At 41.8% G+C, this 66,265-nt stretch overlaps 1 protein-coding gene and 1 pseudogene across 1 annotated transcript; both read left to right on the top strand.

Annotated features, from left to right (window-relative positions):
• Positions 1 to 5,778: 5,778 nt before the first annotated feature.
• On the top strand, positions 5,779 to 6,704 carry LOC110203964 (olfactory receptor 6E1-like; annotated as a pseudogene).
• A 10,154-nt stretch (positions 6,705 to 16,858) lies between these two features.
• Positions 16,859 to 64,157, top strand: LOC110203965 (uncharacterized). Its single transcript, XM_078146242.1, is given in 6 exon segments — positions 16,859 to 16,930; positions 29,202 to 31,180; positions 31,434 to 31,545; positions 61,133 to 61,456; positions 61,459 to 62,232; positions 62,235 to 64,157. Coding segments are annotated over 6 exon segments (3,597 nt in total). The 5' UTR covers positions 16,859 to 16,899; the 3' UTR covers positions 62,612 to 64,157.
• The last annotated feature ends 2,108 nt before the right edge of the window (positions 64,158 to 66,265 follow it).

The raw sequence follows: 66,265 nt of genomic DNA, 5'->3' as shown, positions 1-66,265 counted from the left end.
TCCTGATTGTGTTTCCACAATACTTGAATTATTCATTTCTGGCTGCTTGTAATATTTTCTCCTTGACCTGGGAACTCTGGAATTTGGCTATGATATTCCTAAGAATTTTCCTTTGGGGATCTCTTTCAGGAGGAGATCTGTGGATTTCTTCAATTTCTATTTTGCCCTCTGGTTCTAAAATATCAGGGCAGTTTTCCTTGATAATTTCTTGAAAGATGATGTCTAGGCTCTTCTTTTGCTCATGGCTTTCAGATAGTCCAATAATTTTTAAATTCTCTCTCCTGGATCTATTTTCCAGGTTAGTTGTTTTTCCAATGAGATATTTCACATTGTTTTCTAATTTTTCATTCTTGTGGATTTGTTTTACAGTGTCCTGATTTCTCATAAAGTCACTATCTTCCAATTGCTCTATTCTAATTTTTAAGGAAGTATTTTCTTCAGTAAGCTTTTGGACTTCCTTTTCCATCTGGCCAATTTTGCTTTTTAGGGCATTTTTCTCCTCATTGGCTTTTTGGACCTCTTTTGCCATTTGGGGTTAGGCTACTTTTTAAGGTGTTATTTTCTTCAGTATTTTTTTGGCTCTCCTTTAGCATCACTCTCAGTTTTTCCTCTACTTCTCTAACTTGCTTCTCAAAATCATTTTTGAGCTCTTCCGTGGCCTGGGACCAATTCATATTTTTCTTGGAGGCTTTGGATGTAGGGGCTTTGACTTTGTTGTCTTCTTCTGGTTGTATATTTTGGTCTTCTTTTTCACCAAAGTAAGATAATATAGTCTGACTCTTTTTGCGCTGCTTGCTCATGATCCCGGCCAAGTACTTGAGTTTTAAACTCTTTGTTAAAGTACAAATCTGCTTCCAATGTGGAGAATGTACTGTCCCAAGCTTCAGGGGTTTGTACAGCTGTTTTCAGAGATACTTGTAGGGACCTGTAAATTTTCTGTTCTTCCAAGGTGTTTATGATAAGGGGCGAGGTGTTTACTCCTTTCCTGGCCTGTGACTACAAGTACTCTTTTCTATTCTGTAACTGTGATGAGGGGCTCCTCTCCACAACCACTACAAGCTCCACCAAGCCAGAGTTCCTCCTCACCCTAGCACCACTGCCCAGAACTGTGGCCCAGATCCAAACACGGGCAAAGCAAGAGATTCCTGCCTCAGCACTGGCAAAGAGATCCCTGCAATCTCTCTCTGATCAGCCACTGAATTCCCCCTCAGTCTGTGGGCCGGAAGCTCGGGAAGCAGCTGTGCCCCCTGACAGGGCCACGCTCTTGGGGAATGGAGCTGAAACCCCGCCTTCCTCTCTGACCACCGACAGAAACAGACTTTTCCCACTGACCTTCTAAGTTGTCTTTGGCATTAGTGGATTGAGGAGTCTGGAAACCTCCACAGCTGCCCACGATTCAGTCTTCTGAGGCCTCCTCCAGGTTTGCTGCGGCCTGCATGCCCACGCTGCACTGTGCTGCGCTCCCGGCCTGGCGTGATACACCTTTCTGATCAATCATCCAGGTTGTCTTGGGCTGGAAATTTGTTTCACTCTCTCTTTTTGTGGGTTCTGCTGCTTCAGAATTTGTTTAGAGCCATTTTTTATGAGGATTTGGAGGGGTTTGGAGGAGAGCTCAAGCAAGTCACTGCTTTCTCTCCGCCATCTTGGCTCTCGCCCCAAAAGCATTGTAATTTCTAGTGCTCTTTCTGCCTGGCTCCAGGGGAAGAGCTGGGGCAGAGGAGGAGGCTTCAGGGTGGCAGACTGACTCAGTGGTTGGTCAGAACTGTTTGCCCATGAGGACTAAGCAGAAAAGGCCCTGCTCAGCCCAAGCCCTTTCTGTTCCAGCCTGCATGTGCTCTCAGTGCCCAGGATGGTGTTGACTCAGGACAGGGTGAGATGCCTTCTTTTCCAAGCAGAAATGAGACAAGTTGCTGATCCCTAAGGGTTAGGGACATTGTGAAAGTGGTTTTCAGGGAGAAGACATTAGCCTCATCCTCTGGGAAGGCAGAGCTGAAGCTGTCAGCAATGTTAGGCTCCAGTCTCTCCTGAAACACTGCCCAGCTGACAACTGTAAGCAAGCTGCCCTATGTTGTAGAGTTCCAGATTCCTCCTCTGCTAGTCGTGGTCCATACATGACCTCCCTCCCAGGGCTATTGTGATAAATGTGCCATTAGCTCCTCAAAGTGTAGCCATCAGACTTTTCCTGTGACTTTATTCCCCAGAGCAATGTCAGAGGTAGCCCCCAAAGCTCAGGAACTACCCTGTTTCTCCCACATTTTCAGGCTTGTGGCAGTCTTATCCTCACAGTGACTCTGTGAGGTGGATGTAGCAAGATTTTTAGCCCAATTTTAGAGAAGGAAATTGAGGTTGCAAGAGGTAAATGGAATTGTTTGTACATACACAGTGATCTTTTCTGACCTAAGTCCTGGACAAAGTCCACCCTGCAAGGTGGCCTTTCCTTAAATCATGAAGCTGGCAGGGAACTGCGAGATAGCTCAGCTAGACCAATCTGCTTATTTTGTAGGTGGGGAAACTGAGGCCCATGAAGAAGATGGGATTGACCTGGCGCAGAGCAGCATGTTGGTAGTGGGGGAGTCGGAACTAGAGCCCAGGGGCTCAGGATCATTTGACTATTTCCCTGATCTCTCAGGAAAGGACAGATGCATTGAACCACTTAGCACAGTACCTAGGACAGAGCAGCCACTTCAAACATGCTTGTCCATTCACCAAGCCCTGGGAGAAATGCCTAGACATTGACCTTCAGGATTCCCTGGAGCCCAGGAGGGCCCTGGTCCCTGAAACTTCTTAGCTGTGTGACCTTAGATAAGCCCCTACCCCTGTCCAAGCTGAGTGCTATACCAAACAGCCAGGATCTCAGGATCTTTGCAGGCCAGAGCCATGGTCGTCACCTTGGGGACCCTTTGGTATTAGAGTCAGAAGACTGTGTCTAAGGTCCCAATTCAACCACTGATGTGCTCTGAGACCCTAAGACTCTGCTCCCTAGGCCTCAGTCTATATACTTAGATGATGGCTTGGACAAAGTGAAGTTCTGGTCACTGTGTGATCTTGGGAAGGCCCCTTCCTTGTTTGAGCTGTTTTCTCATCTTTAAACTGGGAAGGGGCTTATTCTAAATGTTCTGTAGGGCCTCTTCCAGGTGTAACATTAGATTATGTGATTACATCAGGGTGACCATGGGAACTTTTCTTGGTTTGGTGCTAGAGAGGATGAGGTCAGAGCAGGTGGACACTTTCACTGTCCACCCCTTACCAGGTGAGGACCTCGGAAATTTAGAGCTGGTTTTGAAGGGATGAAAAGAACATCTAGTATCACCCATGTCTGACCAAGGGTTCTCCCAAGACTATCCTTAAAAAGTGGTCATCCACTGTAAACTAAAGTGGATGACCTTAAGTGTCATGGAGAGAGGCAGAGAGCTTGGGTTGGGATGCCAACTGTACTTCTTACTAGCTGGGTCACTTTAGGAATACCTCTTCCCCTTTCTGAGCCACAATTTCCTCATCTGTGAAGTGAGGGCATGGGCATACATGGCTTTTGTGGTGCTTTCCATTTCTAGATCTATGGTTTTGGGATTCTGTCTATGATAAACTCATTACTTTCCAAGCAGCCCAATCAAAATCTGCTTCTCTGTAACTTCCCCCTATCCTCTATCATTGAGGATGAGAGAGACAAGTGTATTCTCTCTTCTATGTGAGGAACTTTTAGATCCTTGAAGAGTGTGATTGATTCCCCTTCCTCTACCTTATCAGAGTCTTTTCTCCTCTACATTAGTCATTACCTGTGAGGAGACTATGTATGGCCTGGAAGAGATCTCTTCAGGTATTTCAAGCAGAGCATTTTGGGAGAGATGAGGAACATTTATAGACTAATTATGTGTCCTCATTTTATGTAAGAGGAAAAGACAAAAATCCATGGTCACTGGCAAGTCTGGAACAGAGCAAAGATTCTTCCCTTTCCCACTCTCACGTTAAGTAAGTGTGGCTTTGGAATCAGAAGATCTGGGGCAAGTTTTGGGCAGGAAAACTGATGGTCATCTGAGAGGGAAAGCACAAATGTTACTGAGGACTGGGAAAGGCTTCTTGCAAAAGAAGGGACATTAGGTGAACTTGAGGGAAGCCAAGAGGCAATATTCCCTTGATCTTCCAGTTTTCCTGGATTCCTTCCATGATTCCAGATCAATCCACCCATTTGAGTGACTCCAAGATGTCTTCTTATTAAATATCACCTCTGGCAGCATGAGCCTCTTCATCTGCCGTAGAGATAGGCTCCCCACCGCTTGGGTCCCTCCATCTGAATCCATCCTGTGCACTGGCTATTTGCTCTCCTGTGGTTCTCCCATGTCTCCATCCTCTGGGTCATCCATCTGGCTGACTGGAAGTGGCACAGAGGGTGCTTCCTTCTGTCTGCCATTTCAAGTCCTTCACCATCTGTCCCATTCCTACCTTTCCAGCCTTCTTGCCTTTGACTCAACTCCATACACTGGAAGACCCAGCTACAATAAACAGCCTCCTGCTATTCCTCACTCATGACACCATGTACCTCCCCCATGCGTTTGTTCTAGTTGTCTTCCGTGCCTGGTTGCTCCGGTGCTCTCCTTCCTTCCAGTCTCAGCACAAACCCCATATTGGTTGGAGGCTGTTCCCAGTCCTCCCCTCCTCTAGAGCTGCTTGTACTGCCCTTTTTCAGCTGACCTCACATACTTGATATATTCCTTTTATTTACTTCATTATTGACATGTTGTCTCCTCCACTATAATGTAAGCTCCCTGAATGTAGGACTGCATTTGCCTTTCTTTGTATTTTTACTGCTTAGCAAAGTGCCCAACATTCATGTATCTCTTAATAAATGCTTGTTAAGTAGTCAATTGATTTGGGGTCAGTCTCTAAAATCCTTTCTATTTTTTAAAACATATGTATTTTCTCCGGTTATGTGAAAGGCAATTTTAACATTAATTTTTAACATTATTTAACATTTAATAGGTTTATTTTTTTGAGGGAGGCATCTATTAAGTATTTACTTAAGTGCTAGGGATACAAAAACAAAACATAGTCCCTGCCTATAAGGAGCTTACATTTAAAAAAAAATTAAATAATATTTTACCTCCTATTACGTGTAAAGATAATTCTTAACATCCATTTAAAAAAATGAGTTCAAAGTTTCTCCTTTCCTCCCTCAACTTCCTCTTTCCCCCTCCCTGAGACCAGTAAGCAATTTGATCTAGGTTATACGTATGTAATCATGCACTATTTTCATATTAGTCACGTTGTGAAAGAAGACAGTGACCAAAAGAAAACACACACACACACACACACACAAAGTGACAAATACTATGCTTTGATCTGCATTCAGATTCCATCAGTTCTCTCTCTGGAGGTGAATAGCATTTTTCATCACCAGTCCTTTAAAATTGTCTTGGATCATTGTATTACTGAGAATAGCTAGCTAAGTCTATCAAAGTTGGTTACAATGTTGCCGTTACTGAGTACTATGTTCTGTTTCTGCTCACTTCACTTTACATCAGTTCATGTAAGTCTTTCCAGATTTTTCTGAAATCAACGTGCTCTTCATTTCTTTTAATACAATAGTATTTCGTGACAATCATACACCACAATTTATTCAGCAGTTCCCCAAATGATAGGCATCCCCTCAATTTCCAGTTCTTTTCCACCACAAAAAGAGCTGCTATAAATATTTTTGCACGGATGGGTCCTTTAAAGTCCTTTCTAGATATAAGACTCTGTTTTGGGACCCTCTGACCTCTTTCTGCCCTCCTCCCCTTCCAGATGTCTCCAGGAGGGTGGAGTGAGCTGGGGAACCACTACCAGGGCACTGAGTTTATTCTGCTCAGTATCACAGACCTTTGGGGCCTACAGCTCCTGCTATTCACTGTTCTCCTGCCCACTTACCTGTTGACCCTGCTGGGCAACTTGTTCATTGTGGCCCTCTCCTTGGTGGATCGCCGTCTGCAAACCCCCGTGTATTATCTCCTGAGGAATTTCTCCCTGCTGGAGATGGGCTTCACCTCAGTTGTCACTCCCCAGGTTCTCAGCCACCTCCTCACAGGCCATAAGATCATCTCCCCACCCAGATGCTTTTCCCAGATGGTCCTTTATTTGACCCTGGGCTCTGTGGAGTCCTTCCTGTTGGCTGTAATGTCTGTGGACCGATAGCTGGCTATCTGCTATCCCCTGAGGTACCTGGCCCTTATGACCAGCCAAACCTGCCCGGGGCTGGTGCTGGGCTGCTGGGCTGGAAGTTTCCTCTTCCTCTCAGGGTCTTGCATCTGGCTACTCTGCCTGCCACTCTGTGGACCAACGGTGCTCAATCACTTCTTTTGTGATAGCACCCCGCTGCTGGCTCTGGCATGCACCGATACCGGACTCCTTCAGCTGTTTGCCTTCTTGGTGGCTGTATGCACCCTGGCCGGTGCCCTCACTGTGACAGTGGCATTCTACTTCGGCATCATCTGAACCCTCCTACAGCTGCCCTCTGCCCAGGTCTGGTGCAAGGCCTTCTCCACCTGTTCCTCCCACATCCTGGTGGTCTCCATCACCTATGGCAGCTGCATCATCATGTACCTCCATCCAACCCAGACGGGACAGCTGGACCTCAACAAGGGATGGCCTTCTTTAACACCACTGTCACCCCCCTGTTGAACCCTTTTATCTACAAAGGAAGGGGCCATCTAGGTACCTCAGAGTTTGACTAGGGGGGCCGTGGGAGCCTCTAGAGGGGTCAGAACATGGATGAAGAGGGAGATGGAAGATTACTGGGTGGGAGAAAAAGCAATGCCTTGGGAATCATAAGCCCTGTGTCTGAGGCTCGGCACTTACACTTAATAGCTATGTGATCTTGGACACCTCTCTTCTCTTTTCTAGGCTTCATTTTCACTTTCTGTGAAATGAAATAATTGAATAAGATGATGTCTAAGGTACCTTCCAACATAAACTTCCCATGACTCTCTTTGAGGACAAAACTTGTAAAGGAAGAATAAGGTGAGGACAGGGAGAGAAAGAGAGACAGAGATAGAGCAGTGAGAGGGGCAGGGTAGGAGACTGGAGGACAGACAGATGATATAGATAAGAAGAAAATAAAAGAATATGGGGGATAAAGTATGAGGGGAAGAAAAGTGGATGAAGAGTTAGAGTGGTAAAGGTAAGGGATGGAATGGAGAGATGAAGAAAAGGAGAGAAAGAAAGGCATGAAAGTGAGGGAACTGGATGGGAAGAAAGAGTAAGTAGAAGACAAGTTTGGGGGTGGAGGTACAGAAAAGAGGGCAAGAGAGAAAGGACAGCCAGGAGGGAATGAGTCAGCAGATGGGAAAGAGGTGAACCACAGAGTCACAGAGGCCACCTAGGCGAAATGCTTCCTTTGAAAAATGAGGAAACCAAGGCCCAGGGAGGTAAAGGGGCTTCTCTGATGTCTCATAACCAGTAAGAAGCAGAGTGGGGATGTGCACCCTGGCCTCCTGAGTTCTGTGCTAGTACACTGGGATATTTCATAGATGAAGGTGGCAGAATTTTGCAGATGATGACCACTACTGGGGGCCTGTAGGCTGATTATCAAGGTCACCTCTTGGAAGGGAATAGATGGATAACCAAGTTACATGGCTGCTGAGAGCTGAAATGCTGGAATCACTAAAGAAGCTTCTCAGCACAAACAGTATGGGCCCTAGGTGCACAGAGTCCTGTACCCACCACTCATTAGAAGGCCAGGAAACAGGGAGCCAGTTATAACTCACAATTCCAAAGTCAAAGTAGAAGTTCTCTGTATTTCAAAAGGTCTTGAGAAGCTCGAGCTCAGAGAAGCTTGAGCAGTGTTTGGATGTGATGGGGGACTTCTCAAAGTGCTAACCAAAGGAGATGCTTTGCCATAGCAGAGGAAGGATGTTCAACAAAGATATGCAGTGACCACATCTTGCTTTTTGAGCCGAGTGCCTCTTTTCTGCCCTTGTGTTGGCCACCTATGGGCATCTAGTCTAGCCTGAAGAAAGGGCTGAACAACCTCACTTTACTCAGCAACCAGGATCCTGAGTCTCCTGAGTCAATCAAGTCCCAAGGACAGTTTCTATTTCTTTTAAGGAAAAGCGCATCTGGCTGGGGACACTGATAGATGGTTCTGCTCCTCCAATCTTCCTAATCATTTCTCTGTCCAACTCACCACAGAAGCTCCACCAACACTCTGTCTTCTCTCCTCGTGCCTCACTCTCTCACTTGAGGACCTCCCCTGATTCTTCCCTGAAAAATGGAGGATGTTCAGAAGAGTTTCCTCTTCTGTCTTTCTGATGTCAAATCCTTCTGCCATTATCTCCAACTATGTCATCCTTCACCCCTATCTCTAACCTACTTTGTTTCTAAGACTGATCCCTCTAGATGTGCCCTTAATACTCCCCTCTTCTCCAGCAAGTTACGACAATATGGTGCCTACTGTCTCTGTTCTTTGGTCTCTCCCTATTAGGGCTCCTGCCCAGCCACCAGAAACACTCTTACCTGTAATCCACCTGTAAGAAACCCTTACTCAATGCGGCCATCCCAGAAACCATACCTGGTGTGTCTCCTCTCTTCAGCAAAACTCCTTGACGAGCCACCAGCTTGGTTCTTCCATTTCCTCCCTCTCCCTCTCTTCCCAATACCTGCAGTCTGGCTTTGGATCTTATCACTTGAGTGAATCTTCTCTCTTCAACATCCCAAGAGATATTGTAATAACCAAATGAATGACCTCCTTTGGATTCTTATGCTAATCGGCCTCTGTAGCATTTGACACCATTGATCAACTTCTGCTCCTGGGTACTTTCCCCCTTCTTGTTTTTTGGGCCACTGTTCTCTTCCATTGCTCTATCTGTCTATCTACCCCCTTTCAGTCTTCTCAACCAGACCTTCATCCATGCCATACCCAAATGCTTTGTCACTTTTCTCCCCACTCATCTGGTAAACTCATGAATTCATGGGAATGAATTCAATGGCCATTTCTATGCAGATGACTCTCAGATTGGTACATTCAACCCTACTCTCCTTCCTCACCCTCATTTCTACACACCAGTTGCCTATTGGACATTTCATCTTGGTGTCCAAAAACATCTCAGACTCAACATGTACAAAGAACTCATTCTTTTCTCTAATACCTCCAACGCCATCTGTATTATAGTCCAGGGCACCAACATGTTCCCAGTTATCCTTGTTTCCAGCCTAATTTGTACAAAAGTTTAAAGAATTCTTTAATCTCACTCATTCACTCTCCATTTAGCCAATCAGTCTCCAAATCTCGTCATTTTTTCCTTTATAACATCATTCCCTCCCTGACATAGCCACCTCCCTAGTACAGTCTTCCATCACCTCATGCCTAGCCTATTGCAATTGGCTTCAATTCACCTCCCTGCATCAAAATTCTCCCTGCTCTTCTAAAATGATTTTTCTAATGCACAAGTCCTGGTGTGGCCAGGTGGTGCAGTGGTTAGAGTGCCAGACTGGAGTCAGGAAGACTCATCTTGCTGAGTTCAAATCCTATAGCTGAGGTATTTTACTAGCTATGTGACCCTGGGCAAGTCACTCCACCCCATTTGCCTTGGTTTCCTTGTGAAACAAAACACAAGTCCTATTATGTCACCCTGCTACTCAACACTAGTGGATCCCACTTACCCACCTCTAGAATCAAGCATACAGTCCTCTGTCTGGCATTTGACACCCTTCACAACCTTCCTTCTTACACATTCCTCCCTTCGGCATCTTCTGTAATATGGCTTTGCTGACTTTCTTGCTGTCTTCTCATAGGATAGTCCATCTGCTGACTCCTTTCATACTTGGAATAATCGGCCTGCTCAACTCTCCCTTTTTTCCCAAGAAGACGAGGAAGATATGGGGGGGCCAGCTTATCAAGGCCAGAAGAGAGGATTTAATATTCGCTCTTGGAAGCGATAGTGAGCTGCTGAACTTGATTGATTCAGGGGGTGGGCGAGATGGTCAAATGTGAGCTTTAGGAAGACTGATTTGAGTGGTGCACGTGCAGGTGTGGGGGGATGGGGGCCAACTAGTGGGTACTTGCAATAGTCCAGGAATGAGGGCAGAGGATGGTGTCAGTGTCAGAGCAGAGAAGACAGATGGTTTGGAGAGATATTACAGAGATAGAAACGATGTGAGTTAGCAACTTATTGGATATCAGGTATGAGAGAGACTGTAAGGAATCATGGATGGCACCTAGATTGTAAGCCTGATCAACTGGGAGGCTGGTGCTGCTCTTGACAGTAATTGTGAAGTCATGAAGAGGAAAGGTTTTGGGTGAAAACAGGATGAGTTCAAAATTGAACGTGTTGAGTTTAAGATGTCTATGAGAAATCTAGTTTGAGATGCCTAATGGGCAGCTGGTGATGCCAGACTAGAGGTCAGGAAAGAGGTTAGGGCTCAAAAATTAGATCTGAGAATTATGTGCAGAGAGTTGCTAGCTGAATCCATGAAAGCTGAGGAGGTCACCATGGTAAGTAGTTGTAGAGGGAGAAGAGAAGATAGCCTATGACAAAGCAGTGGAAGACACACATGGTTAGTAGACTCAACATTCATTATTCCCTATAAATCCACCCCCTTACTTGCTTCCCTACTTCTGATGAGGCCATCAACATCCTTCTAGTCACCCAGATTTCCAACCTTTAACTGCCCCTCTTCTTCCCCTTACATATCCAATCAGCTGCCAAGACTTGTGGTTTCCATGTCTTCAACAGCTTTGCGGTCTCAACCTCATTCATATGACAGCCTCCTACTTCACACTGTCATCAATCACCTTCTCACTCAGGCTACAGGAATGGTGTCTCAATGGGCATTCCTGTGTTCAGCTTCTGCCTTCTCCAACCTTCCTTCTCCTAGCTGCTAAGGTGATATTCCTGACTGGTAGAACATACTCCAGTATTCCCCTGATCAAGAAGCTTCAGTGGCTTTCCCCAGTGCTTAGGATGAAATAAGGACTTCACATAGACTCTCTGTGCCCAATCTGTGGTGGAGCCTTCCAAACTCATGTTGGTCTGATCAGCCACACACTGTACCTTCACTCCAACACAGAGATGGCATAGTGGTTCTGTTTGGGAATGAAGGACAAAAACCAGGAGAAAATACAAATTTTTCTCTTTGTCTTGGAAAGCCCAATGCAAATCTGCTGGAAAACAGGTTGATCACCCTTGTTAATGTCCCTCTGGAGGCAAACAGAAGTTAAGTGACTCATCTAGCCCAGGGTCCCACAGCTAGTAAGTGTCTAAGGCTAGACTTGAGCTCAGGTCTTCCCAATTCCAGGACCAGGGCTGTATCCATTGTGCCATTCAGCTGCCTTCTCTATGGAAGAGAGGTTTGAGGAGGGAGAGCCTGGATTCAGGGAGACCAATTAGGAGTCTTACAGCTATATTGCAAGCAAGAGGACAGCATGAGCAGAGGCTTAATGCATGCGTCTTGGTTAATTCAGATTCAAGAACTGTGAAAGATCCAAGATGTTTTTACCCAGAACATGGATGGCTGCTATGGAGGCATCCCTCCTATGTGTTAGAAAGGGAAGAGGAGCTTTTGTGGCCCCTTTGCACCTCCTCATATGAGGAGTCATAGGACTGCCCAGTTTGAGTCCCCTGAATCTACTGTCTCACTGAGTACTGATTTCTGAAAAAGGAGGGGAATCTCTCCAAGTGACAGAAGCCTTTTCTCCCCCTTTCTAACAAGTCTACAAATTCTTTCTGCTCTACACTACTCTGTTGTCTGGCACTTGGGCTTTCTGAGTTGGTGGGACAAATCTTGACAAATCCTTATTTGTCAGGGCTCCTATATTGGGTTTTGTTGTTCTGATGAAGGTTGAATTAGCGGATCTTGAGATCTCTTCAGAGCTCTTAGGTTCTTGGATTCTCTCAGTCAGACTCTGCTAGGCTCCCTAGGGCCAAAGTGGGAGCCAAGGCTGAAGGGAGCAGAGGACCAGGGACAAATGGAGGTCGTGAGTCAGGAATAAGCTCCATATCAGGGAGAGCAACCCTAGAGTGGGATGGGCTCCCTAAGGGCATGGAACACACTCAGTGCTCTTCAGGCAGAGGGTGAATGATCGACACTTGTGGTGGACAGTACGGAATGGATGCTTTTTCAGCTATAGTTGCATATGGATGGTCACCGAGAGTTCTTTCCGGCTCCTAATTTCTGTGACTGACTTCTTGCTCACCATCCACTGGCATCTCCTACTTTAATCTGTTCCTATGAATTCTGCCTTATTGCATGTGAAGCATAGCACATTAGAAAGAGCCTGGGACTTGGGGGAGCAAGTTAAGGATACAACTCTGCAACTTAGGCCCCCCCCTTCACTGGCCACCAGTTTCTTCCAGTAAAAACAAGGGGACCCCATTAAGTGACTTCTAAGTCTCTACCAAAATGAAACCTATGGATCCTAATTCTGACCCACCTTAGTTCACATTATTCCCCTCTCTGGTCATCACTTCCCTTCTCTGATTTAGGAATGGTTCCAAGTAGATGAACTCTACGGTCCCTTCTGCTTCTGACAGCTTGGATATTCCAGAGTATAGGCAAGATAGATCTCAACCCAGAGCCTCATAGATTTTTCACTTTCCTTCATTTTTTCCTGTCTCTCATTCCTTGAAGGAGACTTAGAAATCATTTGTTCCCAAATGGTTCTTTTTACCATCAATGAAAGTGAGCGCAAAGGGGAGGTGAAGTAATTTAAAGGATCATAGAGTTGGTATAAGTCCAAGAAGCCATCTAGACCAAGTCCTTGATGATAACAATGAGCAATCTGAGGTTTAGAGGGTGAAGAGAGTTTCCCAGTGTTACACAGATAGCAAGACAACACAGTCTTCTTATGTGTTTCCATATCAAATACTGTGGAGCATCAGTCACTCCAGCTCTTGATAGCATTTGCTGCTTAAACCCTTCAAGTCATTTCCACAACTGAGGATTAAGTACATACTGGATACAAGAGCCTAAGCCATAGAGATCAACTAAGTCAGACTTCTGGACTTAAGGGGCTGCCAATTTGGTTTGGGTTAGATCCAATGCAGAGAAATTCAGGAATAAAAAGACATCCCACCTTGAAGGGGACTTGTCATCACTATCTGGGCCGCTGTGGTTCTCTATGGGGTTTTTCAAGGGGCTGATCCTCAGCTGCCCTTCTATTCTTCTGCCTTCTAGGACTGGGAGGCTTTTGTCCACAAGCTCAGGCTTCCTTTGTATTTGTGACCCAAGCTCATCCCCCAAGAATCCAGGTTCTTCAGTCCAGTGGGCATGTCCTCCTCTCCCCCACATACTGTTCATAGCCACTCAGAAACTGAGCCCAGGGATGCAGGGCCCACACTCCAAGAAGTGTGCAGTTTCTTTGATTAATTGAAGAGTGTGTGTGTCTGTTTGTGGGTTGGGGGGAGATAAAGAACTCTGCCACTGGAGAGTTTTCCATTCTTCTGCCCTCAGTCTTCCTCCCCTCTTCTCCACATAAGTTATAGAGATAGGTTTGTGATAGAAAGCTGTAGGAGGCAAGTTTCATCCCCATGCATGGAAAAGGTCTTCACAATTATAATTCTCTGGGGTAGCTAGGTGGTACAGTGGATAGAACGTGAGCCTGGAGTCAGTAGAATACTAGCTGTGTGACCCTGGGCAAGTGACTTAACCCTTATTGCCTCCCTCTCCTCCCCTGCTCCCCCCCCAAAAAAAAAACCAAGTAGAACTGTCCCAAATTGCCAGGTGCCAAGGGTGACCTCTGCCGAGTAAGGCTGTCCTTCACTGGAGGTTTTCAAACAAAGACTGGTTGGGGGCACTGTTGGAGACCTGTCAGAAACATGGTGGAGGGAATCCTTGGGCAGAGATGGGTTAGACTGGATGCCTGTGACCTCCTGGCCAGCTCTGATATTCTTTGGACCTGATATTCTTTCTATCATGGCAAGGGGGACTTTTAACCATCCTCCCAGGGAAGCTTTTCTTCCTTCTGCAAGACTAAAAATGAGTTTAAGGAAGAGCCTCTTACCTTTTCATGTTCTCAGTATAGCTCTGTGCCCAGAAGAAGGCTGAGAAGGCTGTGCTGAATCTGCCTGCTGGTTCTTTGAGGACTTGTGACCTGCAGATCATGCTATCTCCTAAAGAAGGGGCATCCTTGGTTCTCCTAATAACTGTTTCCTTTCCTTGATGAAACTTTCTTGGTGAAATGCAATTCCTTGTCCTTTCAGGGATCTCCTTGCCCCATTGACTCTCACTGCTTTCCAGATCTCCAAAATGCTGTTTGCCACCTTTGTGTATTAGACAGTGTCCAGAAGATGTGAGGCTTAGGAGATAGGGGCGCCAAGGTCTCCGTTTTCCCCTCTCCCATCCACATGCTACATAGATCTAGAGCTTCAGGGAGTCTCAGGTTTTGGATGGGCTTGGTTTCTCCCAGGACCCTTGCCAGGTAGAAGAATTTCAATCCTCAGTGGCTGCAGAAGCTGGGTTCTGGGATGACTGGGGAGGAGCAGATCCCTGAGTCACTGGAGTCATAGCATTTACTGAATGTCCCACCTGGGACAGTTAGGATGGGAGCAGCTTGATGGCATCTAGTGCCCTGCCAGGATATGGTGATGATGGGAAAGGATTTGAAAGAAATACGTAAGGAAGACAAGAATGAGTGATATGTTGGGGTCTAGAGACACAGAGACAGAGATATTTAAAAGGGTCCACGTAACAGTTCCTCCTTCCCTGCTTCAAGCAAAGACTCCCTCCATACTTAAATGTAACAAACAAAAGCCCAACAACTTTACTCCTTACCTTATGGGGTATCTCCTCCCTTTCACCTTGAAATTCGCAGAAAGTAACATTCAATACAGATTGCCTGTCCCTTTGCATGGCCTACTACTCTCAACTTCTTGAAATCACTCCTCTCTCTGTCCTTGCCTTCCCTGACACTCAGCTGAATCTGCCTTCTTTAAGGACAACAAAGATTTGTATCTTGCTGTATTTGGAATCCTTTCCCCAGGATTCACCTTCCAGGACCTTCCCATAGTATTTCATACTGTTAGCCATCCTCTCTTCCTGTGTCTCGCCTTCATTTTTCTCCCTTTCTGACACTTCCTTTCTTGTTCATTCATTTCAGTCATGTCCAGCTCTTTGTGACCCCATTTGGGGTTTTCTTGGCAATGATAATGGAATGGTTTGCCATTTCCTTCTCCAAGTCATTTTACAGATGAGGAAACTGAAGCAAACAGGGTACAGTGACCTGCCCATGATCATACAGCTAGGAAGTGTCTGAGGCCAGATTTGAACTCAGGAAGATGAGTCTTCCTGACTCCAGGCCTGGCACTCTATCCACCGTACCACCTATCAGTCTTTTCAGGATTAGCATCCATAGTTTGACCCATAGGCAGTGGTGATCCCCTGAGTTCTGACCTTGCCTCTTTTTCCCCCATTTCTCTGTTGATTTTCTTTTCCAGTAATCTTGGATCACACAAAATGTACTGTCCTTTCTGTGCAGATCAATCCCAGTAGAAATTGGGCTGTTGTCTGTCTCCTAAGCTTTGCTTCAGTGTCTCCAATGCCTTTGGGACTTTTCCTGCTGTAGACATCCCTAACTCCTCATGTCCAAAGCAGAAAAGGAACAAAGCAAGACTTGGGTCAGGGCTGTCCTAATGCAGTTGGAGCCAGCTGCACCAGAGGGGCTTGTTAAAATTGGGGGCTGGGTAGCTGCAGCTCCGAACCCTGAGATAGCTATAAATTAAGGCTTGACATTGTTTTCCTGATGTTTATGCCATAGATTAAACTTAAAAGAGTAGCCAGTAGGTGGTGCCGTAGTGCATAAAGCATCAGGCCTGGAGTCAGGAAGACTCATCTTACTCAGTTCAAATCTGGCCTGAGATACTTCCTAGCTGGGGTGACTCTGGGCAGGTCACTTCACCCTGTCTGCCTCCATTCTTCATCCGTAAAAATGAGTTGGAGAAAGAAATGGCAAAGCACTCTAGTATCTCTGCCAAGAAAGCCCCAAATGAGGTGACGAAGAGTGAAACAGGACTGAAAAATGACTGAACAACAAATTTAAAAGTGTATCATGGATACAATTGGGTTGGTTTGTTTGTTTGTTTTTGAAAACCAGTTGCTAATCATTTATTAGCACACCTCAGGGTAGGAGAAAATGGTCTTCAAAATCAAAGATTGGTTTTAGAACTAAGGATGTTTTTGGGTTCGGATTTGTGATGGAGAACAGAGTCAAGTTTGTGATTTACCCAGTGCAGAAACTAGTCCTTCCCTGTGAGCTCTGGATTGAGAGCATAAGAATTTGAGTTTAAATCTATGACCTCTGGTTTTTTTTTAAACAACACTTAGGTATATTTTTAATTTTGGGCAAGTGACAACTTCACTGGGTCTCACTTTCTTCCTCAGAAAAATGTGTGAATTGGTATGGAATTTCTGGGCAGAGACTGGAGTTTGGATCTCGGGTGGAGGAGGAGCCTGGGAAGGCAGTCAGTGAGTGAATAAACATTTATAGAGTACTTACTAAGGGCCAGTCCTTTTTACACCTGAATTTCAAAGGAAGCATTCAGTCCTCCCACCAATCCCCCACCCCAGCCAGAAACATTAACAACAAAAACAGTACCTGCCAGGAAGGAGAGTTCCTTGTAATGGAGACAAGTGGAAAATTGGTAGACTGAGTTGATTGACCCCACCCCCCCTCCACCATTGTAAAATTTTTTTTTTGGAAGGTGTGTAGGGTGGAGCCCTCCATCCCAGCCTAGGTTTTTGAACATCTGTATAACACATCTTTTGGAAGGGAGTTTTCTCTGTAATTGAGTACTTAAATTGCTGGAGAGGAGCTTGGGCTGTGAATGAGGGCAAGGTTTAAATTCTGAAACAGTCAGAAACAATAACCAAGACCTTTTCTGCTTCTCAAGGCTGAAGTCCAGGGGAAGAAGAAGCTTCTGCTCTCTCAGGAACTCAATGGAGAATCCAGATAGTCCAGACTCCATAGGTGAGTAGCCTTAAAGGACAATTTTGTTTTCCTTACTGAATTCCTCCTATTGGGTTCAAATTTGAAGCAACATTTGGAATTGCCTGAGGGCAGGAGCCTGATTTAGCCAGTCTCTCCAGTTCTGGGTTCCCACACACTGGAGGCACTTAATCCTGTCAAATTGGGTCTAGCAATTTGAAAACCAAATGTCCTTTATATTAGACTGAATAAAGGCCAGAAGTGTCAGAGCTTCATCTTAAGAGAAAAGAAATTCTGCTTTTGTTCAATGGACCCTACCTAATGAGGCCTCTACTGAGCCCCCATTTTCTGAGGGCTCTCTTCCTGCTTCTCTTTTCTATCCCATCCTCACCTGCCATAAGCTAACATCTGCTCCCTTCTTCTGGCAACAAGTCACCACCTCCTGTTCCAGAGATCTCCAGAGATAATACCCAAGACTTTGGAATTGGGGCCCCTCCTACTTCTGCAGGGCTGGTGCCAAAGTCTTCCCTCCAGAACCTTTCAAACCCAAATGATAAAGTCATCTCTCTTTCAAAGATCTCTTTCTATCTAGTCTTCCTCCAGTTCCCTTCTGAACCTCAGAAAGTGCTGCAATGACCCACTCTTCTTTTTCTTTACTGTTTGACTTTTTCTCCCAATGACTTGGATAAAGGCATGCAAGGTATGGTCAGTGCACCTGGAGATACCACAAAGCTAGGAGCAACAGCTTAACCTATTGGATGATGCAAAAGGATCAGCACATGCTAGAGAATTGGGGGAAAGACAGTAAAGGTTTCTCCAAGGGGTCAGCAGTATGAAATGATACCAAGCCTCTTGCTGCTGGGCCTCCCTTGGGAGATACCCAGCATTCAGGAACAGGATGGAGGAAGAAGAGCCCATGTTCTCTGCCCTTGTGAGAGCTCATCTGGGCATTGTGTTCAGTGCCGTGTTCCACTCCTAACAGAGACATTGATAATCTAGAGATTCCAGAAGAGGATGCTATATACATTTTAGTGTTGTTATTATTAACAATTTTTCCTTAGATTCTGTGAGCTTCCTAAGTGCCTTCCATCAGCCCTGAGGCACCAGGGATCTCTCCCTTCCTGGCCATGGGGCAGTGCTATTTACTCTGACCAGAATCTCTTTGCCTCCAGTTAGGGCACTGTGGGATAGAGGGTTCACTTAGGAAAGGGAAAGTAAGAATGTTGACTCCTTGGCTCCCCCCACCCCCCATTCCAATCATTGTTAAGGTGCCTTGCCCCTCTGATCTCTGGAAGCAGAGTTGACCAAGGAAGCCAAAATCTGTAATCCAAGGGAGGAATTTTATTTCTATTTGTCCTCCCTCCCAAACTGGGATCTGGCATCTCTGACATCCCCTTCCTGCCTCTCCTATTGTGATTATCCATCAGCCCCTGGAACAGTAAATGAAAGTCCTGGCTCTCAGACTTCACTGCTCAATTTTCCACCCTCCTGCTAATACTATTTCTTACTAGCGCTCTGATTTATCAAACCTTTACCCAGAGCCCAGGGAGAAAAAGAATGAGGGTATGTTAGGGTTTTGAGGATATATCTGTGCTTATGTATGTGTTTGTATATACAGTGTAGGTCTATGCATGTGTGACTGGGCATCAAAAGATGAGTTCCATTTCCAAACTTGCCTCACTATGTGACATGGGGCAAGCCCTGTCTTCTTTCTGGGCCTCATTTTTTCCATCTGTAAAAAGGACTTAACACCTTCAGTACCACTTCTTTTTTTTTTTTTTTGCTAGTCAGTGGGGTTAAGTGACTTGCTCAGGGTCACACAGCTAGTGTCAGATGTCTGAGGTTGGATTTGAACTCAGGTCCTCCTGACTCCAGGGCCTGCACCACCTAGCTGCCCTAGTACCACTTCTTTGTAAGACTCCAATGAGGTCTTGGCTAAAGAAGCATAAAGTTAAAGGTGATATGCATATTACCGGTGGGGGCAGTGATTATTACCTTGAGAAGTATTCTTTAAAGACAAGAAGAGAGCCCAGCACTCAATGAATTAGGGGTGACAGTCAATGACCTTTGCTAGCTTGAACAGAAAGGACCTGAGGGTGAATCCCTGAAGGCATGTTCACATCTCTAAAGGCCTAATCTCTTGTCCAACAGAGGTATGTAGGACCCAGGTGTCCATACCTCCTTACACACAGATTAACTTTGGATGTTTAAAAATATCACGCAGTGGTGGCAGAGAGTAGTGTAGCCAAGAATCCCCATCTCCTTCTTTCCTCCATCCTACTCTTATAAGTCTTATAAGACAAAAGAGAATCTAGACATTGGGTCAGCAACAAGTCCTCTGGTCTCTAGATGTCCAGGAAATGTCTTTGATGCTAGGAGTCCTCATTGGGAGAGTTAGAGAAATTAGAAGTTGGGAACTCTTGCATCTCTAGTAAATTGTTAGATTTAGAGTAAGAAGGCAGAAGGGACAGGTAAATATAAGGTGTATTGGGCATTGATTTTGCTTAGCACTGCAGACCTGGACAGATGGGGAAAGTATAGGAAAAAGAGCCCCAGTCTGGGAACCCGGAGCCAGGCTGAGGCAGGGAGTCTGGTTCTATCTTTTCCACAGGGCTGTGTGTCTGTTTGTCCTTTGTTCTTGAAGAGGACCATGACATCGGGGAGATGATGACATGACTTGGCAATTGACTTTGATTTGAGTGAGGTGTCAGATCCTGGGCAAGTCCTCCCCTCTCTCATGGCGTCACTCCCCTCTTCTGTATAATAAGGAAGGGAAGGAGGCACTGATTGATGTTATCTAAGGGTTTTTATGACTCTCAGAAATAACTCAGGGCAACTTACCTCTTCATTTGTCAGATGAGTGAGCTGAAGGCCACAGAAGGTAAGTGAATTGGCAGAGAACACACAGCTGCTAACTTGATTGAAACAAGATTTCTGTCTCCAGCCCCAGCATGTCTGTAATATTCCTCTGCCTCCTCATGACTTGCAATTAGACATGGCTTGGAGCTGGAGCTGCCAGTTCCAAGGTTCATGATTTACTCAGGACCAAGGACAGCAGCATCCTGGACCCCAGTGAAATCAGCTCCTCCAGAGGAAATCATTAAAGTTTTAGGGTGAGCATTTACATGTCACAACCACTGGAAGGCTACAGATTAGAGCTTAATGTATTGTTTTCTTGTTGAATAGAAAAAGGACTGTTTCCTGCTCAGTCCCTTGTAAGGCCCCTGCTGTGGATTTCTGATTTCACTGGGTCTTTCTGAGGGTGAGCTTCTGCTCCTGCTCATTTTGTGGCTTTGCAGGATGCAACTGCCTTTGTTATATCCCTGGACATGTTGGGACACAGCTGGCTGGTTTGTTTGTGTCTCTACTGGCTTTTTTGATGGCCTTCTTTTCCATGAACTTCTGGCTAGTTCACTGTGTTGTTCTGGTGTGGAAGAAGTCATTTGCTACAGTTTCTAATTGGCTTTCTTGATCATTCTTCTGTCTGCTGTGACTCTGAGATTTTCGCTGGAAAAGTATATAGGAGATGGGTGATCTTCCTCCATTCAGGCCCCTGTCTTGACCAGAAATCTTCTATAACATCAGATTGTGATAAGAAGAGACTTCTAGTCTGTAATGGGTCTCTCCAGCCTGTGGGAAAAGTCCCCCACGCTCTGGGATTTCTGTGAAAACTTAGGTGTTCCTTTTGAAATAAGATGCTTGACATTTTTGTTCTTTTTCTTTTTCTTTTTTTTTTTTGAGTAGTCAGTGTTGAAATCCAGCCTCCGTGTGGCTGGGCCCAGAGTAGAAGGGCTCCTTGCTGAGAAACGAGGCTGGTGAAATGCCCCAGTCCCCTTTGCCATCTGTGTCACTTTTGCTGAAACTTTGGTACCTGACTGAGCCCTTTGTGTCAGAAGGAGAGAATGAGGGTGGGGTGGCCAGCCCACCTGACGTCACTGGATCAGTGTTTCTGTACAAGTGACAAGCCCAATCAGATACCTCACTGGAATCTGACAACAATCCTGTGAGATGAGTACTAGAGGTGTTATTGACCCCATTTTAGAGGTGAGGAAACTGAGGCTCAGAGGGATGAAAGAGGCAGAACATGAAACCAGATCTCCTGATTCCTGGTTCTTGGCCAAGTTTACGGAAGTTGATCTGCAGCCAGTTGTGCAAATCTGTTTTGGAGACTCTGGGCCATTTAGTATTGCCAATGAAGAGGAACTCCAGTGGTTAACAATCAATTCTGGGAAATAAAACACCCTTCCATAACTCTGAGAGAAAGAGCTTGTGCTTCACATGCTTAATCCTACCTGTGTCAAGTCAGGTCACCCCTGGTCCTCAGTTTCCCCATCTATGAAATGAAGGAGGTGCACTAGCTTGTGTATAAAATCCTGCTTTCCCAGCATAGCACCAGGGGTGGCTTCTGAGGTTCCTTCCAACTTTACATGTATGATCTGTGTCAGGAATCATAGCTGTGTGACCTGGGCAAGTCTCTTGTCTCCTGTAGGCCCATTTCCCCCCATTTGTAAGAGAGACTTGGACTAGATGACATATGAGGGTCTCATGTGTTCCTTCTATAGCCTCAGGACTGGGCCAGCCGAAGGGCACTATCGCATGAGTGATGAGCCAGCCCCCACTTCTCCCCCTCTTCCTCTCCCCTCTCTTTTCCTCTTCTCTCTCTCTCTCTTTCTCTCTCTCTCTCTCTCTCTCTCTCTCTCTCTCTCTCTCTCTCTCTCTCTCTTTCTCTCTCTCTCTCTCTCTCTCCCCATTGGGAGGATGATAGGCTCAAAACCAGAATGGTATTTTAAGGTCATCTTGTCCAAAATGAGGAACAGAGAAGAGAAATGAGTTGCCTAGTGTCACATAGATGCCCTCTTGCATGCTACAGCCTCCTTCCCTCAACTTCCCTCCTTTCAGTCTGTGCCAAGGTGGAATCATAGGTATAGAAGGTCATTTAACTTCAGGGCAGGGAAGGACCTCAGAGCACAGAGGATAGCACTGTTAAGGGCAGGGGTTACAGGTGAGCTGAGGGTTGCAGCCCAGGGCAGGGGCTACATAGAGCCAGCCTTACAGCACGGCTTCTTCTGGGGACTGTGGGCAAGGGTCCCACGCAGGTGCCAGGGCTGAGCCACCATCACTCAGGAAGCCATGGGAGACACTGTGTGGAGGGGTCAATGACACATACTATAAGCTCCAGCAGCTTAGGAAACCAGAGACGCAGTCAAGAAACATTTATGAAGTACCTGCTATGATTAAGTGCTGGGGATACGAAGAAAGGTAAAAGACAGTACCTGCCCTCAAGGAGGTCACAGTCTAATCTGGGAGATAACATGCAAACAACTCCATACAAACAGGATATGGTCAGGGTAAGTTGGAGGTAGTGAACATAGGAGAGGCTCTAGAATTGAGAGTATTGGGAAAAGTTTCCTGTAGAGGGGATTCCCCCACCACTCCCATGGGGTTCATTTCCTCTCCATGCTGGCTGACTGAATCCACAACCCCCCCTTTCTTTTTCCATCTCAGGGTAGCCTGAGGAGAATAGATGATCAGCCTGGAGTTCCTTTAGTTGGCTGGTGGGAAGCAGGAGAGAGGTGAGAGCTTTGAATGGAGGAGGGTTGGGTCCAGAATGAGGACAGGAATAGGGCTTCAGTTTAAATTCCAGTGTCTGTTATTTGGTTTTGCCAGCTGTGTTGGACTCTAGGTTAGATTTGGAGTCAGAAAACAAAAGGTTTAGGTAAGTGCAGGGAGGTATCAGACATCAGGTCCGATTAGCACCAGACATTTAGACAGGTGAGAAGGTGTAGGAGAAAGAGCCCTGGACTAGGAACCAGGACCTTGGAGACAGGGAGCTTAGTTCAGACTCTTCCCTGATGTAGAGTGTGATCTGGGCAAGTCATTTCTTCTCTGAGTGCCTTATTCTCCTCAAGTATATGAAGGGGAAGAGGAGCAGAGAGGGACTGATGGTCTGATGAAGGGTTTTCATGACTGTCAAAAATGGAAGGGACCTCAGAACTAACCCTGGCCAATCCTACTTCTTCATTTGGCAAATGAGTGAACTAAAGGCCACAGAGGGCAAGTGACTTGGCCAAGGACACACACTTAGTAACTTGATTGAAACCAGACTTCTGGCTTCAGCTCCAGTACTCTTTCTGCCTCTTATATTCCTCTGTCTCTTGTGCAATTAGAAATGGCTCGAAGCTAGGACTGGACTGGGGTAGGTGTGGAGAACCTGCCAGTTGCAAGGCTCATGATTCACTCTGGAACAGGGATGGGGTATGCTGCTGGCCTCACCAGAGGGACTGTTACACTATGAAGTGATTATTTCCATATCAGACTCTGCAGAGGGTACAATTATGGCTTAATTTGTTGTTTATTTGATTATCTAGCAAAAAGAATGGTGGAGAAAATGATAAAAAAAAAAGTACAAATTAAAAAGCATGGATTATTTTTTTTGAGTGGGAGTTGTGAACTATTTACCAGCACATGTCAGGTAGATACTTACTAGCTCTGTGACCCTGGGCAAGTCACTTAACTGTTTGCCTCAATTTCCCCATCTGTAAAATGAAGTAGAGAAAGAAATGGCAACCCACTCCAGTATCTCTGCCAAGAAAACCCCAATGGGGTTATGGAGAGTCAGACACAACTGAAAAATGACTTAACAACAAGTCAGGCTGGGGAAATACTTAAAATCAAGATTGATTTTGACAATAAACAGGTTATAGGGTTTGGGTTTAAGGTGGGGATAAGGTCAGTTTTATGGTTTCTCCAGTGCAGGAACTCAAGTCCTTCCCTGTGAGTCCTCCATTTGAAGTTTGAGAATCTGGGTTCCAATCCCAGCCCTCTCTATAGGATTTAAAAATAAAACCTTTGGACATATGATAACCTTGCTGGTCCTTACTTTCTTTCTTGGGAGAATTATAGGGATGAATGTAAATGATCTCTTTGGCTTCTCCCAGCTCTAAGTCTCTGAGTCGGATAATTTGAGGAAGATGGCATGGAAATAGGTGTTTCCTGGATGAAGGGAAATCTGGCTCTCCCTTTTCCTTCAAATATAGGGTAGTAGTAGGTAGACTTGGGAAGCTTACTGTAAGATCTCAGTTCTGAGTGAAATCAGGGCAGAGATTAAAGTCTGGGTCTTGGGAGGAGGCAGGGTGTCTGAGCAGGCTATCAGAGAATGGAGACATTTACCAAGTGCTTCCCAAGGCCCAGATTCTCTGCCTAAAGCTAGAATTACAAAAAAACCTTCTGTCCTCCTGTCCAATCTCTTACTTCCATCCAATCCCCATCCAATCTCTGCTCTTAAACTATTACAACAATAATAAAAACAGTACCAGTGGCTCCTGGAGAGTATATTCTCATGAAGGAAACCACATCTAGGCAGAGTACATTTGACCTTACAGCTGCCCTATCAGAAGTCTGAGGGAATGTCCATCATGGGGCTCACTTTTTGAGTATCTGTGAACCTCAAGTGGGCATCAGGTTCCCTCTGTACCTGAGTGTCTGCAGAGGAGCTTGGACTGGGAATAGTCAGAGGTTTGATTCAGAAGCAGTCATATTCTGTAACCAAGACCTTCCCAGGTAGGTAAGGCTGAAGTCAAAGGGAAGATCTGAAATTTGACCTGTCTCAGAAACCCAATGGAGAACTCCAAGAGTCCAGACTCTAATGGTAACCTTTTGGGGAAATTTTGTTTTTCTTATTAATTCCTGTGCATTGGGTACTGACAGGAGGGGCATGTTGGGAGCTGCCTGAGGACAGGAGCCTGATTAAGGTAGGTACTCAGTTCTGCTCATGAAATTAATTGGATGGATTTGGAAACCAGAGGACTTTGAGCATAGACTCTGAATAAAAACTGCAGGGTCTAGAGCCCCCTCTCACAGGGGGCCAGAAACTGCTTGTGCTCACTGGAAACTGCTCTCTGAGAGGTCTCCTGTGTCCCCATTTTCAGAAGGTATGCTTCTCCATTCTCTTTACTATCCCAGAAGCTTTCACATAGACTAGAATCCAGTAGCTTCTGCTGGTACTAGGTCCCCATTTCCTGTTCCTCCTTTAGAGTTAACCTCCAAGACTGGGGAGCTGGGGAAGGTCCTGCTTTGAAAGGGAAAGGGCCAAAGATTTCCAACACCCAAATGATGAGGTCATCGTGTATCTTTCACAGCAGTGTCTCTATCAAAACTTCCTTCTGGAGTAAAAAAGAAATATTTCAATTTGTATGTCTGTGTTTGTAGCTGGTCTTTCTTCTGTTCCCCCTCTATACATTAAAAAGAAAAACTATAATTTCTATGTCTGTGTTTTTCATTGGACTTTCTAATACTTTGTTCTGCAGTTTAAAAAATGCCTCAGTTTTTAAGCTATTTCTTCCTGAAATTTCATCTGTACCTAAAAGAATACTGCAATTTCTATGGCTACATTTCTTTCTCGATTTCCTTCTGTAGCTTTAAAAAAGAAAGACTCACTTTCTCTGGCCCTGTTTCTGCTTAAATTCCTTCAGTTCCCTCCTATACTAAAAGAATCCTTTAATTTCTCAAGTAGTGTTTCAATCTGAACTTTTTTCTGTTCCCTTCCCTATTTAAAAAGAATGTTTTAATTTCTCTGGCTGTGTTTTTGTCTGGATATCCTTCTGTTCCTATCTCTACCTAAAATAATGCTTCAATTTCTCTGTCTGTGTTTCTATCTTGACATCTTTCAATTCCTTCCTGTACCTAAAAAAGTGTCTCTATTTTGATGGCTGTTTTTCTCCCTGGACTGTTCCCTTCTCTACTAAAAGAATGTTACAATTTTTATGGCAGTGTTTCTTTCTGGATATTCTTCTGTTTTGTTTTGTGCCTTCAAAAAATGCTTCACTGACCCACTCTTCTTTTCTTTTATTGTCTTGTATGATTTTGTTTTTCTCTCCAATTTGGAAAAAGGCAATCACGGTATGCTCAATGAGCTTGCACATGACACAGTGCTGGGAGTATAGCTAATATACCAGATGACAGGCTCAGGATCCAAAAGGATCAGCATGTGCTGGAGAATTGAATAAAATTCAACAGAGGGTCAAAGACAGCAAGTGTTCCTCAAACTCTCTGGGGCTGCAAGCTCGATGGAAGTCATCAGTCATCAGTGAAAGGGAGCCAAAAAAAGCTCCTGCTGCCTGGGCATGCATGGCAAGGGGCACACCTTCCTTCCAGGCAGATGGCAGCAATAGAGCCCATGTCGTCTGCCCTCCTCAGAGCCCGTCTGGATATTGTGCTCAGTTCTGGGTCTGTGCATAAAAAAGACAACCATTGGCTGGAGTGTCCAGAAGGGGGCAGCCAGGATGCCGAAGGGCTTTGATTCCTTGTCTTGTGAGGAGTGTTTGAAGAAGCAGGGATTTAGAGTCTTGAGAAAAGATTTATAAGGAAATAAGTTTCCTCAAATGGGAAAAAGGATCATTAAAGCACCTACCAGGTTGAGATAATGTCTGAAAACGACTTCTTAGCACAGTCCCTGGCACACAATTGGTGCTTAATAAATGCTCCTTCCATCCCTTCCTTCCATTCAGTGTATTTTACTGAATCTTCATTCATGTAATGACAACTTAACGTGGCTGTCTGGGGGTTCTTTCTTGTGTCCTCCTCTCTTTTCCCGCTGTATTCCCTCCCTTAGGTGATCTAGCGTATAGCCTGCCAACTACAGAAATCTGTTGGTTACTTTGCTGATGTAGTAAGTAGCCTGCTCTGTCACTGAACACACAAATCACCAGCTTATTCATTCAGCAAGAGTAAATGCCAAGATAGTCTTCCTGGGACAGAATGGTTGTAATGAATATTCCATACTCTGTTTCCCCCTTCGGCCTTCCCTCCACACGTATGTCTCTTTGGTGTCCTAAGTTCCAGAAGCTGATAGGAGGAAGAGCTGTAAGCTGGAGAAGAACTCAGATTCAGATGGGTGTCCCATGGAAAAACAATCATCCTTCCCCAGAACACTGGGCAGAAAACACTTTTGTACATGGAAAACACCAAGTGAACAGTATTTATTGTTAATGTAGCCTGTGACCCTCGAGAAGACCCTGAAACTGACATTTATTCCTCTTCTGTAAAATAGGGATACCTTTTCTAATGGTTCTGTTGTTCACAAGAACACATCCTCAAATCTAAAAGAGTTTTAGAAAGAAACTTACTAGGTCATTTGATAAAGGAGAGGGAGCTAGAAAGGGTATGGCTCCCTCTCATCTAGGCTCTGAAAAGTTTACATGTGTAGGATTTCGATGAGGGTACTGGCTTGAACGTGCAAAGAGGTCAGCTTGAAAGCAAGGTAGATTGAGATGGATATCAGTGAGAGAAATGATTATTAATAACCAATGATATGGGGAGGTTCAGATTTCCCCCCTTTTTCTGTTATTCTCATTTCAAGATCTCAGTCTTTGAAGGTTGAGCTAACTTTCTCCTCTGCTTGCCACTCTCAGGAATACTTCTCTTCCAAAAGAGCAGATAAACCATGGGCCGCCACCCTGATTGTCTTTGGTCTAAGAGAGAGATGGCCAAATGACCATCCTTTTGTTAAAATTCTGGCATTATTAATAAGATGATTAAATCACCCAGAAATAATTTCTTTCAAAGCTTTGAAAATATCACATCAGGAAGTAGAAACATCAATAAAATTTTGGCAAAACCAAAACATAAGCTTAGATGTACCCAAAAGAAGACCTGGTTGAGTGGGGTGGAGCCAAGATGTGAGGGAACCTAAAATTGGTTGTCACCATCTCCTGCATTTCCAGGAGTTACTGAGGTCAGGGAGATATTCTGGGTTCAAACAATTTCTAGTCACATAAAGTGAGATTTAAACAGTATAATAATTAATACATTTTCCAAATGATATGATAAAGCATTTTTCCATAGTACCTTTATCATGGGGTTGTTAACATCATAATATGAAGGAATATATTTGGCAAAACTTAAAAGCCCCATAAATGTATCAGATATTATTTCCTTTCTTGTGATTAATTAATACCAATGGGTTCAAACTGCCAAGAAGCAGACTAAGAGTTCATCTCTTGGAATATACTCAAACACACATAGATGCATATATACACATATTAATTTGTGTGTATTACATATGTATATACACATAGGTATATATATATATATATATATATATATATATCTACATATAGGTAGCTATACAGAGAGATGTACAGACATATATGGACATCTATATCCTTATGTATATAGAGAGTAATATATCTGTATCTACATATCACTCTATATTTCATGCACAAGTCTACCATGCCAGGAAAAATATTTTTCAATCTAATGTCATTCTACATGAAAGCAATTTTAGCTAGCTGAAAACCATTCAAGCTGGCATGGCTTATCCAAACCATGCCTCATGCCCTCAGACACATCCATCTACTCAAGAATATTTGTGGTAATATTTATAGTAATCTTGAACAAAATGAAATATGTTAAAATTCGTTTTGGGGTTAAAATTCCCAAATAATAGTCGTTACTCTGTTCTGCCCATGACAGACAAATAGATTCTTAAAGTGTTTACTAAGTGCCAGGAATTGGGACTAAAAATACTTTAACTAGAGAATAAATATATAAGCACAAAGAGCATTCCTAGCACTTAAGGAGCTTACATTCTGAAAAAAGGAGTCCACATAGAAAAAGGTTGTTGAAATATTGGTGTGGGGGGGAGTCTCCATATCAGAGTGAGGAGGAGAAGTACACAGGGGTGTCCAGGTCTGAAGTAATCATTGCTGGTGTGGATGCTTTCTTAAATAGAAGTCCTGGGGAAGAACTCACCAGGTAGAAGAGATGGGGGTCGTAAGGGTAGGGGCATATTATTACTGTGAGAAAGCCACTGGGGCAGAGGTTGAGAAGAAGTTCTGGGACTCTTGTTCTGAGCTTATTTTGAAGTGTCCAATGCCTTCAAGTGTTCTGGACCTCCTGTCTCTGACAAATAAATATGGCCTTCTGAATGGAAAGAAGGAGACTGATTCTGGGTAGTCCATTGAGGAAATGGCCAATGCAATGATTTTTTTTTTAACAGAGAGGATAACCTTGTTCAAAGATTGGATTCTACTTTTATTCCATTTCCCTTAAAAAAAAGACATAAGTTCTTGGCCTTCTAGATACTTTCAAACAGAGAAAAGTCTGTTAGACTGGGAAAGATATTATTTCTCCATATTTCTAGAGATTCTGAAAAGAAGCTTTCAGAAAATGGTTCTGCCAGGTGCTCCTTTCCTCTGAGTACCATTCGCAGTCACATCACTTTGTCCCTAGTTTCCACTCTCAAAGCTCAGAACATTTGTACTTTATATTAGATATATATCAGACATTTGTACTTTATATTACTGTTTTTCAGATTTGGAGTCCAAGATCATGACCAAGAATGAGCCAGAGGAGGACTCTCCCCATAGAGTGAAGATTGAAAGACTCAACATTGTTGATGATTACTCCTCTATTTGTGGGGAATGGGGTGAAAGTGAGAGCCAGGTAAAAAGTGAGGAAGTAAAACAGGAGAGTGATGTAAGAAAAATCACCAAAGGCCAGAAGATTCAAACTAGAGACAAATGTTATAACTATAAGGAATGTGGGAAAGTCTTCCCTCCATATGCAAACTTTTCTGAACATCAGAAAGTCCATGCTCTTGAGAAGGCTTATAAGTGTAATCAATGTGGGCAAACATTTACTCACAAGTCAAGACTTATTCGACACCAGAGAATTCATTCTAGAAAGAAGTGCTATAAAGGTAATGACTGTGGGAAAGCCTTTAGTCAGACCTTAACCCATGCTTCACATCAGATGATTCATACTGAAGAGAAACCATATAAATGTAGTGAATGTGGGAGATCCTGTCCCAAAAACTCAATTCTTATTAGGCACCAGAGAATTCATACTGGAGAGAAGCCTTATAAATGTCAGGAGTGTGGGAAAGCCTTTACTGAGGTGTCAAAACTTAATATACATCAGAGGATTCATACTGGAGAGAAGCCTTATGAGTGTAATGATTGTGGGAAAGCCTTCAATAGAAGTTCATCCCTTGTTAGGCATCAGAAAATTCATACTGGAGAGAAGCCCTATAAATGTGACAAGTGTGAAAAAGCCTTTACTGAGAGCTCAAACCTTATTTTACATCAGATGGTTCATACTGGAGAGAAGCCTTATACATGTAATCAATGTGGGGAAGCCTACACTAAAAACTCAAACCTTGTTAGGCACAAGAGAATTCATACTGGAGAGAAGCCTTATAAATGTGAGGAGTGTGGGAAAGCTTTCACTGAGATGTCAAAACTTACAACACATCAGAAGATTCATAGTGGAGAGAAACCTTATATATGTAATAAATGTGGGAAAGCCTTTACTGGAAATTCAAACCTTTCAAAACACCAGAAAATTCATTCTGGAGAGAAGCCTTATAAATGTGCTGAATGTGGGAAAGCCTTCAGTCAGAGCTCAGTGCTTTATAGGCATATGTTGATTCATACCGGAGAAAAGCCTTATAAATGTAATGAATGTGGGAAAGCATTCACTCAGTACTCAACCCTTTTCAAACATGAGAGAATTCATACTGGAGAGAAGCCTTATAAGTGTAATGAATGTGGGAAAGCTTATACTCGAAACTCAACCCTTTTCACTCACCAGAGGATTCATACTGGAGAGAAGCCTTATAAATGTGAAGAATGTGGGAAATCCTTCAATGAAAGCTCTACTCTTACTGTACATCAGATGATTCATACTGGGGAGAAGCCTTATACATGTAACGAATGTGGGCTATCCTTCACTAAAAACTCATTCCTTGTCAGGCACAAGAGAATTCATACTGGAGAGAAGCCTTATACTTGTGAGGAGTGTGGGAAAGCCTTCACTGAGATGTCAAAACTTAAAATGCACCAGAAGATTCATAGTGGAGAGAAACCTTATAAGTGTAATAAATGTGGAAAAGCCTTCACTGAGAACTCACGCCTTTTGAAACACCAGAGGATTCATACTGGAGAGAAGCCTTATAAATGTAATGAGTGTGGGAAAGCCTTCAGTCAGAGCTCAATGCTTATTAGGCATATGATGACTCATACTGGAGAGAAGCCTTACAAATGTAGTGAATGTGGGAAATCCTTCACTCAAAAGTCAAGCCTTTTCATCCACCAGAGAATCCATACTGGAGAGAATCCTTATAAGTGTAAGGAATGTGGGAAAGCCTTCCGTAGAACCTCAGCACTTAATAAACACCAGAGAGTTCATACTGAAGACAAGCTTTATAAATGTAACGAGGAAACCAATATGGCAGAAGAGAGGCAGCCACCCAAATGGAACTCTCCCAACATTCCCCTCAAAAAACCTTTAAAATAACAATTCAAATCAAATTTTGAAGCAGCAGAGCCACAAAAGGTCTGAGTGAGATATTTTTTCCAGCCTGAGACATTTTAGGAGGTCAGCTCTTCTTTCCGAGGTGGTATGATAAGGGAGAGGTGTGGTCACTGCCCTCTTGGTCTGTGCTCTGTGCTTTACCCAGGAAGGGCCCTAATCCCCTGCAGTTGCAATTACTAGTGCTCCTCTTGGCCCTGGAACTATGACCCCATTCCCTGCTCTCCTGCAGCCACAAGGACTAGTGCTCCTTGTAGATCCTTATTACTGCCCTCCTCCAACTTGCTCTGAAAATAGCAGCATGAAGAAGGCTGAAGCTGGGGACTGTGCCTCCCTACCTCTGAGTGAGCAGAGTCCAAGTTCATAGTCAAGATATAGACTGGAAAAGTGAGGAAACAACAGAAAAAAATCTTGACCATAAGAAGCTACTATAGCGGCAAGGAAGACCAAGACACAAACTCAGAAGAAGACAACAATTTGAAAATAGCTACAACGAAAGCCTCAAAGAGAAATACTAAAATGACCGAAACCCAACAGCAATTCATAGAAGAGATAAAAAGAGAAGAGCGGTAGAAGAAAGAATGGAAAAAGAAATGAAAGCAATGAAAAAAAAATTATGGAAAGAGAAATAACAGCTTGGTAAAAGAGGCACAAAAATACTGAAGAAAATAACACCTTAAGAAACAGAATTGGCCTAATGGTAGAAGGGTACAAAAATTCACTGAAGAAAATAACTTCTTTAAAAAAATTGGCCAAATGGAAAAAATGGTACAAAAGTTCACTGAAGAAATAATTCCTGAAAAATTAGAATTGGGCAAATGTAAGCTAATGACACCACAAGACATCAAAAAACATTAAAGTCAAAAGAATGAAAAAAGTGAATATAATGTGAAATATCTCATCAGAAAAACTACTGACCTACTAAATAGATTGATGAGAGATAATTTAAAAATTATTGGACTACCTGAAAGCCCTGATAAAAAAAAAAAGAACCTAGGGGCAGCTAGGTGACACAGTGGATAGAGCACCGGCCCTGGATTCAAGAGGACCTGAGTTCAAATCTGGCCTCAGACACATAACACTTACTAGCTGTGTGACAATGGGCAAGTCATTTTAACCCCATTGCCTAGGCAAAAAAAAAAAAGAAGCTAGACATTATATTTCAAGAAGTTATGAATAGAAATTGAAAGAATCCTCTGATCACCTCCTGAAAGAGGTCCCAAAATGAAAACTCTTAGGGTATCATAGTGAAATTGCAGAGCCCCCAGGTCAAAGAGAAAAATATCGTAGCCATCAAGAAAGAAATGATTCAAGTATGATTCAGTCATAGTCAGGATTGCAGAAGATTTAGCAGCTTCCACATTAAAGGAACAGAGGACTTGGAATATGATATTCCAGAAGGCAAAGAAGCTAGGATTATAACCAGGAATCACCTATCTAGCAAAAATGAGTATAATCCTTTTGAGGGGAAATGGATATGTAATGAAATAGAGGACTTTCAAGCATTCCTAATGAAAGGTCCAGAGCTGAATAGAAAATTTGAGAGTCAAACGCAAGACTCGAGGAAAACACAAAAAGGTAAACATGAAAGAGAAATCATAAGAGACTCAGTAGTTCAACTGTTTACATTCCTATAAGAGAAAAAGATATAGGTAATTCCTGAGAACTTTATTAGTATTATGGCAGTTAGAAATAGTCTACCTAGACAGACGGCATGAATGTGAGGCAATTATGTTGGGAAGATCTAAAAATATTGACGAGGTGAGAAAGAGGAATGCACTGGGAGAAACGGAAGGGAGAAATACAATGGGGAAAATTATTTCACATAATAGAGGCATGCAAGGAGGAGCTTTTACAGTGGAGGGGGAAATGGCTAGCATAGGCAATGCTTGAACATCACTCTCATCAGAATCAGTTCAAAGAGGGAAAAATACACACACACACGCACGCCCTCACACACACACGCTCACACACATACACACACACAATCAATTGGATATTTAAACCTATCTTACCCAATAGAGAAATAGGAAGGAAAGAGAGTAAAAGGGGACGGGGTGTAATAAAAAGGAGGGCAGATTAAGGGAGGCAGCAGTCAGACCAAAAAAGGCTTTTGAGGAGTAACAGGATAAAAAGAGAGAGAAAAATAAATAGAAGGAAATAGGATGGAGGGAAATACATAGTAATCCTAAATGTAAATGTGAATGGGATGAGCTCACCTATAAATCAGAAGCAAATAGCAAAATGGATTAGAAACCAGAATCCAACAATATGTTGTTTATGAAAGATACACTTGAAACATAAAGACACACTCAGAGTTAAAATTAGGAGATGGAGCAGAATCCATTATTCTTACAGTCAAAGTGAAAAAAGGCAGGGGTAGTAATCATGATCTCACACCAAGCAAAAGCAAAAATAGATCCAATTAAAAGAGATAATCAGGGAAACTACATTTTGCCAAAAGGTACCATAGACAATGAAATAATTCATTTTTTTCCAGCAAGTTTCTCTGATATAGGCCTTTCCCCTCAAATATATAGGGAACTGAGTCTAATTTATAAAAAAAAAAAAAGAGCCATTCCCCAATTGATAAATGGTCAAAGGATATGAAGAGGCAGTTTTCAGAAGAAATTAAAGCTATTTATAGTCATGTGAAAAAAAATGCTCTAAATCACTACTGAGTAGAGAAATGCAAATTAAAATAACTCTGAGGTACCACTTCACATCTATTAGAAATGACAAATGCTGGAAGGGATGAGAGAAAATAGTTACACTAATGATTTGTTGGTGGAATTGTGAACTGGTCCAACCATTTTAGAAAATGATTTGGAAGTATGCCCAAAGGGCTAATAAAACTGTGTTTACCCTTTGACCCAATAATACCACTACTAGGTTTGTAATCCAAAGAGATAAAAGGAAAAGGACCTGTGTGTACAAAAAAAATTTATGCTAGTTCTTTTTGTGGTGGCAAAGAACTGGAAATTGAGGAGATGCCCATTCACTGGGTAATGGCTGAACAAGTTGTGATATATGATTGTGATGGAGTACTATTGTGCTATAAGAAAGACTTACATGAACTCATACAAAGTGAAGTGAGCAGAACCAGGAGAACATTTTACACAGTAAGAGCACTATTGTAATGATGATCAACTGTGAAAGACTTAGCTACTATGATCCAAGAAAATTCTAAAGAACTCATGATGAAAAATGCTATCTGCCTCCAGAGAAAGAACTGATGATTTCTGAGTGCAAATTGTAGTTTTCTCACTTTATTTTTCTTGCCTTTTTTTCTTCAATATGACTAATTTGGAAATATGTTTTGCATGATTTCACATGTGTAATTGGTACCATATCACTTGCCTACTCAATGGGGAGGGGGAACAGTAGGGAGGAAGAGAATATGGAACTTAAAATTAAAAGATAAAGACAAAAAATAATAAATTTAAAAATAAACACAAAATAAATGTAATGAATGTGGAATAATCTTTAGTCTCAAAGTTAACATGATCTGACATCAGAAGACACATAGTAGAATGATGTTTATAAAAATCACGAATAAGGAATAGCTTTTATAAGAAAGTTACTACTGATTTTACACAAGGAGAAACATGGTGGAGAGAATGTAGGAATGTATAAGATGTGGGCAGTAATCTACTCAACATCTATGCCTTATTTTACGCCAGAAGATTCACACTGGGTATATAGGGCTGTCCTCAGTATACAAGTTATAAGAGAAGATAGCCCCATTAGAAGTGTCCCAACATTTTATTTGGGAGATGCTTTGACCCTTTGGTGGTCTAATGACAAACATTTGGTAATTGCTTGCTGAGAACACTGTACGAGGCATTCTTTGTCAAGGATGCTTTCAATAGACTATTAGTGTTGTTGTATGGTTGTGAAATTTAGAACACTAAATTTTCCAAAAATTAAAATTACAAAAATATTTGTCATAGCTCTTTTTGTGGTGGCAAAGAAGTAGAAATTGAGGGGATGTCCATCAATCAGGAAATGGTTGAACAGGTTGTGATATATAATTATTATGGAATATTATTGTGCTATAAGATATGATAAAGTGGTTTGTTTCAGAAAAAATCTGGGAAGACTTACATGAACTTATGTAAAGTGAAGTAAGCATAACCAGAATAGTGTATACAATAATAACAGTATTGTAACAATAATCAACTCTGAAAGACTTTACTACTCTAGTCAATACAGTGATTCACATCAATTTCAAAAGATTCATTATGAAAAAGCTAACCACTTCCAGAGAGAAAGAACTGATGAACTCTGAGTACAGATTGAAGCATATTTTTCCACTTTATTTTTCTTGCTTTTTATATTTGGCAATGCTGCTAATATAAGTATGTGTTTTGCATGATTACACATATATAATGGATATCATATTACCTTCTCAATGAATGAGGGAACATTTTGAATAAAACAGAATTTGGAACTGAAAATATAAAATTTAAAAAAAATTAATATTCAGGGGCAGCTAGGTGGCTCAGTGGATAGAGCACTGGCCCTGAAGTCAGGAGGACCTGAGTTCAAATCCGGCCTTAGACCAAACACTTGGCACTTACTAGCTGTGTGACCTTGGGCAAGTCACTTAACCCCAATTGCCCCCCAAAAAAACCTCCCTAAAAATTAATATTCAGAAGACCAAGGAGAGGCATGTTATACAAGAGCAAGTAAATATGAAATCATGAAAAATGAATGAACTTTTTGCATTCTTTTATGGAGAGATGATTACATGAATCCTTTCAGAAATCTGTCATCATCACACATCCTAGAGGGAATTTAATTACACAGAGGGTCTGAGAGAAATGCTATTTTATGTTTTCCTGAAATATTTCCTTAAATGAAGAATGGAAAGGGAGCATAAGAGGAGTACCCTGGTTGGGGGAGGGTGGTGAAGGGAAAGGAAGAATGGTGAAAATTAATCACAGACTTCTGTTGTCCAAATAGATTCCTCAAAAATATATATAAAGAGGTGCATAGGGAGTGGTATAGCAGGTGATATTTTAAACTCTCTGTGTTCTGAACTGGGCAAAGTAGAAAATGACACACACCCACAGTTGGGTACAGAAATCTATTTTGCCCAATTAGGAAACTGTCAGAAAAGGAAAAGAGGGAACTGCAAGAGAGGGCAAGTAAAGGAAGAGATTAGTTAGAAATAAGACAAGTTCTCAGAGAAAGAGCAGGAAACAGGGAAGAAGAGTATAAGAGAATAGGTTTGGGGGGATGCACAATTAACCACCTTAACTATGAGCATAAATGATAGGAATTCACCTATCAAATGGAAAAGGGTAACAGATTGGATTAAAAAACAGAATCCAACAATATGTTATTTATAAGAAATGCATTTAAAACAGAAAGATGCACAGGGTAAAATGACTTTATAATCTCAGAAAAAGTAGCAAAAATTAATTAGAAGAGATAAACAGGGAAACTACAATTTACTAAGAGGTATCATGGACAATGAATTAACATCCATACCAAACATAGGCCCCAAATATCACTGCATTCAAATTCTTTTAAAAAATTAGTCATAGAGAGAAATATAGAATAAAAGTATGATAGTGGAGATCTCAATTTACTCTCCTCAGACACACACACACACACACACACACACACACACACACACATATATGAACAAAAAGTAAAAGGAAAGAAAAAAGGAATGAAGGAACATTCCTCCTAAGTGCAGGACATTAGAAAAGTTTGATGTGGCAAATCTTTGGAGTTATCCAATGGCAATAGAAACTTTACTCAACTTTGCATGGTAACCTAACAAAACAAGACAAAAGAATGATCGTGTATTAAGGCACAAAGATGCTTCAAATAGATATAGAAAAGCAGAAATGTTAAATAGTCTTTATGGACAATCATTCAATAAACATAATGCTTAATTAATCAAACTAATTCCCGTTAGTTAGATGAATGGAGACTTGGTCTGTCCTTTGTTATGGAGTAAGATGAGAGAAATTGGGGAGGAGAGTCTGGAGGATGGGATGGGTCATCTCTGTTACCCTGGGCAAGTAATACCACTTCTGGACTTCTGTTTCTACAACCATAAAAAAAGCAATTTAGACAAATATGACTTCGAGGGTCCCTTCTAGCTGTATAAATCTGTTACCCTTCCAGTTAAAAGAGAAAGAAACCATTCATCCAACTATCCCCTTTGACACATCTACCCCTGGTGCTGCAGAAAGAAAATGAGGCATTTACAAGCCACCTAGTCCAATTGCCTCATCTTATAAATGGGGGGAAATTAACCTAAAGAAAACAAGAATTGCCTAAGGTCAAGTAGCTTCCACCCTTGACCTCTTGTCAATGTCTGACTAGGATCATAGAAGTAAAGCTGGGAGGGAACTTAGAGGCCACCCCTGGAGATGTGTAGGACCCAGGAATCAGGAAGATTGGTTTTGAATTTTTCCTCTAATCTTTGTTAGCTGTGTGATTCCCTTCATCCTTCTGTGTTTTAGTTTTCTTATCTCTAAAACAGAGTCAATAATATCTATGGTATTTATCATAGAAGAATATTTTCAGATTCTAATGAAGTATTTGATTTGGCTTGTCGCTTGTATAGAAACCCTGGCTCTAGGGGGGTGGGGGAAGAGGCTGCACTCTTGCACTCATCTGGTCCCTATTTCCAAGAAGGGGTTCTTCTACAATGACTCAGATACCAAATGCTACAACAAAGCTGGCGTAGGTTTCAAAAGGGACTAGATTATTTCACTACTATTTCCCATCAAAGGGTCCTTCTCCTACAATCTTATGTCAGCTTTCATCATTGTCTAACTTTAAAAGACAAAGAAAATATGATCTTGACATAGGTTTGGGTCTGTGCAACTCTCATTTTGTCTTGGCCCTCATTGGTAGTTCCAATAGACTGTTGCTGGACTCAACCACTATCAGCCCGTGGGAAAACTGTAGGTTCAGAGGGACAGAAATGCAGACTTCTCTTTGCTCTGGGATTCATTCCCTGCTTATTACCTACAGCTCCTTTGAGGAGCTGCAGTTGCAACTAGGTGGCCCAGCTCCTAGATTGTGGAGGCCCTGAGTTTAAGTCCAGACTTGAGGCACTCATTACCTGTATGACCTTGAGCAAAAGAAAGGGATCATTCATCCAATAATACCTTTCAAACATACCAAGTCCTGGTGCTGCAGAGGACCTAAGACTCTTACATATCTTGTAGTCCAACTCCATCATCTTAAAAATGGAGGGAAATTATCCTAAGAGATTTAATTTCTATCTACCTCAGTTTCCTCAAACGTAAAATGAAGATAATAATAGCACCTATCTCCGAGAGTTGTTGTGAAGGTCAAATGAAATAATATTTGTAAAATACTTAGCACAGTGTCATGCACATAGTAGATATTATAATTGCTAGTCATGACAATGATGATGAAGCCTGCAATGGAAGCTGAAGCTGAGGCCCTGCTTAACTGCTAGGGTCAGAGCAACACAGCCATTTTTTGCTTCTGAACTGGTTCCTAGCTCAGTCCAAAGTCCAAAGTCTGTGACTGCTACTCACTGTGGATCACCCTTCCTAAATGCAGGACTGCAGTTTACCCTACATCAGTAACCTGGAATTCCTAGTAAGTGACAGAGCTGGCAGTGTGTTATTGTTCCTACAGCCTACACACATTTAGACCCTCCTTATTCTGGATCTGGGATCTCTTCTTACCCTGGTGCACAATTTCTCCTTGCTCTGAAATTCAGTGAGCTCCTATCCAGACCATCCCTAGTGTCCACAGACATTGTCCACCTCTGTTGACCTAGGTTACAAAAAGGATTTGCTGATTTTCTGTATTCTTGGCTTTTTCAATCAGAACTTGATCTGGGGCATTTTCTCCATCTTTGTGGAGTAAGTGTGTTTGACAGAGCTCAATTACTCCTGTTCCTCTGCCATTTTGACTCAGTGTTCATTCTTCCTAATTTTGCCCTTCCCTTTTCATTCATTTTATGGTTGTTTTGTCTGTTTATATGTTTGTAGTCATTGGGTATTTTATTTTTTAGATTCTGTGTACTTTGCCCTATATAATTTCATGTAAATCCTTGTGAACTTATTTTTAAAATTATTTTCATTACTGTCATTTTATATAAAATTAATTTTCTTTGTAATTCTGTGCATTTTATGCATTTAAAACCAATGATGCCGAGAAGGGGTCTGTTGGTCTTACCAGACTCTCCACCAAGGCCCATGACACATAAAAAGGGTTAGAACCCTGCTCTGGAAAGTCAGACAATGTCATTGGCCTCCCTGGGTTCTTTTGGGTCTCTCAGGGAGTTCACCTCCCTAGTAACAAGCCATATATCAATAAGGCTTTTTTTTAAGACTGTTGCTTGATTTTGAATTCAATCAGGTACACGCAAAGTATTTTCACAGTAGGACCTCTGAATATTAGCAAACAGCCCATCACTGTCTTATAAGCAGAGTATAGCCTGACGGAAGCCTCCCATAATCTTTGGATCTGACTCCAGTCCATGAATGGTTATGGTGGTTAGATATCTCTTTGCAGCACTCTCCTCTGGGTTTTGTGGCCTAGAACCTGAAAGACCATTCTCAGAATAAGTACTAGCTATTGTTTTAGTCCCCTACAGAGCATCAGCCCTTTCAAAATCCTTTGAAGAGGGTTCCCTATGCTGTTGTGTAACCCTACTGCCACCCTTGAGTTAGACAAAGAAACTTCAAATTTCTGAGGATGTAGTCTCTTCATCCCTAGACTCAAGTGTTGTTGCTGTTATTTAGTTATTTCAGTTGTGTCTGACTCTCCATAACCCCATTGGGGTTTTCTTGGCAAAGATACTGGTGTAATTTTCAATTTTCTTACCCAGTTCATTTTACAGATGAGGAACTGAGGCAAATATGGTTAAGTGACTTGCCCAGGGTCATACAGCTAGTGGGTATCTGAGGCCAGATTTCAACTCAGGAAGATGAGTCTTCCTGATTCCAGGCCCAGCCCTTTATCCTCTGTGCCATCTTAGGCAGCTGGGAACCATACCTAGGGGAAGGAAGTTCCAATTCTCCTTAGAAAGCCTGAATACCTCTGGAAGGGTCTTGTGCTATGAAGTCTGGGGAGAAATTCCTGGGCTACCAGAGATTTTTGCATACTGTAGCTACCGGGACTGGAGGGCAGCTTAAGAGAAGGGTTGAGATTCACCAGCCTGAGAAACCCAGTAAATTATCTCTCAGGGGGCCAGACAATGCTGATGCTGATTACATTTTATGAATGAATTTATCTGCATTGAGGCCTGATGCCAACTACACAGGGAAGCTCCCTGAAACCCAAGGACCTGTACCTAGAAGGTACTTAATATTTGCTCTAGGAATTCCCCTGAAGAGTTTGAATGTCAGTTCCTACCTAGAGATTTAGGAGCTAGTGCCACACTTTTCTCATACTGGAATAGGGCCTTTGCCAGTGATCACCTGGGACTGACTTCTGAGAATTCCTCATCTTGAGATCTGGCTCCCTCCCAAGTACTCTTTTCCAATACGGGTTGTACTTTCACTCAGAAACCCCAAATGACCGATCATACTTGGGGAGTCAGAAGCGTCCGTGCACCCCACCACCGATACCTCTTTCAGACTCTGCTGCTGCCACTTTCATTCAGCAATCTCTTTGCCTTTGAAGCTCATTCGCTCCCAACTGATCAGTCAAACCTCTGGGAGTTACCTCCTGAAGCCCAAGATATTCTCTCCTTCCTTCTCCAGTAAGTTCAATGCTTATCACAATCTTTCCCTTCACCCCAATTTCCATGATTATATTAGGAGATTTCAGAAATCTTGATATTCCTTTAAGCACTCCAAATTCCTATTTCCTCCATCCAGTCAATTCCCATGACCTCCATTCCACCTCAGCTATGCATAGAGATAGTCAGACTAAAGAGTTTGCTACCCCCTATGTATATGAACTGCAAAATACCTTTAGCATTCTCTCTATGACCCCTAACCCTATTCTTTGTCTTCACTGTGACATTATGACATCAAAACCTCAATTATTTCCCAGGATGTCACCCCTGTTTTGCCTACTTTCTCCCCTCTTGCCTAACACCTTGGTTAGCCAGGTCATTTCTACACCATGCTGTACACTCTTTGCCCTCTTATCATATTTCTGGACCATACCTTGGCAAGCTTCACAGTTGGATTACTTCCATCATCTCCTTTGGGCATTTTTTTTCTGGGAATAAGTAGGTTCCAGGATCATGAGTGAGCATTTCCAGAGTGTCCTTCCTGGAAAAGTTTGGAAAATCTTTGTTGAATTCAAAGCCCAGTAAAGAGATAATGATCCTAGGTAGTTATTGGAAGTGACTGAGTGTGAAGGGCAGAACTACTAGGGTACAAATTAGGGGTATTTGCCTGGGAGATACATGCCTGATGTTAACTTCAGTCTTTCCTTACCCATTGTCTCAGACCTTCCTTCCTGGCTATATCCAAATACCCTCAGGTCTCCCACATCCTTAAAGATTCTTCCCATGACCAAATTACCCTCTTAAGCTTTTTCCTTTCATATCTCTTAGAAGGTCAAGTGGCCAATCAAGCAATAAGCATTTATTAAGTGATGACTATGACCAGGCACTGTTCAAGGTGCTGAGATGCAAGTCAAAGAATCCTTGCTCTGAAAAAGTTTACCATCACATGCAGTAGACAACTATCAAATATACAAATGTAGAAAGCAGAAACTTAAATGAAAATATATACAAAGTAGTTACACTATACATTCATAGCCCTGAATTTCTCACACTTTAACCACTTGCAATCAGGCTTCCATCTCTGTTTTGATAGATTATAATTATTTCCCCAGGCCTCACCCTGCATTTACAGCTTTGTAAAAATATTGCAATGTTGTATGTCCTCTCCAACTTACATGCTCTTTTCTATCTCAGATCCCTTTAGAAGGTTCCCACCTGATTTTGTTCCTTCCAGTCTGACATCTCATTTTCATTCGCTGGATCTTCATCTGTGTCCTACCCTATCAGCATGATTTCCCTAGGGTGCTGTCCTAGGTCCTAATCTCTCATTTATCTAACCTCTCTAGTGGTGATCTCCCTGGCTCACACAGGATTCACTATCATCTCTATGCTGATGACTTCCAGAACTCATTATTTTTCCCCCTAAACCCTGTCCCCCTGCCTTTCCTCTTACTGCAAAGGGCAACACCATCCTCCCAATCCCTCATGCTTGAAACCTAGGAGTCGTTCTGGATTCCTCACTGTCTCTTACCTTACTTATGGTCAAGCTTTTGCCAAGGCTTGTTGATTTCAGCTTTGCAACATCTCCTGAATATGCCATCTTCTCTCCTCTGACACTGCCACCACTCTAGTACAGACTCTCATCACCTTGTGCCTTGATATCTACATTGGGCTTCTACTGGGGCTGCCTGCCTCTGGTCTCTCCCCACTCTAATCCATTCACTATTCAGCCACTAAAGTGATTTTCCTAAAATGCGGGTCTCATCATGTCATTTCCCCCCACCCCCCAACTCAATAAACTCCAGTGACTTTCTATTGCCTCTGTGATCAAATACAAAATACTATATTTTAGTTTTCAAAGCCCTTCATAACCTAGCCCCTCCTACCTTCCAGCCTTTTTACACTTTACTCCCCAATACATACTCTTTGATCCAGTAACACTGGCCTCCTGGCTGTTCCATGTGTGAGACAATCCATCTGTCAACTCTTGGCGTTATCTCTGACTGTCCCCTATGCCTGCAATGCTCTCCTTCCTTGTCTCTGACTACTGACCTCCCTGGCTTCCTTTAAGTTCCAGCTAAAATCCCACTTTTTACAAGAAGTCTTCTCCAACCCCTCTTCATTCTATTGCCTTCCCTCTGTTCATTAGTTCCGATTTATTCTATATTCAGCTTGCTTTGTATATATTTGTTTGCATGTTGTTGCCCCCCATTAGATTGTAAGCTTCTTGAGGGCAGGGACTATATTTTGCCTCTCTTTGTGTCTCAAGCACTTAGCACAGTGCCTGGCACATAGTAGGTGCTTAATAAATGTTTACTGAATTGAATTGAATTACATTCTAAGTGGGAGGACAGTATGAAGTGGGATAGTTGGGAAAGATGAAGACACACTGAAATAGTATTTGGTGCATAGTAAACTTTTAATGTTTTTTTCATTCTTCCATTTCTGATGTTATATACAGTTTGAACTACCACAGAAATCTTTCCCAAACTCATAAATTAAAAAAGCTGTTCTCCTGTATGAATCTTCTTATGGATAATACCATGAGAAAAGCTTCCCATATTCATTACAGGCTTCTCTCCTATATTAATCTTCTGATATACAATTGAGTTGTACCTCTGAAGGAAGACTTTCTCACATTTGTTACATATATAAAGCTTTTCTTCAGTGTGATTCATCTTATAGCTCATAAGCATCGAGCTCTGAATGAAGGCTTTCCCAGATTCAATATGTTTAAGCGTTCTCTCCAATAGAAATCGTCTTATATGCAATAAGATCTAAGATCTGCCTGAGAATTTTTTCCCACTCATCACATTTATAAGGCTTCTCTGGTATGAATTCTCTGGCGCTTAATAAGGGTGGAGTTCTGAGTAAAGACTTTGCCATACTAATTACATTTATAAAGCTTCTCTCCAATATGAATTGTTACATATAAAGTAAGAGTAGAGCTCTCAACGAAGGTTTTCCCACACTTATTGTATTTATAAAATTTTATGATAGTATCTATTTTCTGATGTTTAGAAATGTTTGAATATTGACTTAAGGCTTTCCCACATTCCCTATAGTTATACATTTCCTTTCCAGTTTGAATCTTCTGATATTTGGTTATTTTTCTCATATCTCCCTCCTGCTTTAGCTCTCAACTCTTTTTCCAGGATGCGTTTTTACCATATTCCCCAGAAATAGAGAAGCAATGATCAGCATTGTACAGTATTTACATTTTCACTCTATGGGATGACTCTTCTTCAGGAATGTGTTCTCTTTTGAAACTGCCTCTGTGGTTTTCCTTCTAAAAGATGTCTGGAATACACACAATATAGTTCAAGAACATCTTCATTGTTCTGAACTTTGAGAAAAGAAACTGGGGATGAAGTAGGGCAACTGAAAGCGATGCCCAGAGTAAGGTATACCTGGTGGAAACATTTTTTAAAACCTCCATTTTATTTCTCTAGAAACATTTTTAAAATAATAGTTTATTTTTCCTAATTCCATGTAAAAACAATTTTTAACATTCGTTAGGTTTTTTTTTTAAGTTTTGAGTTCCAATTTCTATCCCTCCTTCCCTCCTCTCCCTCCTTCCTGAGATGGTAAGCAATCTGATATAGGTTATACATGTGCAAGCACATCAAACTTCTCCATATTAATCATTTTGTGCAAGAAAATGAAAGAAAGAAAGAAAGAAAGAAAGAAAGAAAAAAGAAAGAAAGAAAGAAAGAAAGAAAAGAAAGAAAGAAGAAAGAAAAAGAGAAAGAAGGAAGGAAGAAAAGAAGAAGAAGAAAGAAAGAAGAAAGAAAGAAAGAAGAAAGAAGAAGAAGAAAGAAAGAAAGAAGAAAGAAAGAAAGAAGAAAGAAAGAAAGAAAGAAGAGAAAGAAAGAAAGAAAAGAAAGGAAGGAAGGAAGGAAGGAAGAAAGAAAGAAAGAAAGAAAGAAAGAAAGAAAGAAAGAAAGAAGAAAGAAAGGAAGAGAAAGAAAGAAAGAAAAAGAAAGAAAAAGAAAGGAAGGAAGGAAAGAAAGAAAGAAAGAAAGAAAGAAAGAAAGAAAGAAAGAAAGAAAGAAAGAAAGAAAGAAAGAAAGACAATATACCTCAGTCTGTATTCAGATGACACCAGTTCTTTCTCTGGAGGTGGACAGTGTTTTTCAACATGAGTCCTTTGAGATTGTCTTAGATCATTGTATTGCTGAGAATAGCTAAGTTAGAGGGCAGCTAGATGACGCAGTGGATAGAGCACCCACCCTGGATTCAGGAAGACCTGAGTTCAAATGTGGCCTTACACACTTGATACTTATTAACTGTGTGACTGTGGGCAAGTCACTTCACCCGGTTGCCTCGGCACCCCCCACACCCGCCAAAAAAAAGAGAGAGGATGGCTAAGTCATTCACAGTTGTTCATCATACAATATTGCTGTTACTTTGTGCAGTGTTTTCTGATTCTGCTCACTTCCCTTTGTACCAATTCATGTAAGTCTTTCCAGGTTTTTCTAAAATCTTCCTGCTCATCATTTCTTATAACACGGTAGTATTTCATCACAATCATATGGCACAACTTGTTTAGCCGTTCTACAATCAATAGACATCCTCTCAATTTCCAATCCTTTGCCACCAGAAAAAGAGATGTTATAAATATTTTTGTATGTATAGGTCCTCCCCCCCTTTTAAAAAATGTCTTTAGGATACAGGCCTAGTAGTGGCATTGCTGGATCAAATAACATGCATAGTTTTATAATGCTTTGACCATAGTTCCAAATTGCCCTCCAGTATGGTTGGATCAGTTCATAATTCCACCAACAATGCATTAGTGTCCCAGTTTTCTCACAGCCCCTCCAACATTTATCATTTTACTTTTCTGTCACATTAGCCAACCTGATAGGTGTGAAGTGATACCCCAGAGCTGTTTTAATTTGCATTTCTCTGATCCATGGTGATTTAGAGAGTTTTTTCACATGACCACTGATAGCTTTGATTTCTTTGTCTGAAAACTGTTCTCTAGAAATATTTTAAAACAATATTTTCTCTAGTTTCACAACAATTTCCAATCTTTCCCTGTTTGAAAGTATTTAGGAGGCCAGAAAATGGTCTTTCTTAAGGAAAATATTTTAAAGGTAGGAACTAATCCTTGAACAAATATCATTTATTTTTTTATTCAAATAATTCCTCCCTAAGGAAAAACCCCAAGAGCAGATGGATTGATAAAGGAATTTTACCAAATATCTCAACTGTTTGAAAAAATAGGTTAAGAGTGAGCCCTATCAAATTCCTTCTATGACGAAAATATGGTCTTGATATTGAAATCAGAGAAAGCCAAAATAGAGGGGGAAACTATAGAACAATTTTCCTGATAAATATTGATGTAAACATTTTAAATAAAATGCTAGCAAGGACACTACAACATGTCCCAAAGATCATACACTGTGATGAAAGTGAATTTCTACCAGGAACACAGGACTGGATGAAAATTGTAGAACTACTGAGTTAAATTGACCCCTTCAATAACCAAAACAAAAACTAGATTATTATTTCAACATTAATTAATATTGTACTAGAAATGCTAGCTATAGCAATAAGGTTAAAAAATTGAAGGAATAAGCAGAGCCAGTGAGGAAGAAAAACTCACTTTTTGCACATGATGTGATGGTTGTGGGATGGAAAATGGGCTGATCGTTAGCGTATGATGAGATGATCAAGTATTAAGCTTTCCCCTCTATTTTTAGAACATGATTTTATTGTTAATTCACAAAAGCAAGCACTTCGGTAGCACAGTACTATAAAAAGATGATTGCACGTGTGACTGCAAGCACACCATTTACAACTTGCTATTCCCACTAAATAGACAACAAAGTTATCGCGTAAAGTTCCTTTCCCCCCTTTATTTTCTTCACTCCCTGCTGCCCTAGAGATGCCTATCATTAGAAACAAATAGGCATACACACACACACACACACATATGTAAAATTATTCTATACCTACTTCTATTATCAGGTCTTTCTCTGGATGCAGACAGCATCTTTCTTCATATGTCCTTTTAAAATTTGTATATTTATAATGGTCAAAATGATTTAATCACTCAGTTGTCCTTAAACAATATGGCTGTTACTGTAACTTTCAGTCTATTTCATTAGGCTTAATCAATCTACTTTGTATTCGTTGGGATCCCTCATTGTGTGTGTTTGAGCTCCTTAAGCCTGTAGCTTCAATTGCCTGCTCTATGCTTATAGCTTGTCACCCACATCCTGCTGGCTGCTTGAAAATATTACCAACATAGGAAAACAACTCCAGGTGCCTCATTCCTTGTTTTCCTTTTCTCAGTGGTTTCTCATCACAAAACTTCTAAACCCATTTCTAAGTACTAGCATGGAAACGACAAGCCTCCTGTACCCTGCTCTGGAAATTGCCAACCACAGTACTTTCTAGAGGATGTGGCTCAATCTGATCATAATGTTAGGCCTCCTCATGAGGAACTGATGTAGGAGGATACCAACCAATGAGAAGTGAGATATGTTTATGTTTAACAACAGTAACTGTGCAAATGCTCTAAAAGAGTTGTTCTGTCTGTCGGTTTTATCCTTGGCTACTGGGGAGCCTTGGATCTCATTTATTGTCAGCTGCTAACCTTGCTAATAAATTGATCATGCTAAGAATCCTGTGCTTAAGTTTCTCTTTGTCACAAATTCTTTGCAACATGGTTTACCTAGAGAATCCTCGAGAGTTCACTAAAAAACTAATTGAAACAACTAGAAACTTCATCAAAGTTACAGGATGTAAAATAAATCCACAGAAATGATCAGCATTTCTGTATATTACAAATAAAATCCAGTGGGAAGAGAGAAAAGAAGAAATTGTTAAATTCACTGTAGATAGCATAAAATAATTGGGAGTCTACCTGCTAAGACACACAGAGAAGCTACATGAATGGATTAAAGGTAGACTTCACCCCAATGAAACATCTTTAATTAGAGAGATATTAATCATTCATAGGTAAGCCAAGCCAATATAACAAATATGAAAATAGTATCTAAATTAGTTTACTTATTCAGTGCCATACCAATCATACTACCAAAGAATTACTTTGTAGAGCTAGAAAAAATAATAACAAAATCCATTTGGAGGAACAACTGGACAAGAATATCAGGGAATCAATGAAATAAACATGAGAAGGGAGTGGGTCTAGCAGTACCAGATCTCAAACTCTATCACCATGATGTAATCATCCAACGAGGTTGCTAGTGGGTAATAAATCGAAAGATCAGTCAGTGGAACAGATTAGATATACAACATGGAGAAGCAAGTGAACACAAAACCTAGTATTTAATAAACCCAAAGATCCCAGATTTGCAGGCAAGAACTCACTATTTCAGAAAAACTGTGAGTAAAACTGGAAAGTAGTCTGGCAGAAATGAGGCATAGACCAACATCTCACACAACACAACACAACAAGCTCAAAGTGACTACATGATTTAGACACAAAGGATGATTATTATAAACAAATTAGGGGAACAGGTAAGAAATTACTCATTAGTTCTATAGATAGAGAAGCTTTCTTGATTAAATAAGATATACAGAGGTTCCTAGGAGACAAAATGGATAATTTTGATCATATGCAATTTAAAAGTTTTTACATTAACAAAAGCAATGCAGCTAATATTTGAAGAAAAATAAGAAACTGGAGAAAGAATCTTTGCAGCAAATTACTTGGATAAAAATCCCATTTCTAAAGTATATAGAGAACTGAGTCAAATGTACAAGAATAAGAGCCATTCATCTATTTCTAAATGGTTAAAGGATATAGACAGGGAGTTTTTAGAGGAAGAAATCCAAGCTATCAATAGTCATATGAAAAAATGCTCTAAATCACTAATAATTAGAGCAATTCATATTAAAACAATTATGAGGTATCACTTTGCACTTATCAGATTGGCTAACATGACAGAAAAGGAAAATGAAAAATACTGGAAGGGATTTTGAAAATAGGCTTGGGAAGCAGAGAGAATTTGGAGCTAAAAAATAATTTAAAAAGTTAATGCTTTCAAAATTAAAGACATTTTTTAAAAATTAAAAAAAATCATTATACTCCTCATTTCTGAATGGATTGGATGACGATCCACTTCGAAGTACTACGCTTTCTTCCATTCAGAAAGGATGAAAATATTGATCTGAGGGAAGCAGTCCCCTTGGTTTTGTTAGAGGTCAAGAAAACATAAGGGGGATTGGTCATTGCAAATTGGGCTCAGCCCAAGACTTTCAGGATGACGTCTTCATTTCTTTTGCGGGTATCCCTCTCATAGTAGCAGCATACCCTGACCACTATGGCCTGGATCTCCCTCTCTTAGCAACATCTTCCCTAGAATCTCCATTTGATGAAGTCCCCACACCAGCCACAATCACTTCAAACCTGCTGTAGCCCATGATGCCCTGCTCTTTACCATTTTTTCTGCATTTGGATACTTCTCTCCCCTAATGATTTTTCACCATCCTTTTTATATGTTGACTTTCTTCTTCGGAATGTAAGCTTCATAAGGGTCAAGAATTTCTTTGTGCTTGTATCTAGTGTATCTATATTATATTATCATATCTATACTCCCAGTGTATAATATTTATATGCCCTGTGTCTGGCATATTGTAAGCACTTAATAAATGCTTTATGTATCTAATTAACTATGAATGGAGGAACAGAATAATGACCACTGTTTTGGGATATTAACCCAAAATGTATTTTAACAGATAATTTTTTCTTGTTCAAGGTTACTATGTTATCACAAATACCCCATGGGTAGAGGACATGTTTGAGGGCATGGGGGTGGGGGGATAGGCATGGAAGTGGGTGGAAGTGAGACAATGCATGTATGGATAATTATCCCAGCTACAAATCACTTTGATCTGGAATGATCTTCCTTTTTAACACTGTTTCTGACAGACTAGTACCCAAACACAGAATATAGCATTTTGTTGTTGTCCAGTTGTTTTAGTTATGTCCACCTCTTTGAGACCCCATTTTGGGGTTTTCTTAGCAAATATCATGAGTGGCTTGCCATTTCCTTCTCTAGCTTATTTTATAGATGGGGAACTGAGGCAAACAGGGTGAAATGACTTGCCTAGAGTCACATAGTTAGTAAGTGTCTACGGTCAGATTTGAACTTGTGAAGATGAGTGTTCCTGATTCCAAGTCCAATGTGCTATCTGCCCTATGGCGTGTGTATGTGTGTGCGTGTAACATGTATAAACATTATATTTGTGTGCGTCTATCAATAAACATTTCTTAATGGCCTCCTATGTGCCAGGTGCCATGCTAAGCACTAGGGATATAAAAAAGAGGAAGAAATGGTCCCTGCCCTCAAGGAGTTCACAATCTACTGGCGGAGACAAGAAGCAAACAAATAGGTGCAAACTAGCTATTCACAGGATAGTTGTTGTTTGTCCTTCATTTTGAAGAGGATCAGTCAAAACACAGGGTGATATCTTGATGTGTGTGGATTGGATTTAAGTGAAGCAGAGTTGCACCAAGTAGTCAGCCTCACTCTGTCTTCCAGAGTCATCTGAGTCCAGTGGCAAGCCAAAAATCAAGATTATTGGTGATGGTCCAGGATGCAGTGGATGACCTTGGTGTCTTTGATATCTGACCAAGCTCTAAGTGCTCCACAGCACCTGCTTCCGCTGCCTATATGGCCATTGGAACAGATTGTTTTCATTCTGCTAGGAGAAGTCTTCACATGCTTGGGGTAGCCACTGCCCTAACTCACCAAATGGGTTTGAAGCCCATTGTGTACTCTCAACCTGGTTTAGCACATCTGCGAAGATAGTTTACTGGAGTGTAGCCACTGCTCATGCTAAAATTTCTTGTAGCCATAGGTGAGAGTTGAGTGCCAGGTAGACACCAAGTGGTTGAACAGCCCTGAAAAAGCCTTGGTAAGCTCTCACACCAGAGGTGCTAGTCTTTCTTGAACACCCCTTACACCCCACAGGATAAATAGGAAATGATTAAGGGAGGAAAGTCACTAGAATTAAGTGGATTTGGAAAAGGTTTCCTGTAGAAGATAGGATTTTCACTGAGATTTAAAGGAAGCCAGAAAAGTTGGTAGGCAGAGATAGGAAGGGAGTATTTCAGGCATGGGAAACAGCCAGAGAAAATGCCCAGAGGTAAGGAGATGAATTTTCTCAGTCTTGGAAAAGCAAGAGGCCAGTGTCATTGGGTCAAAGAGTATTTCCCATGAGGCAAGATGTAAGAAGATTGGGAAGGACAGAGGGGGCTGGCTTATGAGAGGCTCTAGACACCAAACAGCATTTTGCGTTTGAGTCTTGGCTATTTTGACCCAGTGCTCCTAGTTAACCATAACCAAAATACTGTCTGTCATCTTTATGGAGCTGTCAGTGTTGCCAAGTGTTTTCCACCATTTGTCCATGGTAAGGACCCTGAAATAAAGGTACCATAGGAAAAGTTGCCCCTATTTCACAGAAAAGAAATGGAAAGAGGTTCACAAAGTTTTAGGATCCTGCCCAGGGTCCTAGGGCAAATCAGCAAGAGAAGACACTTACATAGCACTTTCTGTACACAGAGTTCTTTCTCCTTAGCAAACCTGAGGTAGGGTGGTCCCTATCAACTAGCCCATTTTCCATGAAATACCTATCCAAACTTGATTTCTTCTCTAGCCTGTAGCTATTCTTTTCCCAAAATACAGCTGCACAATCACCTTCTGGTCTCTGGGTGCCAAGAGAAAGATCTGTGGTGGTAGAGCCCTAGGGGAAACAGAGCATAGGATACTTGTCCAGGGGCTCTCATGACCTTCACTCTTGCTGAATAGATGTCCCAGTGACCTATGTGCTCCATAATAGAGCAGGGTGCACAATCAGCAAAGTGATTAACAAATTTTTCTAGTGGCCACTGACCACATCTAGTCATCTGGGAGACTGTGGTCTAGTGTAAAGAATCTTGGATTTGGAGTCAGAAAATCTGGGTTCAGGTCTTAGCTCAGGTAGTTATTAATTCTGTGGGCTTGGTTAATTCCCTTTTACACTCTAGGCCTCAGTTTCCCTGGAGAGCATTGCTGTGATGCAATGGGGAGCAAGCTAGATTGGAATTCTGGGGACATTGGAATTCACTGTTCATTGACTCTGCAACCTTGGACAAGTCACCTAACTTCCCTTGGCTTCAGTGTCTTTATAAAAGCAGTTTGGGATAGGAGAAAATTAAGGTTTGCGTTTTGCAAACATCAAAGCACTATATGAATGTTACTTTTTGGTATTAGCCATTATTTCCTTAAATTTCATGAACTTTCTAAACGCTTTCAAGCAGCTCTGAGAGAATAGGGATCTCTTATTTGCTTTACAACTACCATGGACAGCACTCTTTACACTACCTCACTGACTAGCCCATGAATAGGCCAGGGAGAGATAGGATTCAGGTGGGTAAGGGAAGGTGAGAGTGTTGTCACCTTGGCCTTTTCCCCATTACAACCAGGTGCCTGATCTAGGGTGGCACAGCCTGTGCTGGACCTTGCTCCACTCTCACCTTGTTGTGACAAACCTTTCCTGACAAACTTCTAAGTTGTCTTTGGCTGGAAAATTATTTCACCCCATCCTTTTGTGGATTCTGCCACTCCAGAAATTATTTTATGGCATTATTTAAATGTGTTCAGAGCAGTTTGAGGGAGAACACAGATGAGTTGCTACCTTTTCTCTGCCATCTTGGCTCTGCCTCCTTCTCCTTTGCTCTTAGCCATTTGCCTCTGTGATGTTGAGAAAAAGACCCTGGCTCTCAGCCTTCCCAGCTCAGTTTCCCATCCCCCTCTTGATACTGTGACTCACTATGTCTCCCATTTACCAAACCTTTATCCAGAGCTCAGGGAGTAAATCAATGAGGTTCTGTTGGGATTTGAGTGGTGTGTTTGTGTTTGTGTGTGTGTGTGTGTGTGTAGCTTCCAGGACCCCTGCATGCCAGTCCCAACCTCCTCTCAAGCAGGAGCATTTCTGGGTTTTGGTTTCCCCATCTGTAAGAGAGGGTTAATATCCCCACTACCATCTTCAGAGAATTATTTGTGAAATTTCAATGAAATCATAGCTGGAGAAACATAAAATGAAAAGATGGTATGAATGTAGGAGGTAGGAGTCATTTTTATTACTTATTAATATCCGTGGCACAGTGGTCAGGTTGCTGGGCCTGAACTCAGGAAGACTCATCTTCATGATTGCAAATCCAGCCTCAGACTCTTCCTAGCTGTGTGACCCTGGGCAGGTCACTTTACCCTGTTTGCCTCAGTTCCTCATCTGTAAAATGAGCTGGAGAAGGAAATGGCAAACTGCTCCAGTATCTCTGCCAAGAAAACCCCAAATGAGGTCATGGAGAGTTGGACACGAGTGTAAAATGACTGAACAAACAAGTGAGAATTAGAAAAGGGGCGTCCAGCAACCAGTATATTATGCATGATAGACATTGGCCCTTGCCAACCTCAATAAGAAAGGAGCTGAGAGGGACTTTTCCTGAAGGCACATTTATACTCCTAAGTCTCTAAGCTTTTGTCTAACAGAGGCATATAAAATTCAGGTGTCCATGCCTCCCTATAGGCAGATCCATTTTGGATTTTAAAACTCAAAGAATGGAATTGGAGAGTAATGAAGCCAAGTCCCTGCCCAAGAGGCTTTGCCATCTTCTCTGTCCCAACCTCCCCCCTCACACACTAATAACACAGAAGAAAACCCAGGACTGAATCAGCACCAAGGCCTTTAGACCCTAGAAGTCTGGGAAATGCTTAGCATGCGTCTACTCCTATTAAAAGCCTACTATGTGTCAGATAGTGTGCTAAGCACTGGGGCCACAATCTCTGCTCTCAAGGAACTCAATGTCTAATGGTGAAGATAAAATGCAAAAAATGATGCAGTCTGTAGACAGGACAAATGGGCAACTGTCATTAGAGGGGAGACCCTCGAATTAAGAAAGTCTTCCTCCCATCCCTCAGCTGGGCCTCATTCCCTCTCCAGACTGACTAGATTCACCCTGAACTTCACCCCTCCCTCTTCTCCCTTCCCTGGGACACTCCATAAAATATCCAATGGGAGAGAGAAGTCTGAGATGAGCCTGATGCTTTGGGTAAGATAAGGTTTGGTCCAGAACAGGGACAGGAATAGGGCTAGAGCTGAGAATTCTAGTAGCTCCTGGTGGGTTTTGTCCTGTGGGTTGGGGATTAGGTTGGGTCTGGAGTCAGAAAGCAGGAGGGATAGGTGATCTCAGGGACTTACTGGACATTAAGACAGGTAAGTAAGCACAGGAGACTTGGAGAAATGGGAAAGTGTAGGAGAAAGAGCCCAGTGCTGGAAAGCAGGAGTCAGAGAACAGGGAATCTGGTTCAGTCTCTTCCCTTGACAAAGTATGGGATCCTGGGTAAGTCCTTGCCTCCCTCAGGGCCTCAGTCTTCTTACTTGTATAAAGAGGAAGGAAAGGAGAAAGGGATTGTTAGTCTCTACTGGTTTCCATGACTCTCAGAAACGGAAGGACCAGAACCTGAGTTCAAATCCGGCCTCAAACCATACACTTGGCACTTAACTAGCTGTGTGACCCTGGGCAAGTCACTTAACCCCAATTGCCTAAAAAATCAAAACAAAACAAAACAAACAAACAAAAAAGAAATGAAAGGACCAAGCCAGTTTTACCTTGAATCTAGAGAGGGTTCTAGGAGGGGTTAAAAAGTTTGGGGGGTGACCGCAGTCGTGAGTCAATAAACATTTATGAAATGTTTACTGAGGCCCAGGTCCTCAGCTTAAGCTAGAATTACAAAGCAAGTCTCCTATCCTCCTACTGAACTTCAAACCTCAGTCATAAACAATAACAATGACAACAAAAAAAAGTACCTACCCTCCAGTACAGTATATTCTAATGGAGGAGACATTTGGGAAACAGTGTGGACTAACCACACCCCACACTAGCCAAAGTCTGAGTGTGTCCCCTACATTGCTGGGCTCACTCTGAATATCAGTGGACCACACCTGGGCTGGACTGAATGCCTGGGGAGGAGCTTGGGCTGAGAACAGGCTCAGTTTTCTTTTTGAAGCTTTCAGACACTGTAACCAAGACCTTCCCAGGTACATATGGCTGAAGGCCCAGAAGAGAGATTAGGTTTAGTCTTTCTCAGAAACCCAGTGGAGAATCCCAACAGCCCAGATATTTCTGGTGAGTGACCTTCAGGGAAATTTTTGTTTTTCTTATTGGATTCCTTGAGGATGGCAATTTCCTGAGGGCAGGAGCCTGACTTAGCTGATCACTGTAGCTCTGGGCTCTGCTGGGAGTAGATACTTAGACCTGCTTGTGAAATGAACTGGATTGATTTGGAAACCAGAGGATTCTGAGCCCAGACTGTAAATAAAAGCTAGAGGGTCAGAGCCCCATCTCAGAGAGGGACAGAACCTGCCTGTGCTCACTGCACATTGGCCTCTGAGAGCTCTCACAGGCCCCCATTTTTAGAGGCACTGTTCTCTATTCTTTTTGCCATCCCATGGGACCTCACATAGCCCAGCATCTGGCTCCTAGTTGAAGTTTTATTCCTTTCTTTATCTAAAAGAATATTACTGTTTTTATAGCTGTGTTTCTAATTGGACTTTTTTGTGTTTCATTCTGTAGCTGACAAAAAATGCCTCATTTTGTATAGCTCTGTTTCTACCTGAACTTCCTTCTGTAGTAAAAGAATGCTTCAGTTTCATTGGTATTGTTTTTAATTGGATTTCCTTCCTTTCCTTTCTAAACCTTAAAAAAACCCTTCAATTTCTGTGTCTGTGTTTCTACTGGGACTTCCTTTTCTTCCTTTTTGTATCTAAAAGAATGTTTCCATTTGTGTAGCTGTATTTCTCCCTGGACATTCTTCTGTTCCCTTCTATACTTAAAAAAGTTTCAATTTCTATAGCTGTGTTTTTTAATTGAACTTTGTTACATTTTGTTCTACAGCTAAAACTTACCCTCATTTTCAATCTACCAGTTTCCATCTGACCTTACTTCTGTACTTAAAAGAATACTTCCCTTTCCATGGCTGTGTTTCTCTCTGAATTCTCTCTTCCCATCTGTAGCTATTTTTTTTTTCAATTTTATGGTTGTCTTTTAATCTGGACACTCTTCTGTTCCCATCCCTACCTAACAATGCTGCAATTTCTACAGCTATGTTTCTGTCTATATTTCCTTCTGACCATTAAAAAATGTGTCAGTTTCTATCTCTGCTTCCAGCAGGAACCTCCTGTTCTCTCCTGGACTTAAAGGAATTTATGATTGTTTCCCAGTCTGGATTTTTTCTTTTCCTTTCCATATCTAAAGAAAAAACAAAACAAAAAAATAAACCTCGTTTTTGATGGCTGAGTTCCTATCTGGACTGCTTTCTTTTACTTACCTTCTGTATCTGAAAAAGATTGCTTCAATTTCCACAGCAGCATTTCTGTCTGGACTTCTAAATGCAAAACACAAAACAAAACAAAACAAAACCCCTCAGTTTCTCTGTCTGTGTTTCTATCTGGACTTCCTTCTTTTCCATTCTGTACCTAAAGAATGCTTCCATTTCTGCTTTTTATTATTTAATTGTTTTTAAGCATTCTTTTAAAAATGTTGAGTTCCAGATTCTCTCCCTCCCTCCCACCCTCCCCTACTCAGGATGCTTCCATTTCTGTGGCTGCCTTTCTCTCTGGATAGCCTTCTGTTCCCTTCAGCAGGTAAACATTTTTTCTTAGTTGGACTTTCTTACATTTTGTTCTGTAGCTTAAAAAAATCCCCATAATTTCTATGGCCATGTTTCTATCTGAACTTCCTTCTGTACCTAGAAGAATGGGTCAATTTCTATTGCTGTGGTTCTCCGGACTTGCCTCTGTTTGCTTCTGCTAGAAAACGGACTAAACACAATACTTCACTTTCTCTGCCCTTTTGCTTCCACCTGAACTTCCTCCTATTCTCTTCTGCACTAAAAGAGTCCTTCAATTTCTCCAGCAGTGTCTCTATTTGGACTTCTTTCTGTTCCCTCCTGGATCTGAAAAGCATGTTTCCAGTTCTGAGGCTGTGTTTTCATCTGGACATCCTTCTGTTCCCATCTCTACCTAAAATCATGCTTCAATTTCTATGGCTGTGTTTCTATCTCGACATGCTTCAGTTTCTCTCTGTACCTAAAAAACGTGACTCCTTTCTAATGGCTGTCTTTCTCTCTGGACTGTTATTTTCTGTTCTAACAAATGCCTCCATTTTGGTCACTGTTTCTTTCTGTTCCGTACCTAAAAGAAATGCTGCACTGACCCACACTTCTTTTCCTGTCGTTTGATTTTTCTCTCTGACATGGATAAAGGCACGCATGCTACACACAAGGAATTTACAGATGACTCAAACCTGGGAGGAAACACACTGGACCATAGGGTCAGGATCCAAAAGGATCAGTATATGCTAGAGAACTGGGGGAAATTCCACAGGAGATCAAAGACAACAATGTTTTTCAAAGTATCTGGGACTACAAGCTCAGTCTGAATCAGCAGGGTGAACTAAGAGCCCAAACGCTGGTGCCACCTCAGCCTTCATGAGCTGTGGTTTCCAAGAGTAGGGATCAGATAGAGCCTGGGTCCTCTGGCCTTGTCAGAGTTCATCTGGCTATTGTGTTCAGTGCTGGATTCCCTGAATAAAAAGAATGCTCGGAGGATGCTGAAGGGTCTTGACTTCTTGTCCTGTGATGACTGGTTGAAGGAAGCAGGGATTTAGAGCTTGGAGAAAAGACTTATGGGGGAAACTGCTGCCTCTCATATGGGAAGGGCTGTCACATTGAAGAGGGTTTAATTTGGTTGTTAGCTCTAGAAGGAAGGAATAACTCATGGAGCTTGCAAAACAAACAAGCAAAAAAAAAAACCCAACCCCAAAAATGTATTCATGACAAGCCACGTAATAAACACTTACGGTGAGTATGCCTCAAGGTTCTTTCCTAGTTCCTCCTCTCCTTTTTCTCTATACTTCCTGCCTTAGATGGTCTAATATGTAACCTGCCCAATAAAGATATCTGTTGATCCTTTTGCTTATCCAATATCCTGCTCTGTCATTTAGCATACAAGTCACTGGGACATCTATTGAGCAAGACCTAATGCCACGAGAGCCCTCCCCACACACACCCCTGACAGAATGCTTGTGATAAATATCCTGTGCTATGCATCCCCTGCGGCCCTAACTCTACATTTGTGGCTTCTTGGCACCCTAAAACCCATAAATTGATTACGCAGGGTAGCAGAAATATCTGGAAGCTGTAGACAGAGTTCATATAGGTGTCTTATGAAAAATGGGCTGGATAATAATGACCACTCTACCCCAGAGTCCTAGGCTGAAAGCCCTCAGTACCCAGAAAGTCCCAAATTAGTGTAATCTATCGTTAACTTACCTGTGGCTCTGGGAAAGACCTTGAAACCATGAGCCTCTTTCTAGCCCTTACAGGTAAAATAAGGTCATCTTTCCCCATGGTACCTGTTCATAAGATGTCTCCCATAATCAGTTGAAGGAAAACACTTGGCAAAACTTAAAAGCCCCATAAACCTATCAGATATTATTATTTTACTATGATTCACTAGGACCAATGAGTCCAAACTGCTAAGAAGTATACTGAGTTCTTCTCTAGAAATATACCCAAACATACAGAGACCCAAAAAGAAATAGATATATACACAATCATAGAAATGTATATGTTTATACATCTATATATAACTATACATATCTATGTATAGACACCCACATAGAGATGTATAACTACATATACATGTATACAGAGAACAATATGTCTATAGCTATATGTCACTGTATTTTATGCATGGCTGCCATGCCAGAAACATTTTTTTTTAATCTCATCTCATTCTAAATCAATTAGACATCTGGGTGGTGCAGTGGTTAGAGTGCTAGACCTAAAGTGAGGAAGACTCCTCATCCTGAATTCAAACCTGGCTTTACACACTTCCTAGCTGTGTGACCCTGGGCAAGTCACTTAACCCTGTTTACCTCAATTTCTGCATCTATAAAATGAGCTGGAGAAGGAAATGGCAAACCACTCTAGTGTCTCTGCCACAAAAAGCCCAAATGGGGTCATGAAGAGTTGGATATCAGTGGAACCACTGAATAACTAATTCTAAATTGAAGTAATTTCTCTGTGACAGAAAGCCATTTAAACTGCCATAGTCTACCCCACTCTCACCCCAGTGCCCTCAGACATTCTTCATCTGTTCAACAAAATCTGTGGTAACATTTAGAGTAATCTTAAGCAAACAAAACAAATTAATTTAAAACACATTTTTGTGTTTATATTACCAAACAAGAGTCATTTGTTCTGTTCTACCCTTGATAGATAGACTCATATTAAATGCTTACTATGTGCCTGGAAGAGGGACTGTGAATGAATGAATAAACATTTATTACATGCCTCCTGCATGCATGGATATAAAGAGGGGTTAGAGAAGGCTTCCTGAGGATGGTGGGATGTTAGCTGGTACTTAAAGGAAGACAGGGAGATCAGCAGTGCAGAGGATCCAGAGCATTCTAGGTATGGGGAACAGCCAGAGAACATACATGGAGCTGAGAGGATTTTGTTGTTTGTGGAACAGTGCGAAGGCCAGTGTCACTGGGTCACAGAATACGTGGTGGCAGAAGACTGGGAAGATGGGAAGGTGATGAAAGGCTTTGCATGCCAAGCAGCATTTGTATTTGACCCTGGACGCAATAGGGAGCTACTGGAGTATATTGAAGTGGGAGAGGAGTGGTGACATGATCTGACCAGCATTTTAGCCTAATCACTCTAGTGGATGAATGGAAAACAGACTAGAGGGGGGAGAGTCTTGAGGCAGGGAGATTCCCCCAGCAGGCTATTGCAATAGTCTCAGTGTGAGGTGATGAGGGTCTGGACCAGGGTGGGAGCCATGTCAGAGGAGAGAAGGGGTCATATTTAAGAGATGTTGCTAAGTTGCAATTTACAGGCCTTGGCAACAGCTTGGATATTGGGGAGGGGAAAAAGGAGGGAGTCCAGGATACTTCCTAGGTTGTGAGGCTGACAGACTCAGAGGATGGTGTTACCCTTTACAGTAATAGGGAAGGTAGGAGGGGGAAGGGTTTAGAGGGAAAGACAAAGAGTTCAGTTTTGGACATACTGAGTAGATGTCTGTTGAACATCCAGATCAAGATGTCTGAAAGGCAGTTGGAGATGCAAGATTGGAGGTGAGTAGAGAGGTTGGGCAGGGAAGGTAGATTTCAGAATCATCAACACAGAGATGGTAATTAAATCCATGGAGGCTTCTGAGATGACTAAGTGAAGAGGTATAGAGGGAGAAGAGAAGAGGGCCCAGGCCAGAGCCCTGAGGGCCACCTAAGTTTAAAGGGTTGATGTGGAGGAGGATCCAGCAAAGGAGAAAAAGTGTGGGGAGACAGGTTGGAGGAAAACCAGGGAGAGTGAGAAATACTCCACCATGAAAATTTTAAAAAAAGCACAAATAAAGAAATTTTCAACTCTTAAAGAGCTTACATTTCAATGAAGAGAGTCAACATATAAAAAGGTTGTTTCAATGTTGGGGAGAGAAGAACCCGAATGAGCAAGGTAGAGAAATACACAGGGGTGTTCAGGTGTAAAGTGATCATGGCCACTGTGGGTACTTTCTCAAATGGAGATGCTGGTGAGGAACTCACGAGGTAGAGAAAAAGAGTTGGGGTCAAAATGTTCAGGGCACTGTCTACTGTGAGGAGGCCCCTGGGTCACAGGTTGAGAAGGAGTCCTGGGAGTCTTCGACTTAGCCTGCTTTGAAGTAACCCATCCCCTCAAGTGTTTTGGACCTCCTTCAGAACCAAGGAGACCTCCTCCTTCTGGACAATAACATTACCTTCTGAATGGAAACAAGGAAAGTGATTCTAGGTAGGTCATATCATAGTCTACTGAAGGGATGGCCAATGAATTTTTTTTAAAAAAAGATATCACCTTTGTTTAAAGATTGATTACTACCTTTAACTCATTCCCTAAGAAAGGCCTGTGTTCTTGGTCTTCTACATACTTTCAAATAAGGAAGAGTCTGGAAAAGGTTATTAGACTAGGGAAAATATTATTTTTCAATACTTCTAGAGATGCTAAAAGGGAGATTTCAAAATATGTTTGCACCAGGTGCTATCTTTCTTTAGGTACCATTTGCAGTGGCATCACTTCATCCTTAGTTTCCACTCTCAAAACTAAGAAACTTTGTACTTTATATTAGATATATATCAGACATTTGTTCTTTATATTACTGTTTTTCAGATTTGGAATCCAAGATCAAGACTGAGAATGAGCCAGAGGAGGGATCTTCCCATGGAGTGAAGATTGAAAGACTTGGCAGTGTGAATGATTACTCCTCTCTTTGTGGGAAATGGGGTGAAAGTGAGAGCCAGGTAAAAAGTGAGGAAGTAAAAGAGGAGAGTGATGTGAGAAAAATCACCAAACGCCAGAAGATTCAAGCTAGAGGCAAAACTTATAAGCATAAGGAGCGCGGGAAAGCAGCCCCTCAATATTCACACTCTTCTGAACGTCAGGAAATCCCTGCTATTAAGAAAGCTTATATATGTAATGCATGTAATTTAATATTCATGACAACTTAAGACTTATTCAACATCAGAAGGTTCATGCTGGAAAGAAACGTTATAAATGTGAGGAATGTGGGAAAGCCTTCTTTGAGATTTCAAAACTTCATATACATCAGAAGATTCATACTGGAGAGAAGCCTTATAAGTGTAATGAGTGTGGGAAAGCCTTCACTCAAAATGCTACCCTTTTCAAACACCAGAGGATTCATACTGGAGAGAAACCATATAAATGTAATGAGTGTGGGAAAGCCTTCACTCAAAAATCAACCTTATCCAACCACCAGAGGATTCATACTGGAGAGAAGCCTTATAAATGTGATGAGTGTGGGATAGCCTTCAGTCAGAGGTCAACCCGGATTAAACACCAGAGGATTCATACTGGAGAGAAACCTTATAAATGTAATACATGTGGGAAAGCCTTTGTGGAGAGATCAAACCTTATTCAACATCAGAAGATTCATACTGGAGAGAAGCCTTATAAATGTAATACTTGTGGGAAAGCCTTTAATCAAAACTCAACCCTTTTCAACCACCAGAGAATTCATACTGGAGAGAAGCGGTATAAATGTGAGCAATGTGGGAAAGCCTTTAGTCAGAGCTCAACCCTTATTTCCCATCAGATGATTCATACTGGAGAAAAGCCTTATACATGTAGTGAATGTGGGAAAGCCTTTCGTAAAAACTCAACACTAAATGAGCACCAGAAAATTCATACTGAAGAGAAACCTTCTAAAAATGAGAAATGTGAGAAAGTCTGCAGTCAGAGCTCAACCCTTCTTCACATAAAAAATCTCATAATAGAAAGAAGCCTTATAAATGTAGTCACTGTGGGAAGGCCTTTCCTAAAAACTCAATACTTGTTAAACACCAGAGAATTCATACTGGAGAGAAGCCTTATGAATGTAATAAATGTGAGAAAGCCTTCACTCAGAGCTCCACCCTTATTAAACACCAGAGAGTTCACACTGAAGAGAAGCCTTACCAATGTAACGAATGTGGGAAGGCTTTCAATCAAAAATCCAACATGATACGCCATCAGAGGACACACACTGGAGAGAAGCCTTACAAATGCCGTGAATGTGGGAAAGCCTTTATGAGAAAGGTCCTCCTGATCTTACACAAAAGGAAACATAATGGAGAGAATGTGGAAAAGTAAAGGGTGTGGAAAAGCATCTACTGAATAGTTAAACCTTATTGTACGTCTGGAGATTCACCCTGGATAGAGACCTTATTAGTATAATGAAAACCTCCATTCTGAGCTCAGCCTTTAAGGACATTATGTAATTCATACTGGAGAGAAGAAAGCCTAAAAAATATGGGGATGCCTTCTTTTGCTTTTAAATAGGAAAGGATTCTTCTTGGAAAATACCCACCCCCTTTAAATGTAATGAATTTGGGAAAGTATCCTATGGCTGATATATCAGAAATGGAAGAATGCAAAATCATTTGTTGCTTACAGTGGCCAATTACTGGATTAAGTCTTGGTATATAAATAGTAAGAAAAGATAGTCCAATTAGAGCTGCCTCAAAGTGTTATGGGGGAGGAGATGTAACTGTGGGTATTAGGACAAGTTTGGCGGTCACCTGTTAGGGATGCTAGGCATGGATGGAAGGCATTCTTGTCAGAAATTGTTTGGAATAAATGTCTCTGAGGTATCTCCTATCTAGCTGTGAAAGCTCTTTCAACGTCCCCTAACTTTTCCTAGAAATAGCATCTCATCTTTTTAATACCAGTAGTCTATTAGTATTGTATGGTCATGAAATTTGGAACACTATAGTTTCCAAAGAATTGAACACGGATGTTACCTAGAAGAAGAAGAAGTGTGTATTGTATTGGAGCAAGTAAATATGAGCTGTCAGTCTGGAAACACAGATGAACTGTTTGCATTCTTTTGTGCAAAGATGACTCAATCCCCTCAGAATTCTGTCATCACACATCATCCAGGGAATCTAATGACACAGAGGTCATGGGAGTAGTGATTTCATCTTCTGATGATCTTAAATGAAGAATAGAGCAGATAGGTAGCACAGTGGATACAGTGCTGGGCCTGGAGGCAGGAAGGCTCATCTTCCAGAGTTCAAAACCTGCTCAGACATTTACTAGCTGTGTAACCCTGGGCAAGTCACTTAGCTCTGTTTGCCTCAGTTTCCTCCTCTGTAAATGAGATGGAGAAGGAAATGGCCCTCCAGTATCTTTAAAAAGAAAGCCCCAAATGGGTCCATGGAGAGTTAGACATAACTGAACAAACTGAACAAAAATGAATACTAGATAGGGAACACAAGAAGGGTGCACTGGTGAAGGGAGGAGGGCAAAGGGAAAGGAATAATGGACAAAATTGTCTCATACAATTATGGCGCCCAAGTAGATGCCTTAATGATGAAGGGGCTGCTGGAAAAGGGGACAGCAGCTAGTATTTTAACCTCATTATTGTCTGACCTGGACAAAGGTGGGAAAGATGCACATACACACTGCTGGGTACAGAAATCCATTTCACCTGTGGATTCTTTATTATATTGTTGATAAAATGTACTAATTATTATAGTGTTTAAATCTAACAGATGAATCTGGAATGTCTCTTTGACCTCAATAACTCTCCAGGAATTTCAGAGATGGCTGCAAGGAATTTTGGAGTCCACCAATTCCTGGACCCCCTAAACCATTTTTGTGTTGCGTCTCCACAACCAGGTCTTGTTTGAGTGTACTCCAGCTTGTGTTTTTGACTTTGCCCACATTTCATTGAATGTTTACATTTATTCCTTTCCATCTCAACCTACCTTGCTTTCAAGTTCCCCGTTCAGCAAAATCACTTCACTGTGTACATGTGGTTTGTGAGTGTGTACCTTTGTCTGAATCATATACAATGTAAACGTTCCAGAGCCTGGATGAGGGGGATCTACACCTCCTTTCTGGCATGTTCTCCTCTACCAAATAACCCAATAAATTTCTTTCTAAAACTTTTTGAGATTTTGGGGTTTGTTCTTAAAAACAACAATATGGTGTCAGAAGTGGGATTCTCCTGTGGTCACTGCAAATTATACCCCAGAGTTCTCTGAGATCATGGAAGCTGAGTAAGTTTCTACGATTTTAGAATTCAAATGGACAAGACCTGACCAGCATGGGATCACATTGAACAGAGTAAGAACCTGATGAGTCCCATTGGGTTCAGGTTGGACACCCTGTCCAGTCTAGGCCCTGAGTCCAAATGTCCATAAAATTAAGGGGCTTTGCTTGACCTTAGCCTAGGGAAAGACTTGGCTGATGTTAGTATTAGCCCAGGCCACCCAATTGGCCAAATGAGTAATTCCCTTGACCTGATCACTCAAAGGCTTGGTGAGGAGTTATTGAAAACTAAAAATCTGGTTAAATTAGGTTGGAGGTCCTTTGGTACCTTCCTGCTTTTCTCTTTCAATTTTGTTAACTCTCCCTAGATACCTTGCATTCACAGTGAGGGGGGAGGAGAGAGAGGAAGAGAATTTGGAACTCAAAACTTTAAAATGAATGTTAGAAATTGTTTTTACATGTAATTTTAAAAAATATTAAAACAACTATTTAATATCTTTGGGTTTGTTCTCATGAATGACATATCCAATAGGGAAGTTACAGGAAAGGGAAAACATGAGAATAAAAGAGAAGGAAGACAAAGGGAATAATCAGCCTTATGTCATTCCAACCTCAGTTGCTTCAGATCCTCTTCTGAACTGTATGTAACACCTGGGATTAGACCTTTTGCCTTTGCATCTTTGAATTTCAAAGGCCTGGACTTTCAGGGCCTTCTGTATCCTCTTAGGATGATGTGATAGGGACCTTGGAAGCCAAGGTATCCTTAGTGCTACTACACCAGGACTGTTTGCTACCCTCTTATTCCCCCTCCATGATCCATGATGTGGGTTTCTGATTTCAGTGCGGTGTCTTTGGGAGAGCCCTCTGTTTTTGTGGTCACAGAACACATGCACAGATGTGCCTGTTAGAGACTGAGGAGTGTGAGTGAGCCTGCAGGAATACTCACTGTTCAGATAGGCGAGGACCAATGTCCATCAGGCATACTGCTCTGGGTGCTCAGCTCTCTTTTTCTTATGCTTATATAATAGTATTACCATCTCACAATTTTTACCTCTTTTCCTCATGTCTACAGGACACTGCTTCTCTCTTATTCCTACCTTTTCCTTTTCCTCTGATTTCCCTCTTGATATGTTGTTTGTGAGAACAAACCCCAAAATCTGTTCTGGGCAGGGGGAGGGATGAGACAAATAAAACGTGTACCCTGGGATTTCAGATTTTGCCTTCTTGTATTGACCCTGTTGCCAGAGACAGTGGGAAGCAGGCCCCCTAACACTAGTGGGAATGAGGAAAAGACTGAGGAGTCAACATTCTTACTTACCCTTTCTTACCTGAACCCCAGCTGCTCTCCCTCCCTAGTGCCCTAACCTCTGAATAGAAGATTGGTTGGAAACTAAGCCAGTGTAGAATGAGCAGCGCTGTCCACGGTGGGAGTAAAAGGAATGAGAGGTTCCTGGTCTTCCAGAGCTGCTTAAGGTATTTCAAAAGCTCATCATATCCGTAGGAGTAAAACTTAATAATAGTTAACATTTACACTGTAGTTTGCACAATGCTTTAAATATCTTTTCTCAGCTGATTACATACTCAGAGATTGGAGACTATAATTGTCATCTATCCCAAATCAATGGTAAACTTCTCCAGCATCTTTGTCAAGGAAACCCCAAATGGGGTAACAGAGAGTTGGGTACAACTGAAACAATCCAACAACAGCAGCAATGTCTCAAAATCACTCATGTTACGGATAAGGAAACT

The sequence above is a fragment of the Phascolarctos cinereus genome, unplaced genomic scaffold, assembly GCF_003287225.1.
Source record: "Phascolarctos cinereus isolate Bilbo 61053 unplaced genomic scaffold, phaCin_HiC Scaffold_726;HRSCAF=1367, whole genome shotgun sequence".
Taxonomy (NCBI): Eukaryota; Metazoa; Chordata; class Mammalia; order Diprotodontia; family Phascolarctidae; genus Phascolarctos; species Phascolarctos cinereus.
Note: the sequence above shows the minus strand (reverse complement) of the source record. Positions and strands in the feature narration are given on the sequence as shown.